A 72,089-nucleotide genomic window follows, 5' to 3' on the forward strand; every position below is an offset into this window, starting at 1 on the left:
TTGAAAAGAGTCTTGATTCCTAGGTTATCAGGCTTGCTGAGGTTACACATATTTTTTCCAAAAGATCAAGGCATTAGGGTAGTCGAAGATGATGTGTTGAATACTCCCATTGGTGCCATTGCTGAAGCTGCAAATGTCTTGGATATTCAGCCCTATGGAACAGAGGTAGTTGTTGGTTGGTAGTCTTCTATGATGAAGGATCCACATGAAGTATTTAATTTTGTTTGGAGTGTTCAGCTTTCACATCGAATTAAAGCTTGCGTGGTGGTTTTGGGGATTTCTTCTGGTGTTGTTATCAATGAGACAACATGCAAACTTGATGGTAACTTACCATTACTGTTAAGACTCCAAATGATGTTATCAGTTCTACTGGAAATTGAGGGAAAGAAGACATCCTTCATCAAGCTCTTGGAGCAAACTTTTCAAATAATTCTTATTTTGATTCTCTTGTTTATGATTGTAAGACACTAATGAAAAATTTTCAATAAGTTTTTGTTTCTTTAGTTAGAAAAATAACGAATAAGCTGCTCACGTTTTAGGTAGGGAGGATGTTTCTATGTCTGGTTCGATGGAATGGGGGTCTGTCCCACCATCTTTTATTTCTTATGTACTCATTTTTAATTTGAGTAATAATTGAGAAGATATCTTTTTTTTTAAAAAAAACAATAATTGTTCAGGTAATTGCAAAATATAAAAATTTAACTATCTTCACACATTTGAACTGAAATCAAATAACACAACGACCAAAAAATATTGGAATAGCACAACATTAATTTCATAGACCGAAAGTTGCCACTATTTTATCTATTTAATAATATCATTGCACTGAGAGATGACTGAGATAGTAATCAATAAACCTACTAAAAAACCGAATATATCATAACTGATTGTACCATGGGCTAGCCCGTATAACCTTTGCATGGGTCCAATACTCTTTAGCCAAGTAGAAAAGGCCAGCCGCGATTAAGGCAAGCAAGGTGCAGGCTGAGACTTGCGACTCGAATACCAAGTCAAAGACTATTAACTGGATGTCTTGCAAAGAGATTCTTAACTGAACGTTGAGGCTATTTAACAGTTTTGCCTTATATAGACAAATCACTCAAAGCCAAAGGTGCATGCTAAGAAAATTTCTCTGATCTAGTTACTCTCAATAAGGACCTTAGATATTTCGTAGAGCGACTCTCAACGAGGACACTAAGACTGCATTCGAACAAAAAACAATTATTTTTTTGCCCTGTATAAACAAACCACTCAAAGATGCCTCGTATACCTTCTATTTCCCTTTCATCTTTGTTCAATTTCTCAAATTCTTCGCACACAAATCCTGAATGCCAAGGAACTTCACACTTAGCGCAACCAACCTTCTACATTCCGGGCACTCCGACAGACTAATAACCATCTTTTCACCTGCGCATCCATCAATCAAAAGCGGGGAACAATCCTTAAACGGACAATAGAATATCTGCTCACACAGCGTGTCTCCTCACTTATCGAACACGTTATTAGGCAAAATTAATTGCCCATTACACCCCGTAACGAAACACAAAATTCAAGAGATGTTCTCTTGGATTTTAGAGCCTATGTACTTAGCCATGTAATCAGAATGATTGCAGCCCAAAATTTTGAACATATCAGTACTTGTAGATTTCTCATCAGCACAAATATCACACGTGGAAATGTCATTTGGGCCATCTATATGAACAGATAAATTTGTACTTGTTGTGACTTCCATCGATGCTTAACTAGTAAATTTAGTCGTGCTTCGCGCGGTCAAATACAACATTAATAAAAAAAAATCTACCTTATGAAATTTCTTATTTATCTAAACCTTCTTATAATTTACACTAAATATTAAATTACAATTATATATAAGTCAAGACATACATATGAAAATATATCCCCTTCTCAACTATCTTTCTCTCATCACTATATAGAGTAGATTTTGATGAAACAAAAAAACTTAGAATAGAAGAATTGCTTCGCTCAATTTAAGATGACCGATTAGGGCATAGGGTAAAAATTTATCCCTACCGAGTATTACACTAAATCATAGTTATAGACTTACATAGTTAAGTGCTCTTTATATTGTTAGTATCATAAAAAACATATTAAGAGAATTGTAAAAGTTAAAGACTCTAACACTAGTACTTTGGTCTACTTGTAGTTTGGAAAAGGAAATACAAGAGAAGAAAAAAGGTCGCACAATATTGGTAAGACACGATTGAGAATTGTTAACATCAATTACTTTGGAGAGAGGAATCAGGCCATCGCTCTACTTGGATTTGTTGCCTTTGTGAAACATTACTTTAGATGTGAGAATTGGCTACTCCGTTGACTTTGAAGAGATCTATCATAATGTTCATACAACGTGTTTCAATGTCAATCCTTCAATATTCGTGCAAAATAAACATCTTATTATCACCAATAATATTGAAACACCAATAGAACCGGATAACAATTTGTCTTTTTGCCAATTTTATTCGATCTACAACAATAAAATGGCTACAACAAATTGAACACTCCAGACTAAAAAGATTATACCATTATGCCACTACTACAAACAAAAACATAACACAAAAAATTACATCATACATGTAGAGAAATACTAATATGAATACAATCGCAACTGAGTGTACTTTTATGCGGTAAAGAAAAATATAAATTAGGAAAGAAAAAAAAAGAGTATTAGAAGGCTATAAAAATATTTATCATGTACGTGGACCTTGATAGTAACATCATTATTCTATCGTCATCTTCTCCATATCTTGTTGTTGCCTTTCATCTTTCTTTACAGTAAAACTGAAGGAACATGAAATTTTATCAGAGAAGAGTTAGGATTCTTAGCATCAATTAAAGTAAATAGAAAGGCAAAGTTACTTTGAAATTTAAAATTTTACTAAAAGTAAACCAATTCAGTAGTAGGAGCGTTATTTATGCTTCAAAAAGGCAACACATATATATTCATAGGAATCGGGATTAATAGATCAACCCCATGATTTAAACCACTGCAAATTTTGCAAGAACCAACGATAAGTTTCAGAACCCTATATCACATACAGGGTGGAAAAAAACAGAGGCAAAACTTCCTCTGATTTAGCATGAGTGACGGTTAGCCAAAGAATACTCCACCTGGGCAAAACTTTCTCATTGCATAAATTATTATTTTCATGGCTTTTGGCTTCGTAGTGGAAGGGTAATTAGAAATGGGGTAAAACATAGGGAGGGAAGATGAAGAGTGTGCCGTGGCTAAATAAAATTTACAGAGTATTTATACTCATTCATTTATCACGAGTTAATGAAAATTATCAGAGTTACAATAAGTCATTTTGGCAACGTATGAACCTGTATCATTTTGCCTAATGAAGACCATGTTTTAATAGCATTAACTGTATTAGTGGAGTAATTAAACCTTACTTCAATAAACGTACAATTGTTGAGAATGGAAGAAAAAAAAATAAGTTTTTACAAAGAGGAGAGTTAAATGAGTGACTGTGATTTGTTTTTAATATAGAAAAAACATGGGGAAAATAGAAAAAATGCCAAAAAAGGGAGGAAAAGGATAATTGTGTTTCTACACCATAGAAAGATGTCACATCATTTTGTCTATACGTAGTTTTATATTATATATACATTTGGTTTTGCATTAAGCCACAGAATGAATATTAAATGAGGGTTCTGGGACTCTTGAGATTTCAAAGGCAAATAAAGATTTTCTAAATTTGGTGATGGAGAAGACGAAGAGTTTTCTTTTTGGGGGCAATTCCTATTTGGTAATTAACTTTTCAACATCTATGCTAAATCTTTTTATAATGAGAGTTCACAACTCCCGTATAAATATCTTTTTGTACAAATTGCAGATAAGTCTCTTTAAAATGTATGATTTGTAATCTTGAAAATAAGACAATTATCTACCATAACAAGTAGAAATGATTTGATGGTATAATTTTTTAACTTCTATTTAAGTAGTTTATATACCCGCATTTTTTTATACTAGTGTCCGTACCCGCGCGATGCGCGGTTGTAATAAATTACAGTAACAGTCATATCCTATTTTAGTATCATATCTAATTGCTTCAAGTTTGAAATTGACATTTTTGCACAGATCACAATTTTTTCTTTATAAGTGATTATACTCCTCTTATACGTGAAAAAAAAAACTTTTGAAACTATTTTTATAGCGATTATATTATATAAATATTATTTTCAATTATTTAACTATTTCAATCTATAAAAATATTCTTTGAGAAAAATCTACTCTAATATTTAAGACTTTCCAAAAATATTACTCCAACCTTATTTCCTTTTTATAGTAAAAGTAAACTTTTTTTATCTTTTAATTAAATAAAGAATTAACTACATTCAATTTAAAAGGTTTATATTTCAGATCAAATTCAAAATTAAAAAAAAAAAACACTCAATTCAAAAAATAACCACAGACCATGTAATTGCATTGCCTGTCAATGGGATATTATCCAAAACTTGTCGTTTGATATTGTAAAAGCCACTCGACTAAAATTGTTATACACTACGCACACACATCCCATACAGATATTATGATTGAAACTTGTTAGATCTCCTTATAATTAACCAATATGGTTATCACATATTCCTTGACATAGTAAAGCAGCAAAAAGAGTATAAATTTTATTGAATAAGAAAAAAAGTTTCTTTAGTAATTGAATAAATTTGTATACTGAAAAATTAGAGTTTACATTTTCAAACTGTTAAATAAAAGATGAGCACAAATTGCTTAAAATAAAAATGCCAATCAATTTCGATAATAATATATATGCATTTTTGGACGCAATCAATTTGAAATCCTCTCACAAAAAACACATAACTTCCCATCATCACTCTTATTCTTTCTTTTCCTAAAATTCAAATATTGTTGGTCCCTTCCCTTCTAAAAAAATAATAGAGAAATCAAAGATGGGCTTATCAATGCAAAAATCAAATTAATTAAGCCAAATTGAAAAGTATAATGAATACTTCCTCTGTCCCATATTAGTTGTCCATATTACTAAAATTATTTGTCTCAAAATACTTGATCATTTACAAAATCAAGATAAAATTAATTAAATTTTTCCTATTTTATGCCTAACATTAATTATTTTTTAAAGTAACCAATAATGATTAGAGTGCAATTTATTGAAGAGAGATAAGGGCGATGTTGTACAAATACATTTTTATTTGTGATTTTTTAAATAGCGTGCAAAGGGGAAAGTGGACAAATAATATGGGATGGAGAGAGTATATGTATTCATTACTAAATTTTTATAATTTCTAGTCTCAATATTATAATTTCTTTCCTTATATTACACGTATAATATAAATATGAAAATCTTAAAATTAACTCAAACAATCTATGATATGTATTCACCAACTTAAAATTAAATCTAAACATCGTTGATACGTATTCACCAACTTAAAACTAAATCTGAAAATCGTTTCCAAAATACTTTCGTTTGTATTTATTAGGAGAACTCTTCCTCTTTTAAGTAGATCAAAATGTATGTTTCAATTGTAAACAGTGTACCAATAAAATTGTATCTTATTCAACTGGTATGAACTATACTACCAAATCAATTATAAATTCTAATACGAACTATACTACCAAATCAATTATAAATTCTAACTCCAAGATTATTTACACATCTGATTTATTTTAGAGAAATCTACTAAAATAATACATAAATTAGAACATATAGCATCACTTATGTAGGTATTTCATTTTAAATATACTTTATATTTTCAATATAAAGTTTGAGTTTAATTTAAGTTATATAAATTTCTATGTGACGTTTCTTTTTTAATTAATTGTAGATTCCATTATTTATTTGTATGTGTAATTGTCTTAACAACTATCTAAGCGGAGAGATTATCCTAGATCTTATAATGAGAGGCATAACTTAAAAGTAATATTTTTTGTTATCTTTCAGTTTTATCGCAATTCAAATTGTATGTTATATTATTGCTCATAGTAAATATTATCGTAAAATTAGCAATATTACACGTATTTCTTCATAGCTATTGTAATGCTTCAAAGGTAACTCCTTCAATTGTGGTAATATATTAAACCCATTCAGTATACACCTGCAAAATGCTTTATTGTGTAAAAGGAAAGACAATATATACGTTCCTCTAACTTATCTAACTTCTGAGCCAAACCAAGTCTTTTCAAGCTCGGCATCGGAACCTAAACCTAACTCATTGATTGTCATACATTAATAGCAATTTTTAGATGGTTGACAGAATTAGTAAATTTCTAAAAAGGACATGTATATCAATATATCATTGTTTCAAAAAAGGAACTCCATAATGATTCTCTCTTATTTTAATAGTTTTAGATTTCAATAGTCATTTTCGAAGGATTCCCTAATACTTATGCTATGGAATAAATTTGTTTGTTTTCTTGTAACTCCAAAGAGAAATTATGTTAGGAGGTTCTCCATTACTTAGACCGTGGCAAAAAAAAAAAAAAAAAAAATTCCACTGAATATGCTTTGAACGCAAATTACTCAAAAAGAGTAGCAAGTATACCTGTAGGAAAAAGGGTTACTGCTTGTGAGTGTACTCTCGCTATTGCATAATGAAAACATCAAGTGAATGAGATATCCTTTCAAGGTAATGTAGCTCCAACAATATAATCTTTGCGACCTATACCATAAATATTTCAAGAAACTTGTAAGGACAAACGAAGAATAAAATAATGAAGCTAAGAACAAATAAACCAACTAAACAAATTTCTTGACAACATTAAAAAAAAAAAAAATCAATTTCACAATATGATAGACTTTTCTAAGAAAGTTGTGTTGAAGTAGAGGTAAGTAACATTTTTATAGCGGCAAACTATAATGCATTATGAAATAATAGAAAAGAGTCCTATTAATAAAGAGTTTATCTGTGAAATTTTGAATTTGAAAACTACTATTATGGCATCTGCTGTTAGATAAACGATAGAATTGAAGGATAAGCTTAAAAGAGTTTTAAAATAAAGTAAATAATTTGGTTGAAATTTGATTTTGAATACTAAAATGGAATAATGTACGTAAGGCTGCGAAGAAAAAACAATAAAATTAAATCATATCTAGTTAATTACGATATTACTACGGATAAACTTCACCACATTTTATCTTTTAATTTAAGTTGAATGTGGCATTTGGTTAATGGATTACTCTTTTTTTTTCAACGATATCTTTGAGTTTGAATAGTCCTATAATTACGATAAATTTAGTTGTGGCATTTGATTAATGGATTACTCTTGTTTTTAAAAAGACATCTCTGAGTTTGAATAATCCTATAATTACGATATTGTTAAGGATAAGTCTAACACATTTTTATCTTCAATTATATTTTAATTAAATGTGAAATTTGGTTAAGAAATAACTCTTTCTTAACATATGTATTTGTATAATCCTATTGAGGTGATATGTGTTAAGGATAAAGCACAAAGCTTGCAAAATGCGGATAAATATGGTTTGCTTTAAATTCAAATGCTTAAACTTTTTTTTTTTTTTGTGAAACAAATGCTTAAACTTTATTTCTCACAAAACAATTTTTCGTTTTTGGAATTTGATAAGAATTGTTAGGAGCTTTGTCCTAATTATTATTATTATTATTATTATTATTATTATTATTATTATTATTATTATATAGATTATTACTATTATGGAATATCAATGGCCGTGCATTTTCATGAATGTGCAGCATATATAACACTTTTTGTTTATCTTTTTACTTGTTAAGTTAATTATAATTTTTGAATTTGAATTGAGTGTGATTTTGAATTTAATGTTGTTAGTGCTTATCTTTCAATTCAAATTTAATAACTTTATCTTTCAATTGTAAAAATTATCTTTAAATTTGCTTTGTCCTAATTCTCATTAACTTTGTCTTAAAATTGCCAAGTGGCTTGTTATTAGCTTGCCACTTGACTTAACCACATTGCTTGTACCTCTCCTTTTTTATATATATAGATTGACAATGCGTATAACTTAAACTCTGAATAATACTTTTACTAGTTAGCTTGGCTACAGAGGAAGCGGAGTACCAAATAATCTATCTATCAATACTATTATATTACAAAAATGCGAAATTCCTATGTGAAATGTTCATATCAACTTTTTTATACCCTTACATGTTGGATGGAATTGTGTATTTCAATTAATTTGTAATTAATTAATTGGATTTTGTAAAGATATGGAAATCCTAAAAGTAAGGGTAATTGAGAGTTTTGGAATGGAATGACTTAAAAAGAGAATGATCTAAATGCATAAGGAAATATTTTGAAAAGATTTGGAGCCAAATATATGGAATTTTTAAAATCTGGAAGAGCTAAAAATAAGAAAACATGATCTAATTAAATTTCAAAAATTGAAGAATTCACCTTGACTCATACAATTGTGCCGTTAATAGAAGGGCAATTTTAAGCCTGGAAATAATATTAGGGCAAATTTGATCCGATAGGGAGTTAAGCCTAAAAATAACATTAGGGGCAACTTATCCAATAGATGAAAGGAGTGCATCTTTGAAACATTTCTAATAAGTTAAGGTCAATTTTGAGTAACAAAATAGCGTGATTAATTAATGATGTTTTAATTTAAAATAACTAAATATTGTTGGAATGTCCAAAGATGATCAATTAAATTAGTCATATAGAGTTTGTAAGAGCATTTTATGTGTGTGAGAGAGAGAGATGTAATCACATATCACTCATTTATCTATAACTAATGATTTTGATGTATAATTTCTTTTGCCTTAGAGAAATAAGTTGATTCAACGAAAAGAAGCAAGATGACTATTTCCATTCATCTCCTAGACTGTTATGAGTTATGACCAAACAAGTATATTTTAAATACTATTTTGGATTGATATATGATAATAACTAGAGGGCAAATTCCAACTCAAGGAACTGCATTTTCTTTTTCTTTTTATTTATTCAAAGATTTTTTAAAATGAGATACTTTAATAGAATACAATTAATTAATTGGAAGAAATTAATATTAGGAAAGGAATATTTGTCTATTTTATTTTATTTATATTAGTAATAAGTAGACTTAAAGAATTGTTACAAGAAAATGAAAATAAGAGAGGTAAACTTAATATCATACGTCACAGTGGAGGGGAGTGTGATAGAGCGAAACATGGAGGGAGGTCTCTGAAATTATCCCATTAAAAGATATTAAAACGACACATTGAAGAAAAAAGTATGCACTCGTTTGTTTGAGGTGTGTTTCATGTGTATTCTACGTCAATCAAAATATTTTATATCTAGTCGCAAAGAGGTTATAAGTGTACGCATATTGTTGTTTTGGGTAACAAAATAGAAATGAGGTGAAAAGAAATACAACTTTTTCTCAACAATATTAACGTGATTATTAATGTGATGCTTTAATTTAAAATAATTAGATACCATATGAATGTTAAAAAATGATCAATTAAATTAGTCATATAGAATTTGAAATAGTATTATGTTTAATATATAATATATATTATATAAAGAATAAAGGTAATATAACTGCATATCACAATTTTTGGTGTATATATATATATATATATATATTTGCTGCTTTATCCTCGGGAGTCCAATAGCATGAGAATCAAGTGAAGTAGAGACATAAGCGGATTTAAAGAAAAGAAGCAAGACGACTACTTCTATTCCTGATCTGCTTAGATATGTAATGTTATGACGACACAATTGAGGTGTGTGTTGTATAATATTTTGGGTTGATATATGATACTAACTAAAATTATTTGACTGTTATATTTATGACTAGTGAATTTAGCCGCACATCACACGGTTGTAAAACCTCCTTAAATCTATAATACTATTAAATTTCAGTTATCTAAATATTAAAATAATCACAAAGTATAGTTTTTGAAACTTAAAGTAAGTTATCATTAGTTTATCTTTCAAAAGATAAACTTGAAAAAAGTGTAAATCAATGTGTATTTTGGATGCGAAAAACAATGGCCACTAAGTTACATGTTCACATTTCAAGGAAATGAAAAGTGTAAAGACCATAACCCCATGATTACTCATATGATTTCGCAATGTCAATCGTCGATCCCTTTATGATTTGCCTCAAAATTACCAATCAGTTCTGTTGTTTTGCATCTCATTATTTTGTACTTTATTCTGTTTTCAATATAGTTTATAATGATGGTTAACTTTCACGGTTCTCAAATTATAAGTTGATATCAAGCAGGATATACATTCAGCTACACTGTAATAGAAGTCCATATACTAAAAGTAAGAAAGATTTATTATAAGAAACATCATGTCAATACTTCCATCTTTTTAAGTTTCCGTTGTCCTGAAACAACCTCTTGTGGAACTGCAGGGTAAGGTTGCGAACAATAGACCCTTTTATGGTCTGGCCCTTCCCTGATCTCGCGCATAGCGAAGGATTAGTGCACTGAGCTGACCTATATATATAGGGCTTAATCAAGCAGATAAAAATAATAAGAAGAGGGAAAAGTTAAATAGAGGGTAATATAGTGTGAGATTCTGATCACTGTGGATGATCTTAATTGTCTAATTGTTGGTTACCTGGACTTTCACCTTATTGATCAGGAGTTGATTCTCTTGTAATTCCCTCACTTATTTTCCTTTCGTCTCTCCCTTATATTTACATAAAAATAAAAAAAGATTTTTATCTTTGTCAATAACCAAAAAAAGAAAAGAAAAAGAAAAGAAAAGATGTAAATTAGAACATTTAATCAAGGAATAACTACATATAGTTTTCGTTTGCTAAATAAAATATTAAAGAACCTAAATTAGTAGAGCAATCAAGTAAAGCTAATGCAAAAAGGATTTTATTGGTTTCTCAGAACAAATCTAATCAATAAATTATCATTGTAAAAGAAATTAAAATAAATTCATACAGTAGAATAAAATTATGAATTTAGAGACTGGTCAAAATTACCTCAGATGAAATGCATTCAACATTGAGGTAGATGCTACCAAGCGTACCAAGCTCCTCGATGGAAATGGCATAGCACGAATCACCAACATTTCAAATACTGAGTAAGAAATAATGAGACGTAAGAATGTAAGCTTTTCAACAAAAACATTGACAAACCTTTGCCCGTAAAGTAATGGTTCCATTTGATTTTTTTTGCGAAAATAACACAAAAATAAGGTCAAAGATATTCACTAACACATGAATCTCACAAAACAAATTGTTACTGTGAAAATTAAAACAGAAAAATTGTACAATGGACCTCATCATGCTGGAGAATTTCCTAATGCACGTTGAAGCTAAAATGGATGATCATAAATCACAATTCACATATGAATAGCTCGGTAGTATAATGAAAGGTTGGCTCTTGTCCTTTTATATCATATCTTTAGCATAATAATACACAGTAATAAAAAAATAATTAAAGGGAAGCAAGAAGACCCATAACGTTTTTTTATCTCCTACCCTTTGCACATTACTATACACACTAATAAAAAATTAATGAACATAATGTTTACAGAATTTAATAGAGATTATAATCTTTGATTAGCTCTCGCATTTCAAAGAACTAAGACAATAATTTCACTTTCCAAATTATGAATACCACATCAGTATATATTAAATTCACAAACAATAAAGTGTGAAATTTAAGAAGAGTAATTAAAAGAAATTAAGAAAGGAGAAGGCACGATTGAAATACTTGAAAGCTGATGGTGGCCTTTCAATTCCCCACTAATATATACATTATTTAATAATTAATACAATAACTTATACAAAATGAATAATATAGTTGTTACAAAATTTAATGAAAATTAATACTCAAAAATGGAGAAAAGGGCCTCACAACTTCCTTCATATTATAGTTAACGTTTTCTCTACAGATGAATGTTTAGCTTTCTTTACGGACAAATGAGCATTTAATTGCAATAACTACTCTTTTTATGCTTGTATTGAATTAGGGGTCTTCTCCAATGAATATATTAGATTTTCTTAATAAAACAAAATGAGGTAAAAGCTCAAAAAAATGACAAAAAAATAAATAACAATGGTGGTCATAGAGAGGTGCCACATCACCTTGTCTATGCTTAGCTTTATATTATATATAGATATAGATTTAACCATGTAAATTCATGGCACCCAAAACATATTCCTCCTCTTTGGATTTATGAGAATTGAGTTTTTTTGTTGATTCTAATTGAGTTTGGACTTAATTATTTGTTGGATTCTATTTGTACTTAATTCGATAAAATATTTTATTTTTAATAATAGATTAATAGTACTTTTGGTCCTCCAGTTGTTGACAGTTATTTTTCTAGTCCATATGATACCTGACTAAGCATATTAAAAATTAAATTACTTAAATTGTGTGTTTTTGATTCCTTTGTTTGTTAAGATTCACAAATTTCCTATAATTGTTAACCATTCTACCGTTTACTCATGCGTTATGTTAATTTGTATTGATACTCTATATTTAACAATAATATAATTGTATAAATAGTCAAATATAAAATATTTTTACACGAAGGGACCAAAAATACACATTTTAATATATTAAAAGTTAAATATACCGAGTCCTAATATCTCAAATTGCAGAAATGACCCTAAAATTTTCCACCTATTTTTTGCAAATGATCTCACTCTCTTTGCCAGAGCTAACTTGAAGAATTCCACCACCATTATTAACACCCTAAATAGCTTTTCTAATAGTTCTGGCCAAAAGATTAATATCGCTGATGTGCCGTTAAATTATGGCACATTTGATAAGAAGTTTTACTTGTTTTTAAGCAATTAACTGTCGTTTTGATGTGTTTTTGTGTATTTCAGGTAATTGGAGGTTTCAAGGACAAAAACAAGAAAATTGCATAAACTGGCACAAAAAGTGGAGAAGTACGGATAATACATATTTGTATGGGCCGTATTCTTGGTCGTATAAAAGTGAGAAAAGGACCAGCGAGTTGAACTTCCCTCTTGGGCATGGGGACGATGTTCGAAATCCAATCAGAATAATCATAACAAGTTTGGAATATAAAAAATAAATAACTGCAATCACAAAACAAATATGAGCAAAAATCATTTTATGAACAACTATGGATACGGTCAAGGAAATACGGAACGTATTCCTGTTCGTATTTAGCAGAGGCAAGAAACAAAAACTCAAACTTTGATGATGAGGAATACGGTCGAGTTTTACGGACCGTATATGTTTATACGAGCCTTATCTTGGCTCGTACTTTGAAGAGTGGAAAACTGAAGAAGACAGATACGGACCGTACTTCGGAATATAAGTTGCTCATATATCTTGACCTAGCTGAGGAGTACAGTGATCGTATTTCGATATACGGTCCGTACTTAATTGTACGGACAGTATCTTATGCCATCACGGGCAATTTTATGAGTTCTAATTTCGTGTTTTTGAGACCTTACAAATTTTTTCTCATAGGGTTTCGTGTACGATTCATTATATGCTTTATTCTTTGACTTCACAGTTGAATACTTTATTGCTTTGAAGCTTTTGAGACACATTACAACTTTTTCATCTTTATTCAATACGCAAGCATTATGTTTCTTTAATATTTTGTTGTTCGTTCTTCAATATGAGTAGCTAAATTTTATACTAAGGTTGTGAACCCAATGATGGGTGTTATGTGATTGAGAATTGGGGTTGATATATGCATATTGAGTTGTTAAAGTTTACTTATTCTTCATTCTTCAATGCTAGCTGATGGTTGCAAACATTGGCTTACGCTATAAACTTTGCTTTATTTGGGAAAATAAGTTAGGGTTTGGTAAGAACAAGTAACAAGAACTCGGGGAGTTAACCCTCGTTTAAAAGATTTACTTAGGAATAAGAGGAATTTACTTGGCACATATTAACCATTCTCCACATCGACTCTTTTATATTTGGGAAATCATAAAGAGAAATAGTCCTTAACTATTGGAAAATATTAGGGATGCAATTAGATGTTAAGTGCATTGGTATAACAATCCATTTGAAGTATATCAAGATCGATAAACATAGCGTACACTTCATCTAAAGGGGGACACAACCTTGGTTTCTTTAATCCATTCTATTACAATCAAAGCAAAATCAAAGCAAAATGGTTAGTAAACAAACAATCTTTTACAAACTCAACGGAATATGAAACTAGACCGCAAGAAAGCACTCAACTACATTAGTAACCTTTTCACACACTATTTCCTATCGCATTCGACCCCAACCTAGTTGGGCTACAATATTATACAATGTCCGCATTACGCCATTTATTAGGCGTAATTTAAGCGTATCAAATTTTGGCGCCGTTCCGGGGAATACAGTTTGAAATTACTAAGTTGTGTGTGCTTTACTTCAAGTCTTTTTCTATTCTATCACACCTTTTTTGTTGTTTTTTGTGAACCAGGTGATCATGGCCAATAAAGGAGAAGCACGTGGAGCAGCTGGTGGTAGGGGTGTGTAAGTAGCAGACCCAGTACAAGAAGTGAAAGATGAGAATGTCTTTGCAGACATGATAGACGAAGTGGAATGTGCATCTGCTATTGTTCTACCTAGGGTTAATGCCGCAAGTTGCTAGATCGAAACTACTATCTACCAACTGCTCAAACTTGTGGGATATTTTCGGAACTCTACCGATGATGACCCTCATCAACACTTGAAGAATTTCGTAGGTGTGTGTTCGAACCACATCCAAAATGTTGTTTCTCCTAATGTAATTCGATAAAGAGTTTTCAAATACTCTTTAGCCGGTGAAGCAAGAGTTTGGTTTGAAAAGTTACCCCACAATACTATTCATACGTGGGCAGAGCTGGTCGTTATTTTTCTCAAGAAATGGTTTCCTCCGAGCAAGAAAGCTGAAATCCGTGATAAAATCTATGTGTCACACCCCAATTCTGATAGGGCATGATGGGCACCCGACCCTCAATTAGAGCCGAGCGAACCCACTGGTTCTCGTTATACTCATAATCTTACTGTACTCTTAATCATGAAATGATATGCATAATGAAAGCTTTTCAAAACATTCTTTTCGTCTTTCTTAACTCAAGTAAAAATCTGTAATAATATGAATCCGTAAAGTAATGCATAATGCTACATCGGCTTGTATAGCTGCTTACAAGGCTAATGTACTGTATACATGACTCTGTCTGTAAAAGTCTCTAACATAAGATATGATATCAAAACCTAAGTTGGGACAGGACCCCAACATACCCATAATGTGCATGACTCAGCTCATAAGGACATACTCCAACGCGGTATCATTCTGAACTGAATGGAGTCTACCAATCCAGCTAATGGCCTGGAACATCCTATAGTCAAACTCCCGGAAAACTTTCCTGCAAAGCAATATGGGGTTGTGTGGCATGAAACACAGCGCCCCAGGCAAAGGGACGTCAGTACGGGTAATGTATTGAGTATGTAAAGCATAATCAATAGCATAATGTAAGCATATGAAGTAACATAGTATGGACGAGTTGTAAAAAATGAAAGAGCTAGGTATACCTCTAACAATGCTCGTTAAACTTACTTATCCTCTTTCTACTAGGAAGCTTCCATTTCATACATTTGAACACACAGTAGTATCATACCAGACCATAGAGGTTCGGTGTCTTATGTACCCAGCCATAATAAAGCTTGGTGTTAGACGTACCTGGCCCTACCAAGGCTCAGTGTTATCCGTACCTGGCCCTACCAAGGCTCAGTGTTATCCGTACATGGCTCTAACACTTCATTAATAATCTAAGGGGCGTTATAACTTCTCCCCAAGACATTATTAAATCAACATTAGCTCGGTACTCTGCAAACCCTTTTCCAAGACACAACTTAAGCTTGACATTCTTCAATGAATTCTCTTCTCTTGCCTCAAACTTCTTTGGAATCTTAATTAGAACCGTTAAGTACTACTTCTTAATCGTAGGAACATTATATACTTCTTACCCCGCGTTAGTCTATTTACTGTGCAACGACATGAAATTTTCCGAGGTATAACACTATGACTTCAAACAGCTTCCGGGGGAGCAGTTATATGAAGCTTTGGAGAGATTCAAGGAGTATTTGCAGAAGTCTCCAAATCATGGTTTTCCAGAGCATATATTGATGGAGAAGTTGTATACAGGGTTAGATCTGTTGACGCAAGCAGTCCCGAATAATGCAGCTGGTGGGTGTTTCATGGATAAGACATACGCCCGAATCACTCAGTTCCTTGATAAATTGACTACTCACAATCAGGCATGGCATTCAGGCGGTACTGATGGCGTAGCTGTTGTAGGTCGTGGTCTCACCAAACAGTATATAAGGGACCTAGTTATGTACCAGTTCCTTTATGCAATGCAGTAAGTAAAGAATGCACGATTTTACCGTAGAAAACTCCTTGCTCAAGGGATTAAAAACCACGACCTACCCCGGTAGGATTTTAGCTCCACTAACCGAGCAACTTCAAGTTACAACCCTATCGTAAGCTAGGAATTAACTCCCATAATCCTTCACCCTTATAATAACGCTTATGCAACCTATGAACTAACCCCCGTAGTCCCTTCTCACTTGCAATGCTCCGATTGCAAGCACCTCCACTTGACTAACTCTAGCCAAAAACTACGAATACACCTAGACTAACTCTAGCCTAGTGTACCACTCAAAAGCTTATGGAAACACACTTCCAACAAGCACACTTTGAGAATTTAAGACACCTACAACCAACTTCTAAACAAGAAGAGTAGGTTTACAGTTTAAGCACAAACGAACAAAGACTTATTACAACATAAATAACTTAGACTAAATCTACTTTTGGATCGGGTTCTTCAGTTTTGCAAGTGACTTGTTCTTGAGAGAACTTGTGACGGCAAAGATTTGCTCGATTTTGATTCGGTTTTCAAGTCTACTTATTATGTTGCCATCATGTTGTATATATAGTAGGAGCATATGGGATGGATAGAGACCACTTGTTCACTTTGACCTAAAGCATGGGCCAGCTCACTGCTGTACTTGTGTGCAGTAAGTGTTACACCTCGGAAAATTTTCCGTTGATGCACAGTGAATAGACTAACGAAGAGCACAAAGTATACAATATTTCAATGAGTGAGAAATAACATTTGATGAACCTAATTGAGATTGCAAAGACATTTGAAGTAAGAGAAGGAAGTTTGCTAATGAAGGCAAGGTATACGTTATGTGTCGGGAAAGATTTACGAGCAACACGTTAATGATGACTTAGTGATGTTTTGTAGAAGAGTTATAACGTCCCTTATATAGTTAATGAGGTGTTAAACAAGTGTTAATAAGGTTCCATGAGGATTGAAGATCAAACGAACGACGGAGATCATTTCAGAAAAAATGGGGTTATACGACCGACTTATACGATCCGTATAACATTATACGGTCCGTATAACACCCAGAAGAGATGGTGTTTGCCTGATGTGAATCACGACCACTTATACGGTCCGTACAATGTTATACAGACCGTATAAGTGTCCGTGGAAGTCCCGACGGGCTGAGTTAAGTTCAAGTACTTAAATGTGATCCCACTTCACTCATTTCATTTTCCACACTTCTCCATCTCTCTCAAGGTTTCTAGAGAGTTCCACACACTTTTTCCACAAGAATTTAAGAGATATTAATGATCAACTTCATCAAACTAAGAGGATCAAGTGTAAGAAACTCATTAAAGTTCATCCAAGACAAGGAATCCAAGTGGAAGTGGAACTAGGGTTTTGCTCAAGTGAAGTATTTCCACCCAAGGTCCATTCCTACACCATATAAGGTAAGTTTTATGGTATTTCGATGTTGTTTAAGGTATTGAGAGGTTGAAAGACTTGGATTGTAGAAGTAGATAAGAAATGGGGCATAAATGTGAGAATAGTGTCATTTTTAAGTAGTAGCTTGGATTAAGTCGTGATTCTTGATATGTTGTGATTATGATTATGTTATAAATGACATTAAGAACATGGGATAAACATTTCATATGAGCGAATGTAATAGTGTGTTATGACCATGGATATGGATGATTTGAAGTGAATTTAGGAATATGGATAATGTAGGTGAAGGAAGACTATTGCTATGATGTTGTGAATGTTATTATAAATGTTTGGGAGTTGATATATGATATGGGGGAAGTTGTATAAATAAAGGGGATGCTGCCCAATTTTCTCTAGCTTTAGTCTAGTATGCAAAGCTACCGATTTCCTAATGTTAGTATATACTCTAATGAAGGTAGAAACGTGAGCATTGAAGGAGAACATTCAAGCATAGAATAGTCGAATGAAAAGGTATGTAAGGCTAACCCTTCTTTCAATAAGGCATGGTTCCTTGAGCATATATCTATTCTTTCATGAGCCTATGATGTCCTCCAAATGATTCTATCTTTAAAAACTACTAAAGCGCACAATTTTCGTTGTGTTACGATTCTATGAATTCCTTATGTGATGAGTAATCCTCTAAGGATAGATGTAATAAAACGATGATAGTAACGATGTTAAAGATGCTTATGAGTTTTTATGTATATGTGCCTATGCATGACTATTATGCAACACCGAGCTTATATGGCCGGGTATGATATGTATCACACACACACCATTGCAGTTGGGTACGGATAACCTTGAGCCTTGGTAGGGCCAAGTATGTATAATCACCGAGCCTTGCCATGGTCGGGTATGTGAAACACTGATCCTTCATGGTTGGGTATGCTATGAATATGAATATGTAAATGGATACGAATATGAATACGAATATGAATATGGATACGAAATGTAAATGAGTATGGATACGAATACGGATACGGATATGGATGTATGTACACAATCACGCACTAGAAATGGAAGGTCCCTATGAAAAGCAATTAAGTGTTTATGACGATGGTTCTACTACCTCTCATCTTATGCTATTTCTTATGTCGTCTATTATGCTTCTATAATGATGTTGATTATGCTTTACATACTCAGTACTTTCTTCGTACTGACGTCCTTTTGTTTGTGGACGATGCATCATGCCCGCAGGTGGCCAGAGAGACAGGCTTGATCCATAGCTTTATTACTCAGGGATTACGTAGCGGAGCTCCATCTCATTCAGAGTTACAGCTTTTGGTATCAGTCCTTTTGTGTACATACTTACGGGCACGACAGGGTCCTGTCCCACCTATATGATAGGACATACTCTCCTTAGAGGCTCGTAGACATATGTATATGGTTAGATGTATTTAACCTTGTCGGCTTATATTTTGTATATCGTTTTGTCGGCCTTGTCGGCTTATGTATATGGATATGGGCATAGTTATTGGTGGTGATATAAATGTATTGTTGTCCAATGGGAATAATATGAATGATGGATAGGAAGTATTATTTAGCTATGTGGCTCACCTAGATGTAAATGTCTCACGACCCGACTAGGGGATCGCGACGAACACCCGGTGCTAGCCCACCCGGGCACCCCTTTGCTTAATCTTATGCTCGCATCTAGGTGGACCACACAATTAGATATGCATTTCCTCTCATTCATCAAACTAGCCCCTTTGGGCGACATTACCGTTATATCGTAATTGACATCTAGGCCACATCAAATGTACATGGGCCAACGTGGCCGACAAAATGATATACAAAACATGGGCCGACAAGGCCAGACATATCTAAACATATACACGTGACTACGAGCCTCTAAGAAGAGTATGGCATAACACATGAGCGGGACAGGACCCCGCTATGCCCATAATCATATATGCAAAAGAATAAGTACCCAAAAGCTCTGGCTCCGAGGGGATGGAGCTCTGCTATGCGATCTCAGAATAAGCAGCTATGGATCAAGTCTGTCTCCCTATGCACCTGCGGGCATGACGCAACGTCCACAACAAAAGGACGTCAGTACGAAGAATGTACTGAGTATGTAAAGCATGATCTATATCGATATATAAGCATAATGAACAACATATGAAATAACATAGGAGGGGAGACAATAATATCATCGTCATGGCACTTACTTGCCTTACATAGGGACTTTCCATTTCTCATACGTATTAGTACACATACGTTATCATCCGTATCCCATAATAGTGCTCGTACCATACTTGTGCTCATATTCGTATACATGTCCTTATTCGTATTCATATACATAGTCTTATCACATTCATATTCATGTACATAGTCATTTCATACACATATCATTTACATAACATACCCGACCTCGTAGGATCGGTGTTTCATACATACTTGGCCAACCAAGGCTCAAGGTTACTCATACCTGGCCCTACCAAGGCTTCAGGGTTATCCGTACCGTCTGCAGAGGTGTGCGCGCGTTTCGTAATCGTATACATACTCTATACATATTCATATACATATATTCTACCCGGCGTTATAAGCTCGGGGTTGCATTATAGCCCTTCATAGGCACACATAAGTACAATAACCCTTAGGCACCCTTAACATCATTATTAATATCATTATCGTTACCATCATAATCATTATTGTTACTTCTATATCATAGGCTTACTCGTCATATGAGGTGCGTAGTACAACCGTCGTACATATCAAGGATCGTGAGCTTATGAGCTCGGAATATCAATCATTTGGAGACAACATGCTCATATAGAGGAATTAGGAATTTTGCCAAGAACCATGCCTTATGAAAGAAGGGTTAGCCTTACATACCTTTTGGTCGGACTATTCTACACTTGCACGTCCCCTTCCAATGTTAGCGTTTCTACCTTTATCAATATCATAACAATGGCCATTAGTCATTCACATTATCCACATTATCTAGATTTCTCAATTTGTTTCTAATCCACCCATGTTCAAGGTCATAACACCCAACTTCGTCCATTCGTCTAAAGTTCTAGTTCATGATCTTAATACCATTTATAACATGTTCATATCACAACACAACAACATTCATGATTCAATTCAAACTATTCCTCAAAATGTCACTATTCATCATTCATAACCCATCTTACCATATTTTCTACAATCCATGTATTTTAATTCTCCAATACCTTAAACATCATGTAAATATCATGATTCTTACCTTAGAAGTTGTAGGAACAAGCTTTAGTTGATAATACCCCACTTTGAGCAAAACCCTAGTTTATCTCCATTTGGATTTCTTGACCTTGGATCACCCTTGATGGTTTCCTTACTCTTGATTCACTTGTTTAATGTTGTTGATAACTTATAATCCTTGAAAACTTGTATAATGGATGTAGAGATATGTTTTAGAGAGAAGGAGTGTAATGTAGAAATAAAATAAAACAAGTCTTGGTCCCCTTATTTAATGACTTAAAAATCTGTGTTTGGGGAATGAGGAGATTTTTTTGTTTGGGGAATGTGGAGATTGTACTTTTTCACTTTTTGTTTACGTGGTATAAGTTATAACCTACTCTTTTGAAATCGAGTCCTGGCGCCATTTCAACTCCTCCTTCCATCACATCACAACCCACCCAAGATAAAATTCAATATCTCCAAAACCCGAACCGATTTTGAACCAAAACTGCAACATTGGAATGAATGATTTCTTCAAGAGCTAACATTGGAAAAGACCCAAAACCCTAGGTGTTGGCTCGAATTGAAGAAACAAACATGGAGTATCAAAAGAAAGTGGGATGTCCTGAAAACGAAGAGTTAGCATTATATCTGTGGAACAAGAAGGAAGAAATGGCTCAAAGCCCTAAAGGGATTTCGGATAATATCTTAAAGACTCTTCATAAAGCCTACACTAATCTCTGCAAGTCCAAAACCCCTATTAAGACTCTCAAAGAGTTTAACGAGATCAAGTGAGTAATATCTTGAAACCCATTTAATGGAATTGTGAATATTATTTGACTTGCTTTCGATTTATAGGGGTGTTGGAAAATGGTTGTTGAGGCTAGTGAAAGGGTTTTTTGAAACTGATGGTGGTGGTGCTTCGTCATCTGATGACTCCACTGACAAAGGTAAATCTTGAATTTATTTTTACTCTGCCCATTGTACTACTTAGAGGAAAAAGATGGAGTTTGTGTAGTGCTAGTGCTTAATGGAGTGTATAAAGGTGGAGCCTTTGTAGTGTATTCTTGACAGAATTAGCTTATGCTCCTTTTGTCTTTTCAAATGCGTTTCGTTGTTTGAGTAACTTATTTATTGATTCACGTGAGTTTTCTCAATAAACTGATCGACTATGGTCTATGGACGCAGCTTATGAACTCAGCAATTTAGTTAATGGCCAAATTAGCTTACATTTGTATGCTCGATAACTAGACCCATTGATTGACTATTCTGGTGGTTTTTAGAAGTAAAACATCAATAATTGAGTAGAACATAACAATGGAAGACCTTGTGAATGTGGATTTTGAGTGTTCTTAGTTAATTACTTTATTCATCTGTCTTTTTTTTGTATTCTGATGGAGGATATGGATGTTGGATCAATTGGAAGTTACTCAATTCTTTCCCATATCTACAGGGAAGAGAAATAAGGAAACAAGGCGTTACATGCCTCAGAAGAATTCTGTGGCCTATGCCTTACTGATTACGCTGTATAGGTGAATAGCTAAATTAATGCAGTCTGCTTTGCTTCATTTTAATAAATTGCCGTTTCAGCAGTGAAAATGTCATGATTCTAGGAGTACAGCAAACGGTGAAAAATTTATGCATAAGCAGGAGCTTATTGATGCTACTGAAGCTAGTGGTCTTTCTCGTGCACCTGTGGGGTACGCCTGTTGCTGCTTAACTTATTTTCTCCCCTTTCCGTTCAGTATTTATTTTAGTATGTACTTAGTGAATTTTTGTGCTCTTTTCTCCATGTTACGTGCCATGCATTAGACCCGAGAAAGGGAAAGGAAAACCTGGACAGTTTAGCTCGCCAAGGGACTGGTACAGCGGATGGAGCTGCATGGGGAAATTAATAAGCAAAGGACTTGTTGCTAAGTCTAGCAACCCTGCTAAGTATGCTTGCTATGTCTTTGATTTATGCTCTTTTCTGGAACTTTGGTTGACTGCTGTACTTAGATTTCGAATATAATTGTCCATTTCATTTCCTGTAAAATAGTTTATGTGCATGTTAGGGAAATTTCAGCTTGCTTTTAAGATCTGAAAGTCATGGCTAATATCAAGAGGAACATATGAGTTACCTCCATCAGTTTGGGTCTGTTGCACATAAGCCCTGTGAATTTTGAAGTATCCACAAAACCTCCTCAAAGTTATGAGCTAAAATATACTGGGTATTTCTGTTCTCTAAATCCACAAAGCTTGCTAAAATTACAAAACACACCCATTTTCAGTTTATCTCCTTTTTTTTTTTTTGCCCTTCAATTTCTGTATTCCATTTTTTTTTTTTTTGGTAAAGATTTCTGTATTCCATTTTCTATCTTCTTCTTGCTGTTCCCAGCCGAAGAAACAAAGAGGGGGGGGGGGGGGGGGTAGGATGAAAGTTGTTATTGTCATTATCATTATCCTTCTTTATCCACTGGCCTTTATCTTGCTTTTAAATTGGCCCAAGACGTGGTAGTTGTGGAAGATCATTATTTATGTTATTATCCTTCGTTTTCTGTGGCTTTTATCATGCTTTTAAATTGGACCAAGATGTGGTAGTTGCGGAAAGGAAAAAAAGGCTGAGAACTATCATGTCTTATTGTAAGTCTGTCGGACACCCCTTGTATGTTCGGAAGGGAGAACTTTTGTTTGAGAATGGTAAATATTTATAAATGTAGCACAAAGATTGTGCGAGCTGTACCATTGTTACATATCCAAAAGCAAAAACCTAGTCCTCTCCTTTCCCTTGAAGGGACTCTATGAGTTGTATCAAAGATTCAGTTTTATTTACATGTTTTTTTTTTTCAAAAAAAAAGATTGAGATTCTGCCGTGAGCTAACTTTGTCTTCAAAACATCTTGGATTCCTTTTTCTCAAAACATTCCACCATACACACGCAGGGGACGATATTCCACCATTTGTTTGTTCTCCTCTGATATCTTTCAATTCCCCAACATCTAAGCAGTTCACTGGTGCTGTTTGGAAGGAGAAACTAATAATTTCACTTCTTTAAAAAGGACTAATAGTTTTACTTCACTTCGCATTTCACAACTTTGAGGAGGTTATATCTATACACAGGAGACGATGTTCCACCATCTGTTTTGTCTTCTCTGATTACTCTTAGTTCCCCAACATCTAAGCAGTTCACTGGTGCTACTTGGAAGGAAAAACTAATAGTTCCCCTTCACTTTGCAACTTTGAGGAGGTTATGTCTATATCTATATGCCACAAACCAGAACCTGCGGGACTAATTCGTATTTAAACCTTCCAACAGTACCTGAACTAAGTAGCACTAGTGACTATTTCATCGCTAAAAGAGTAGGACTAGCAACTAGTGGTTTAGGTGTCAATCATGGATATCGAAGGTGAGTTTTCATCTATTGATGATATGATTGATTAGCTGTCAATCTTTCTAAGTTTTTTTCCTTTTGACTTGGTTCTGTATACCTATTGGAAGCTGATTTTTCCATTTTTCCTTCTTTTTTTGGGCATTTGAACTCCATTATCAGTTGCAAAGTGCTTTCTTCAATTTCATCCTTTCTGACATAAAACTATAAAACAAAGTTTCAAGCTGTGAAGCAGAGGAGAAATTAAGAGAGAACTTTGCTTGATTATTCCCTCAAGCTATTGGGGTTCAAATAGCTAAATTTACATGTCCTAAAAAAGGAAAGGAAATTATATAAATCAATTCCTAATTACATATATTGTACCCGCTATATTTACATATATGCTAGAATCATAACAGGAATCTAACACTCCCCCTCAAGCCGGTGCATACAAATTATATGTACCAAGCTTGCTACATATATAACTCGTTCTGGGGCCGACTAGGGACTTGGTGAATATGTCCGCAAGCTGATCATTTGACCGCACAGACCTCGTAACGATGTCTCCTGAGAGTACCTTCTCCCTAACAAAATGACTATCAATCTCTGTGTTTGCTCCTCTCGTGAAACACTGGATTCGATGCAGTGTGAAGTGCAGCTTCATTATCGCACACAAGTTTCATTACTTTAATCTCTCTAAATTTCAAGTCCTTCAGTACTTGATTGATCCATATGAGTTCACATGCCGCTACTGCCATAGCCCGGTTTTCTGCTTCTGCACTAGACCTAGCAACCACATGTTGTTTCTTACTTTTCCAAGACAAAAAATTTCCCCTAACTAAAACACAACATCCAGAAGTGGATCGTCTATCAGAGAGTGACCCCGTGTAGTCTGCATCTGAATAGCCAACACTTTTCACATGTCCTCAGTCTTCATAGAGTAGTCCTTCCTGGAGCAGATTTTATGTATTAAAAAATGCGAATAACTACATTCCAATGATTGTCACAAGGAATTTTGAATTACAACACTAACCGGGAAGGTAATATCAGGTCGAGTCACTGTGAGATAATTCAACTTTCCGACCAGCCTTCTATATCTTCCAGGATCGCTAAGAGGCTCCCCTGATCTGGTAGGAGCTTAACATTTGGATCCGGCGGAGAATCAATAGGCCTACAGTCTGTCATCCTTGTCTCCTTAAGAATATCAAGTGCATACTTCCTCTGTAAAATGGCAATTCCTGATTTGGATCGAGCAACCTCAATGCCCAAAAAGTACCTGAATCGACCAAGATCCTTAGTCTGAAAGTGTTGAAAAAGGCGATGTTTCAATTTGGTACTTCCCTCATCATCATTACATGTGATGACTATGTCATCAACATACACCACCAAATACATGCACAAACCTGGAGCAGAGGGACGATGAAACATAGAATGATCAGGTTCACTTTGTACCATGCCAAACTCCTGAATAACCATGCTAAACTTCCCAAAACATGCTCGAGGAGACTGCTTCAGGCCAGTGCTCTCCGTAATCTGCACACCATGTTACTAGACTCCCCTCGAGCAGTAAAACTAGATGGTTGATCCATATATACCCCATCTTTGAGATCCCCATGAAGAAAAGCATTTTTGATGTCCAACTATCTGAGAGGCCAATGGCGAACAACAACCATATATAAAAAGAGCCGAACTGAAGCAATCTTAGCCACAGGAGAGAAGGCATCACCATAGTCAAGTCCAAAAATCTATGTGTAACCTTTGACAACTAGTCGAGCCTTTAAACAATCAATCTATCCATCGGGGCCAACCTTCATTGTATATACCTAACGATAACCAACTATAGACTTGCCTGGAGGTAGAGAAATGAGCTCCCAAGTATCACTAGAGTGTAAGGCAAACATCTCCTCAATTATAGCTTGTTGCCAGCCTAGATAAGAAAGAGCTTCACCTGTAGTCTTAGAAATAGACCCAAATGATAATGATGATACAAAGCAGAATGGGTTGGTGACAAACGATGATAGCTCAAACAAGTATAGATAGGATAAGGGTTACGAGTAGAGCGATTACCTTTTCAAGTGGCAATGAAGAGACTCTCTGTAGACAAATCCTCTTCAGGAAAGGATTCTGGTGGGGGGTGTGAATCGTCCAGACGTGGACGACGATGATAAGTCTTTAATGGCGGAGATGTAGCTGAGGAAGATGGAGCCGTAGGAGGTGATGTGGAAAGGCAGACTATAGCGGCATCCTAAAAGATGGAACTGGTAGAACCTCAGAAATGCCTAATTGTTCAGCGGAAGAGGATGTAAAGTAGGGTTGACCTTTAAAGAAAGTAACATCAGCGGACATAAGGTATGGCTGGAGGTCAGGTGAGAAGTATCGATATCCCTTCTGTACCCTTGAATAACCGAGAAAGACACATTTAAGAGCACGAGGAGCCAATTTGTCTTTTTCTGAAGTATGGCTATGGACAAAGCATGTGCTCCCAAAGACGTGGTGGAAGAGAAAATATGATTGACTGGGAAAACAAAACAGAATGCGGAACCTGATTTTGAATAGCAGAGGAAGGCACACAGTAGATTTGATAACAAGAGGTGAGCACTGTATCCCCCAAAACACGCAATGGAACATTTGCTTGTATGAGAAGGGTGCATGCAGTCTCAACAATATGCCTATTGTTTCTCTCCTCGACCCCATTTTGTTTTGTAGTGTAAGGACAAGATGTTTGATGAAGTATTCCATGGGAAGACACAAATTGTTGAATTTGAGATGATAAATATTCGCATGCATTATCACTACGAAAAGTGCGAATAGATAACACCAAACTGATTTTGTATTTCAGCACAAAAAGTTTGAAATATGGAAAATATTTCAGAACGATCTTTCATTAAGAAAATACAAGTACACCTTGAGTACTCATCAATGAAAGTAACAAAATACTTAAAACCCAAGGTTGAACTAACTGTACTAGAACCCCAATTATCAGAATGAACTAAACGAATAAGAGACTCTGTATGATTATTAGGACTACGTGGACAAGTAGCTCGGGTGTGCTTCCCTAATTGTCACGACTCAGTACTCACACTCTTAACTTAAGGCAACTTGGACAAGCTCTGATACCATGTGAAGCGGACGAGAAAATAAGACAAAACTCAGCTTGATTGTTCCTCAATCTATTGGGGTTTAAATAGCTAAGTTTACATGTCCTAAAAAAGGAAAGGAGATCAGTACAAATCAATTCCTAATTACATATATTCTACTTACTATATTTACATATATGGTATAATCATCACCGGATTCTAACACAAGCATTTTGATTTTGCTCCTCATCAAATCCTTTTGTCCCAGATGCATAAGATAAAATATTGGAAATCTTGCAATCTTTATGGATGACAACTTAGAGTTTGCAGCCCAAAGTACTAGGTAACACTTGACTTTTGAAAACCTGAATTACTCTTGAATGGAAAAAAAAAATCCTCTTCACATCTTTGCTCAAGAGTCAAAAAGACAAGAACACTTATGATTGACCTTTTATCAAAGCATTGCTTTTGCACTTAATAAAGCTTATTGTAAAGAATTAGGTCTCAAGTTCGAAACCCACTGGGTGCAAACAATTTCTGAGGGCCATCGGACTGGGGTAAAACCCTGAATTACCCGTGGTGCACTTGCGGGAAACTCCTTGCCGAGGGCCTGTGCACCCTCGCGATTAGTCGGGGCTCAAAGAGACCCGGACACCCGGTGCTTAATCAAAAAAAAAAAAGCTTATTGTAAAGAACTGTTACCATTCTCAAAAAAAAAAAAAAAGCTTGTTGTAAAGAAAATGAATTTCGGGCCTAGCTCAACCTGAAAAACCAGCTCATGAATTAAAATTGCCGACAATTATATAAGGAGACAACAATTCATCCCCCCACAACTAATGTGGAAGTAGAACACTCAACATCCCTCTGCAAGCCCAACCTTGACAACGTAACATGGGGCCCAACATTGGGGAACACAACAATAGAGATGGATCCGGCTCGAAACCATATGAAGAAAATGGAACTTGGGGTTCCTATTTTGGTGTACTTGGATCTCTTTTATTTAGAACCGTATTTTCTTGTAGGGTTTCTTCCTTTTTGGTATACAGCTTGTATACGGGGTTTCCGAAATTGGTAATAAAATTATTTACCTTATCAAAAAAATTGAACTTGGGCCGACTCAATTCCAAAAGCTAGCTCATGAGGTGAGGATTTCCCAAAGACTATATAAGGAGGCATAAACCCATTTTTACCTCTGCTTTTGCAATTTTTAGTTACATACTTCCTTCACCTGCCTTCTCCCCCTCCCTAAAAAAAATTTCTTGTTCAAGCAGCTCTTAATAACTGCTTTATGTTTTCGGGGCAAATACCGCGATAAAGGTTTGTAAATCATGTACAACAAAAAAACACAAAGAGAAGCTGATGTGTAATTGATGGCTATCCAAGGTAAATGCATAGAACTTTGTCATAAAGAAGTACTCGTATAATGGTTCCTTGGTAGTTTGCTAAAGGATTCTCTTTTCACTCTCTAATCACTGTCTTATACCCAGAAAGGTCAAGCAGCTTTTTGGTGTTGCTGGCAAAGTGACAACTGTAGTTCTCCACCCCCGTTCCATGAGAATGAAAAGAAAGTTCACGGAGCTGTATAAATTGACTGGCTGAAACTTAAAGCAACAAGGCACTTCCAAAGAGCCTGTACCTCTCCTAGATCAAATATATGAGAGGTGTATGTAAGGCATTTCTTGGTTATAGGGGTGGGGGGTGAATATCGTTCCTAATGGTGAACCAAATACACCCATTAATAAAACCAAATGTATTGAGATCTACCCTTCTAACTATGTGGATGTATAAAGGCACTACTTTGCAGCCATATTTCAGGAACCATCATCCTATAAACACAATGATTTTGTGCTTGAGTTGCTATGCAAGTGTATATACTTGCATGCTTAAGCAAATTTATTTTCCTGATCTTTTGACTTAGTAATAAACCAGGCATCCTTTGTCAACAAGTGCAGGTATATGCTGACGGAAGAAGGCAAAGAGATAGCGCAGGAATGCCTTTCGAGGTCAGGAATTGCTGATTCCAAAGAAATAAAGGCATCTTTGACGGGATTTTCTAATTTGAATAAAAAGGACATGCCAGATAAGTCTTTGACAACTGGTAACTTATCAAATATGGAAGTTCGACATAGTACTTCTGTGAGAGAAAGGGCACCACCATTATCTCAATCAACTGGCAAAGTGAGAGAAAGGGCTCGATCATTATCTCAATTGACTGGCAAAAAGAAAATGAATGTCATTCCATCTGAATCTCTTGACAGGGTACTTTTTCTGTTTCAAATGTGCTGCTTTGGATCCATGATTCTTAAATTCATAATAGCAATATGTAGTTTAATACCTCTTGTTATGTGTTAGTAATAATTTTCTTCCATCAGAGCCTCACTTGTCATTTTCACTGCTGCCATAGTGACGTCAAAAGCTTCAGAAAGTGCAAACATGTAATAATATGGGTATTCAATTGCCTAGACTGGCAGATAGTGTTATGATTTGTTTGATCACTGATGGGCCAGTCATCACTCATCACGAATACTCTGATTGCTTTACTTTCTCACACATGTTATACGAAATATCTAACAGGCATTAAGTAATTGAGTAAACAGAAATAAGGAGTGAAGGTGAGTTTATGATCTTCTTGTGAATTTTGGATCCATTGGTGTCCCCACAAGAAAGTACTCTGTAAAAAGGATCTTCTTTAGTTTTGCATCACGGTACGGTTACTATGAATGAGCTTTGAATACATTCCAAGAGTATGCACCAAAACATTGAACTGTTCTTAATGTAATGGAACTTCAGCCTTTTGAAGAGGGTCATGTTTACAGAGAATGTTTGCTTGCTATTGTAAACGTAACTTCACTACAGAAAAGAGAAGGGGGCATATTTCTCAATTCATTTTCTGAGACTGCATATTTCATTAGGCTGATATTAACCTACCACCCTCTTCTAAAAAAAAGGCTCCATCTCAGCTATTAAGTCCCTAGATTCTCTTACATCTAGGTGTCTCGTTTAGCAGCAACCTGGACTTAATGCTTTCATCAGTCTTCAAGATAAGCTTAAATATGTAAACATCAAACCGTTCTATTTAACGCTTATTAGTTACCAAATCTGGTACATGTTCTATGTGATTTTTATGGTCTAAGGTGATGGCTGCAGCATCATTGCCACTACCATATTAGATGACGTAAAGCAATTCCTATATCCTGCTACTAATAAGTCTATTTGTGGCTATTGTTTGCTGCAGAGGCAGTAAAAGTTGTTTTCTAAGCATTGAGCATCCAGATATCCCCTTTTTTCCCACTCAGAAATTATGCTTGAATTCGTTAAAGCATTCAATCCTTATTATATTTTCACCACTCAGTAAGTCCTTTCACCTGTTCAAGTCTTGGACTTGTCGATATTTTTAGTACCGAGTTTTCTCATAGAAACTGGAAAATGACCGAATAAATGTTAAATTCTGTAGTATATTTATCTTAGGCATACCTCCAAGCAGATGAAAGGTCCAATATTTAATGACAGTCCTCATCCTCGATTATCGCTTTTGGTTTGAGGGGGGTTGGGGGTTTGGGGGGGGGGGGGTGGAGGAGGGGGGGGGGGGGAGGTTGAAAGACAAAGCTTTGTATCTACCAGCATTCAGTCGGTGATATGGCATCTCTAGCCTATTCTATTATACACAACTATCAGTTTTGAGCAACTTTTTCTTTAATTCCATTGAAAGTTATTCCTTGAGTTCTACTTTAAGATGCTTCAAAGTTGTTTCATCTTCTTGTTTGAAGATTCTTTTTGAAGTAATGCTGGCGTTTATTGAACTTATCAATATCAATTTGTGTGTTTTTTTTTTTTTTTTGGTTTTGTTCTGTACATCTGATCTTGATTAGTTTCTTGTAGTTTGTTCAGATGGGATTCTCCAAGCAACAAGTAATTCAGGCTTACTCTGAAGTGTTAGAAACGTCACAGAACAAAGATATATCGTTAATCTGGCCATCTGTTCTGTGTCATCTTCGAGAAGATCAAGTTTATGGTTTGTTTTCTGACTCCCTTTAGATAAGTTATTGTAGATATATAGTTAATACTAAGCATTAAGAATTCATAGTTTGGATTGTTGGAGATGCTGAATGAAACAGTTATAATTAAGTGTCCATTTTCGTGACTTTAGTGCCTCTCAATGGCCAGGTCAAGCTGGTAGTACTAGAATTGAAGATAGACTATCCGAGTCTACTTGCAATGGAGCAGTAAATAGTGCAAAGCCTTCTTGTCATGCTGATTTTGCACAGTGTTCGAATGCTTTGAGAGCTTGTTCATCCACTGTAAGTTCAAAATTCACTTGTCCAGAGTGCTGCTAGCTTTTATCTGAGTCTAACGACACATTAAGATGTATTATTGAAGACTAAAGAGATGCATGGAAAAATTCGGTTCTTTTCTGTTTCTAATATCTTTCTCAATTGTGTGTTTCAGCTTGTTGATGAGCAATTACCATATCTGGAAACTAGATCCAATCTCTTGGCGGTGCCGCCATTGGCCAATGGAGAGCAATTTAAAGATGTTTATGAAGTAGTTTTGATATTAGATGATCGGGAGCAGTTTACTTCTCGAGGGTAAGTAAGCTTCAGTTTGTTCATTTTTGACAACAATTTTAGTAAGCTTCAGTTTGTTCATTTTTGACAACAATTTTAGTTTAATGTCAGTATTATTTTGACATTTGAGGATGTGGCCTAGTGTTCAATAAAGTGCGTGCAAACCTCGGATACCAAGGTTTAAATCCCAGCGGATACTCGGTGAAATAGTCGAAGTGCATGCAAAAGGCCCAGTCATGACCACCATATTAAAAACCTCAGTATTATTGCGATGGTTTGCCACTTATCCAAGGCACCATTACAATTTATTTCTGTTTCTCATGTGTGCTTAGACCACAAATGTGGTGATATATAGCTCACAAAGCTCATATTCCAGGGTGTCTGCTGAAGCCTATGTGCCACTTATCCTATTAGTTTTAAAATCTTATATATCGGCATTCAACTGAGTACTTGGTGCTCTAGAGAGGGCAGTCTCTATGGATTAAATTACGGACCCAGCTCCAAGTTTCTTCCAGCTTTTCTGCATCGGTGCACTTTGACATGCCATTTATTCGACTCTCCCTATAACAAAATTCTCTAAACAAATTTGACCTTAGTAAAGCTTTTTTTAACTTGCTGGTAATTTGAAAAGCGATCTAGCTGCAGCAACCTTGTTTTAATAAGGAAGTAGAAAAATAATTTCACTATACTTACTGAACTTCTATTTTGATCAAGTACTATATATACTGAATATCAAAAGGATATCTATATAAATATATGACAATTTATTAACTCAGAGAAAGCAAAGATTGATTTGTCCTCAGACTATGGCTTATTTTATATATCCTTGAAACACTGGTGATTTAGGGAGTAACCATTCAGATACAAGAATATCTAGAAGGTGCTGTTTTCATCTGCTATGGTAAAGTAAAAGTAGAGACTGAGAATGATATCATCAAATTTGTAGTCATTGAGCTCTCCTTTTCATTTCCTAAATGCACCCCTTCCCCCCAGGGCCTGCAAAAAGAAGAGAAGAAAAAATCCAGGATGGCCAGAAAATTAGCAAATGCATTAAAAAGAAATCCTTGATTTGAAGATCTAAAATTTCTTTTGTCCTGTACTTATCTATTTTTGAACGGATGTTTAATTGATTTTTTATTTTTCTTGTGGACTCATTGAAATCTGTGCCATTATATTTTCAGGTCACGATCTAGGAAGATAGTTGAGAACATCAGCACACAATTTAAAATTAAAATAGATGTGAGCATCTGGAATCTTTCCTCTTTAAGATTCTCTTTTCCTGCGCTTTCTTCTATTAACTAAGACAGGAACAATTGTATGAGATAAGTTATTGTAGAACACTTTATTTTGGCCAGCTTTCAATTATTTTATAGATTCTCACCGTATATCCATGCTTGTTTTTGTAAGTCGTAGATGCTTTTTCTTGTAATTTATAAAAGATTTTATAAATTTTTGCACTAAGCCAGATTGACATGACCTTGCTAAGACCCTCCATGACAAGAATAAAGAGAAAAGAAGAAATAGGATCACCTTGTGGTAGTGGTAGATGCTATTACTTTATAATTGTTGATGGGACTGCTGGCAATTTCTTCCTTTCTTTCTTTCGCGTTCTCATATTTCTTCTTTTTTGTGATTGGTAACAGATGTATGTGTATGTGTGTATATACATAAAATCAGCAGCTAGTGTAGCATCATAATTACAAAATAAGCCAAGATACTGCGCAAAAAGGAATTACAGGGATCCTATCAAGTCTATCAGGGAATCTGTCTCGTCTAATCTACTTTCTTTACACCAAAAGTAGAACCAATGAATACAACTCAACTCATCTTGAGCTTCTGTGTTGAATGCTGCTTGCCTTAAAAAATTCTAGCATTTCTTTCTTTCCGAACTGACCACCATATAAAGGCTGGCACCATTCTCCACCACCCCTTCTGTTTCACTACTCCTCTATTTGAATTCCAAGAGTTCAAAATCTCAGCAGTGGTAGCTGGTATCACCCAATTAAAACCTACCATACTAATGAAGAGCTGCCACAACTGAGCAGTTGTAGGGCAGTGAAGCAATAAATGTTTGTTGGATTCCAGTGCTGCACTACACAAAGAAGATCTAGAGCATAGCTAGACACATCTTCTTCTGAGATTTTCTTGAGTCAAACGGGCTTTTCTTGCTACTAACCAAGTGAAACAAACAACTTTCAAGGGGGCCCTAGCTTTCCAAAGAGCCTTCTAACAATTTCAATTTATTAAAACAAAAAAAGGAAAAATCAAGGAAATGGATTTCTAGCAATTTCATCTATGTTTGAATCAGATACGTCGTTAGATTTTTTAAAGGGTATTAGCACTGTAGTTGCTATACTTACTGCCTCAACAAGGCTTAGGGTCTCATATTATCTGCTGGTGGCCATGCACAATGTTTCAAGCACTAAGAAGCATATAATGTAACTTTTAAAACTACTGCCTCCTTATATATTCCACAGCAGCTGATAGGCGTAAGATTAAGTTTAGCTCTTCCACAGGTTAGGCGCTTGCCTGTTGGTGATGCAATCTGGATAGCTCGTAACAAAGTTATTGAGACTGAGTACGTTCTTGACTTTATTGTGGAGAGGAAGAATGTTGAAGATTTGCAAAGTTCAATCAGGGATAACCGATATAGAGATCAGAAGCTGCGGCTTTTGGTACTTCCTTATTTTCTTTTCTTTTGGTGCTGGTTAAGTACTTCTGATATACTGTGGGTTATATTTACTTGTGTGTATTTGACTTCTGTCTTTCTGTAACTTCTAGCTTTTAATTATTTTTCATTGTACTGATCCTTCCACAGCCATGTTATATTGACATAGGATTAGTGATAGTGCAGTTCACTCTGTTAGCAATATACCTTTTACGCCTATGACCCTAAGCCCTGATGATCTATACGAGCGTGTACATCGTTGTGCACAAGTAAAAGTGTAGTTTAATTTGCGCGGCATTCACATATTGTGCACATTCTCTAAGACCGGCTTGATTTATTCGTAAAGAAATTTAATGGTTTATCCACAACAAAGGAACACGAAAGGGATAAAACTGTCGTTTAATAACTTGTAATAATGGTACATGGGATATTGAGTAACTAGTTTTATCACACTGAGTGAGGAAGGCACTTATATGCATACTTCTAAATTTTCTTGAAAATCTTGTGTCTATTTTGCATTCTCGTTATGGGACTAACTTTTGCTCAGTGAGCTAGACATTTTGATAATCAATGGTGTTGAAAATGATATTTTTGAGATTGAATCATTTTTGTTAATATTGTTAAAGACTCCAGTAAATAAAAAGTGTCATTTCTTGACCAACTTAATTTTTTAGATGAAACTCAATATGATACCAGAGCGTACGAGTTCTTGGGTTTGGGTCTTACGTGACACCTATCATAAAAATGGATCTCATGCTTGACTCATGAAAAAAAGAATCTGATCTGGCAAAGGGGGTATGCGAAATACATTATTAAGTAAAGAAGAAGTGTACCCTGCCTAACAATTTAAGCTTTTAAATGATGCGGCCCCCACCATACAAGTGAAGTAGTCAATTAAAATGCTATAATCAGTAATTTTGATTTTGCATGTAAAGATGCAGTAATGGGTTGAGCATTATCAGACTTGTATTCGGTATGATGTTAGGTAGACTTACAGCTGAGTTTGAATTGTGTCTTAAAGTGCATTGACTCTGAATATCAGTTGCCGGTGCCAAATGTTAAAGGAGTAGAAGACATCCTTTCGAATACTAATTTTAATCATTAACTACTGCATCTGGTTAAGTGTTTAGGGGTTGTTTGGTTCAGAGACAAGTTTTGCAGAGATGGTAATATTCTAGTATTATTTCTTGTACAATGTATAATTTAAAATGTGTTTTTTAAAAAGGATTGTTTAAAACATGAGGGTTATTTGGTCATTTAGTTGCTTTAATCCATGTATTACATCCCTGTATTATTTTTCCACCTTCTATCTCGCATAAAAAAATAAATAGGATCCTGCACAACTTATGCAAATATTATTTGTGGTAGCAACAATAACGTATAAGTATTGCTGAATTTGTGCAAATAATATTTTTTAACCAAACATGGTATTGCTTATGCTGAATTTTATGTGGGTATTATCACTCTTTATAATTGAAAGTATTTGTGAACTTTATGAGATGCGTTTTGCCTGGGTTTTGCAATTGTTTTCTTGTGAGGAAAGTAGTTCCACTCCTTTCCCTTAGGAGCGGGAGTGGATCGTAGTTTCTTCCCTCAGGTACTGGTGCCTATAAAAAACTAGGGTGAATGTTTGCATAAAAATCTCCTCCTGGTATTAGACGTTTGTTTGAAGTGCTGGAAGAAGTACCGGGAGAATCTGATCTGATTTCCCTTTTTTGGGGAATGAAATCTTGTATAGTTTCCCATGGTTAATAGTAAAGACTAAAGAGGAATGCTCATATGGGCTTAACATCTCTATTTAAGGTTCTAAAAATGTAATGATCCTTTAGGAGAAGTTTATTGTTGCAAGCCCCCATTGTGGCTCCCTTAATTATTTTTCTTTTTACATTCTTAGTGTCCTTAATTGTGGCTCCCTGTGTGGGTTTTCTGTTGATTTATGCAAGGGGTGTGGACTCAAGAAGCTGATATATGTTATTGAAGGAGATCCAAATGCTTGTACTGCTGCCGAAAGCATCAAAACAGCGTAAGCTTTAAGTTTCTTTTCTTCTTTGGTAGTTGGATCCAGCAAAGACATTCTTAGCCTTTCTCTTTTTTACTTTATGTATTTTTATTTTTATTTCTGATTCTGATTACCCATGATTGCATTAGTTGTTTCACAACCGAGATCTTGGAGGGCTTTGATGTGCAAAGAACAAGTGGTTTGGGAGAGACATTGAGAAAGTACGGCTATCTTACTCAAGCAATCAATCAGTACTACCGATGCATGGATAACGACCGGTCTAATACCAGGATTTGCCCCCGGTTTAAAGAATTTATTAGGAAATGTGAAGATCTCGATAAAATGACTGTTAGCGATGTGTTTGCCATCCAACTCATGCAGGTAGGAATTTTCCCGACAAAGTTGGCATAGTTTAAGCTTCCTTATTAATAGAGATACTTATGAGTTTAAAAATCTTTGGTGGTTAGAATTTTCTGCTTGATGACAATCATGAACTTTATGTACTACTAAATCTCGGGTGCGGGTGTCCGAGGTGGGTGCGGATCTAGAGGTCGGATCTTTCATGATCTAAATTTTAAGATTTGGGGGTACGGATACGGGTGTGGAGATTCGGCTAAAAATTCAAATATCGAAAAATAGAGTTATAAAACCTAAATCATGAGATATCATGTGGGAAACTTGAGGAGAAAATATTTGATCAAGAGGAGAATCTCGGGAGATAAAAGGAAAATGAGTTACATAGAAATTTCTATATACAAGGTCTTCCATTTTCTTCAATTTCACCATAACTTTTGTTTTGATTACATAAATTATGTAATTTGTCCGGAATTTCTCCCTCAATTTTGGTCAAAGTACCCAAAGCTGACCAGATCAGGTATGGATCCCACACCCACACCCCTGTCGTGTCGACACGGGTGCGGCACCGAAAGTGAAGAGTACGAACAACATAGACTGTGTAATTGATTCATATCCAGGCGGGTTGTTTTCTGGGGGAGGGCTTGGTAGGACGGAGAGCAAGGTTCTGTTGGTGATGTTGTAAGGGGCTGGGTAGCGTGAAACGAGAGAAGAGAGTTGAATGTATATGTGGCTGACATATTTGTACTTTGGCCAGTCAGCTGTTGAGCATATTTGGCATTTCCATGGAAAGACACCTCCACCAAGTTTGGGAAATGGTGTGCTGTGTTTGCCATGTATTCGCTCAATTAGATCTATCTTAATCGAGTGATTACAATGCATGCAGGTCCCTCAGGTGACAGAGGAAGTTGCTATTGCTGTTCTTGATGTGTATCCAACACTTTCATCCCTTGCTCGTGCTTACTCTCTGCTAGTGAGTTTGCTGCTAATGTTTTCTCTTTGCACCCTCCCCCACCCCACCGTATTTGAATAAAGAAAGATGAGAATTTCCAGAGTGTTAGGGCAAACTCCCACATTTTTGGCAAAAAAAAAACTCCCACATTTTTGGCAAAAGAGAGGAAAGAGATAAAAAATGGGGCAGAAAACACTAGAATACGTCATCCATTTAGAGCTTGCCAACCTCACATGATTGGGCTAATTCTTGCAAAATGCTTGTTCTTGCCCAGACAGAGATGCTTGGACATCCCTCAAGATAATAAAGGTAGTACGTCATTAGGTCATTAGGACATAGGAAGGCTATGTGCCTGTATTTCAGCTTTGGTGCCAAATACATCATAAAACGGATGAATTTGAAATGAAAAATCCTAATAAGCGATGCGACTTTCTGTAGGAACATGACTTAGTACTGCCAACTTTAGGTGTGTTCTCTTCCTTGTATTATTGCGTTAGTAAAAGCAGTCTGTGGGGGAGGGAACTCAAAAGGTATTGCAGTATTTGCTCGAGGAAATACAATGATCAAAGCTTACTTCCAAACCAACTAAACCGAGCTAATTTACTATTCTGTGCAAGAGATATTTATGAATTTTCTAGATCAGCTAGGAGTAGCAACCAAATGGGAAGTAATATTGGGTTGAGCAGCCCTTTAAAATCATGTCTCGGATATTTGTGAAATTTATCCTTCAATTTGGCGACAAATTCCTTCGAATCCAATATGCACCATTCCTTCCGTTATATAGTGTATTAAAATGCCTGGATCTTCTGGATCTGTAATCATCCTCTTTGCAAATTCTCAAACCAGTAGTTCTCATAAAGATCATCCAACTACTGTTTCTTATTTGGGTGATTCCTATGTGGCCTTTTGAAGGACGGTGATGTTCGTGCACAAGAGGAAATGCTCAAGGAGCAGAGCAACAACTTAGTGAATGCAGCTGCTAGCAAAAACATTTTTCAACTGATTTGGGGCAGTTGATTCTATCACTCAAGATAATTGATGGAGATTTATGAGAGTAGTTGATGCCAGGAAAGTAGAAGAACGCATTGCAGGATTTCTAATATTTTGTGCATATATACGAAAATGCCTCATCTTCTCGCTGATACCCTTGTATACAGATAGATAATGGCTACTTTCAAATTTGGTTAGATTTGTCATTCAAACTAGCAATTAATGTGACTTGCTGGGATCACTACATTAGTGCTGATAAATCAAAGTTGTCCTTAATATCAAGGCTTTTCTTGTTCTTACTGCATCTGATTTGTCTTTGTTCATATTTTGTTGAATTAGAGTGAATTCAAGAATGAAAAGTTTGGTTATCCCCCCAAAGTTTGGTTGTGTTCATAGTAATTACAATGTACTCTTTTTAAAATCAAGTACTCATACTAATTACAACGTGCACAACCTTGGTGAACTTTAAGTACTCTTTTCCCCCCTTTCAATTGACTTAAATATTGTCCAAATGTTAGCTTGAATATCTTGTGAAAGAATATTTGCGTCCAACCTAGAATTATAAGGCTGTGGGTGGATTGACCCAATACTTTCATAAGCATTTTTGGATGTTCTTTTATACCCAATTTCATGAGACGCAACATAACTCGGTAATTGATTTTGCTTATGTATTTAATAGTATGATTTATCTACTAGGCCAGTTTGAATGGTTCTAGAGAATTGGAAAAAAGCAAAAAATTAAGACAGTGAAAGTCAACAAAGAAACATCTTTGCTAAAATCAAACTATTTGAGACATTGTTGCTGGTATAACAGAATAAAAAGCTTTTGCATGTATTTCACTATGAATTTATATAAACTTTCCCTATACTTTGTATAACACAGTTTTGCTGTGCTAGTGTATAGTTTTCTTTTCATCTTTTATGTGCTCAGCTTCTGGTGATTTGAAAACTGTCTTCTAACTTTCTGGTATTTGCATTCACATACTGCAAAATGGAAAAGAAAAATTTAGAAAATTCTAAGACATGAATATGCGTAAAAAAAAAATATACAAGTTCATGTTTGTAACACTCACTTCAATTGTCAACGAATTCCTTGTTGCATGAACTCGCACATATCCAAATTCAGCTCTTCTTACCAAACTCCACTTTTCAGCCTGTGTATATGAATAAAGTTCAGTTACTTTAACATAATAAAAAATAATTTTATAACTTTAATATCACAGATTTACCGTAAAGTTACTTTATTCTTACCTGTGAAGGGAACTGGTCCAAGCTAAAGCCAGCCATTCCAATAACTGCATGAACTGGAGCACTATAATTGGTACTATTGTAAGTGTCAATTCCACTTGCACCATTAGTAGGTAATGCTTTACATTCCTTCTGGTAGACTGCACAAGTCCTCTCATAATTATGAACATGTCCCCACAATGCTAGATCAACCTGACACATTTTTTGACCAACACATTAATAGGTGACCTGATAAAACTAATAACTTTACTATCACAGATTAAATTAAACTGCTTGAGGTTGTTATAACCCAAACAACCCCACTGCATGACCCTTTTGATGTTGCACAAAGGCCATTATTTTTTGTTTAACTAATACTAAGGATACTGATCAATTGTTTGTTTACGATACAGAGATGGATAACAAAAAACTACGTCTTTTTTTTGTTTTTGTAAATCGAGCGAGATGATATGCTGAAGCGAGTCTCTTAATAGAAGTGGAAGAATTAATTCGAGTATTCCAGCTGAAAGAACTATACACGTATTTTTTTTTCCGATTTACTCGTTATCTGATTAACTGACCCAATCATGTATATATAACTTAAATCCTTATCAAGTAAGATGCTTACCTTGTTTGCCAGAAGTAATGGCTCAACAGCTTTGACAAAATCATCATCAACACTTTTGAGTATCCCCCCATTGATGGAAGAATACATGGGTCGATGCCTATGAAGAAACAACATATGATTTATTAGCAACTTAATTTATTTTAACTGTCAATCTTTCTAAAGGAAGGGCAAGACAAATATGTAATTATCTTGTACTATTTTAAATTTGTTGTGACATCTTGTCAGTTTGGTCATAACTTATGGCCTTCGGCTTATAAGTCAAAACCCATAAGCCCATCCAAACGGGCTCTAAGACCAAATGATCCTCATCTTTAATTTTGGAGGCAAGGTCATCCCTTATGTTTGAATATTGCTACACTTTAGTCCCCTGTCTAACCTCTATTTATATTTCGGAAAAGGGTCAAATATACCCCTAGTTATATCAACTATTTCACCTTTAAATAAATCTCACCGAATATAACAGTATATTCAAATGTTTTATTCTTAATATATAGGTCAAATTGGGTTTGATTAATCAATCAGGATGGAGAAAATACTAGGATAAAGCCAAACATGTTAGCGAAAAGTCACGCACAATAGAAGAAAAAGATCTATGTGTTTCCAATTGGCTAGGATTAAGCTCTACATGTGCATGTTTACTGTAGGTCCAATATTTTCATATAAGTCTTTTAATCAAGTCAGAGATTTATATGCCAATAGAAAATATCCTCTAAAGCATTCATTTCTTTTGTCTTTTTATATAGGGAACTATATTGAACTGGATGAGTTTGAATTGCGCGATGTGGAGAGAGTGGAAATTTATATAGTCGATCTCATGCTAGGAATTGATGCGTATTAGTTGTTGCATAACAAACATGTTACATCTTATGAGCACTTTGATTTAGTAAATAGAAAACTATATGTTGACCTTGAACTAAATAGTAACATTAGTATATATTAGTAAAAGGATAGTAGGAGACTGTATATTTACTTACCCAGTAAAAATTAACCAAGGAGTTCTTATTCGGTTAACTGAAGCCATGTCTTTCTTCATCCATTCATACTGTTAGAAATCATTATTTCACAAGAAATTAGAAATTGCAAATAAATGGAAATTAACAAGTAAGAAAAAGCTAAAGTGTATGTTGAATTATACCTGCTCTGAGTTGAGAGACCAATTATGCTCAGTTGAAATAACAGTGAAGTGAACACTTCCCTGTTCAATGGAGTACCATGGCTTATCTTTAGCTGGTGTTGGCATTTGAAAATAAGTTTCATAAGGCACACCACATTCTCCACCTGAATCTGGTGTTATATACACTGATCCTGTTCCTATATAATCCCTGAATGTTTTTTTGAACACAAAAAGATAAGAAAATTGTTCAATTGTCCCCCTAAACTTTCATTTATAAAATTTATGAACATGTCAACATCTTGAGATGGTTTCTTATTCGTCACAAGAAAAGATTTATTTCAAGAAAATACAAGAATATTATCACACCTATGATTTAAATTTGTGACCTAAAATAACTTTTGAATCCCCTCTGCCACTACACTAAAATCTTCCCTTGAGTCGACAGGATTTCAACAATTTAATATAATTAATAAGTTATTTTTTTTTCCTATTTTTGCAGTATAATTTTTGGCGAGTGAGATTCAATTCAACCCTTTGCTAACACCTAGCTCCCCCCCCCCCCCCCCCCCCCAGCCGTTCTTAATTTCTATTGGGAATGGTCCATCCAATATATTTTATACGACGCTCATATCTTTTTGAGTATACTCCAAAAAGAACGATGCTTTTATATATAAAAAAACTTTTTAATTTTAGCCTAGATCACAGATTAATCGTTAAGTTTTCCGTGCTGATAAAGGGTATTATAAGATGTCTTCTATTTAGATTTGGGGCAATCCTCTTCCATTTATAAAAGTGTTATACTAGCATTAGTGATCACATGTTTAATTTTAAAGATAATTCCGACTTTACTATTATATTTGGTGATCATATTCATACGTGAAACTAACTCCAGTATGCTAGAGTTCAATAAGTAGAAATTTAAAATACCTTTCATGATTCCCAATAGCAGTCATGTAAGAAACATGAGAAGCCACTGGAGTGATTAGATGAAGAAAGTAGTCCCATTCTACAAGAAATCCAGTGGCATAACTTATGTCACCTATGTGGAATACAGAATCTACATTTCCAGCAGATACTTCATCAGCCATAGCCTTTACCACTGACAATGATCCTGGCTAAATATATATATATATATATGCACAATAATTAATTCGAATAAAATTGATGAAGTGCTAATGAATTAATTAACTACTAAATATTTCTATTAGACATTTAATTAATTACCTGAATATAATGTTCGGCAGAAGGATCTCGAGGAGCCTTTCCCATATCTCCATATGCCAAAAATCGAACCTCATTTGATCCTCCAGCTGGTGGTGTTTTGAAGCTTATTTTTCCACTCCAACCAGTTGAATCACTATAGTGGTTGAGCCAGGGAAAAATTGTAGTTACATCATTAAGTGAAAAAATTGAAAATGGACCTTTCTTTAATAACATAAGTTTCTAGAATAAATAAATGAGGTGGTCACGCCTAAGTTACTCGGACTCTTCAAAAGTGTTGCCGCACCCGTGTTGGATTCTCCAAAAATACACTACTTTCGAAGGATCGGACACGCACCCGACGACATTTTAGGAGAGTCTGAGTAATCACGCAATTTAATATATGTGGTATTAGAGTAGAAAGAGGTTCTAGTTTCAAGTCTTACTATATATCACCTATGATAAAGAAATGATTTTAGGAGTAAAATATATGCAAGAGCCCCGTGTTGAAGCATAATTAAGTAAAAATAAAAACGAATAATCATAGCATATGGAATTATATATGGTACCTTCCATATCTGTAGGAGTTTGCGCTTGAAGGAATAAGGCCTGTCATTACTGCTGAATGAACGAAGCCAGGGTCATGCCACCCAAAGTCCTTGGCTGGACTCTTTAAGAAAGAACCTTAGGATTTACCAAAATGAAAAATTATCAATTTAAACTCCAACAATAGAGGCCAAATAGGGCATAAATATTTTAACATTGGTCATTGAGCCATACTATGTTAATGCTGCGTTTTATTCTACTCGATGTCCCTCTTAAAGAATGAAGATAGTACCGAAACGTAATGAATGATGATGGAAGGCCATAATTTTGATGCTTGATATCATGAGGTGCTAGAGAAAACCAATACCCATAAGACATAGAGTATACAAGTAGCTTTAGAAGTTGGATAAAAAAAATTGGCTTGGTGGATTTGATACTTATAATGTTCTTAGCTTTAAACTTATTTTGTTTTTAAAATTATGGCTTCAAATATGATATTTATTGTAATTTTAGTGGGTTCTCCATGTCCAAAGCACTTGGTTGTAAAGAACCCGGTGCCAAAACGCTGATTTTGCCTCTAAGTTGTACGAGGTAATAAAATTATCTTATTCGTGTAACTTTTTAGTTGTCAATCACTCATCACAAGGTTAGTTCTAAGCTTAAGTTTCACTAAAATGACCAAATATATCATTAGGCTGGTTTTATTCAGCCACTAATTACAAGTGAGGTCAAGTCAGATTAAAAAAAAAACGAAAGTATATAGGGACTGAAATAAGAAACTTACTGCACATGTCTTTTTGGGTAAACGTTGAGACTTTTGATGTTACAGATTTTCCTTTTCCATACTGCAGTTGTTGAGGTGCTTTATCCCCACTAACCCATCTTACTTTCATCTAAATTTGACCAAAGATAAGGAAAAAACAATTAATGCTTGCTCCAATAAAGTACTCCCTCGTTAGATGTCTACCGTACTAAAAATATATTTTCACTTTTACTTGTCACTTTTAGTATATCAAAAGATTTTTTTTCTTCATATTTTACTCTTATCATTAATTACTTATTCGGTATTCCCCAAATCATTACCTAAGACTAAACATAAATTAATATGTGTATTGTAGTAAAATTCTCATATCAATTATTTTTTTAAAGAATGTGCAAAGGATAAGTAAAAGCGAAGAGAGGGAGTATATATCATTTACAAATGAGGTTTCTCTTCTTTATATGATTTCTTCTTCTCATATATTTTCATATAATTCGTTTCAATTTATGTGAACCTATTTAATTTGACTGAGCACATAATTTTAAAGACAAATGAAGATTTTTAAATTTTTTGACTTTAAACATGCCATAATATTTGTGTGTTAGTATAATACTTTGAAACTTGCAATCCCAAATATTCCATAAGGTTTGTGCGGCTATAAAAGCTTGTTCTTAAGGATAAAATAGAACGTTTAACTTAACATGTTTCCAAATTTAAAAAGAAATCATCTATTTGTGTGGATATATATAAGACTTTTGAAACGTGTGATTTTAAATATATCATAGTAATATTTATATGGCTTAAAAAAGATTGTCATTAAAGGTAAAATAACAAGTTCAATTTAAATTATTTTCAAATTTATAAAGAGGTCAACCGTTTTAGAACAAATTAAAAAGGAAACAGAGTCACAAAAATGGGAGTAGTACTTACAGAAGTTGCAGTGGAGTCGATGCTAGAGAGATGGCCATATAAAGGCTGTTTAGGATTAGTGAAGCTCAGTGTACTGTTTGATCTTTTGAGGATGCAAGGAGTCCTAAACCCACCAGCAAACAGCACAAACTCAATATCTGTCCTAAAATTAACCACATGAAATGAGAGTGTGGCACTACATGTTCTCACTGCACAACGTCCATTCACATGTTTCTTGCACTCTTTCTTCTTGCAACTTAGATAGCCCGGATCTTTGCTCAAATATTGTGCCTGCAGTCATATTAATTAATAAACTAATTATAACCAATATCATCTTTTTTTTTCTTGAAGGAAGGAAACAAACACATTAAAGAAAAAAACTAAATTAGACTTGCTTCATTTAGCCCCGTTGGCCCATTTTATAAATTCATTGTACTACCTATTATCGGGTGCAAGGTACTAAGCTACATGAATTTATTCATTTTAAATACTTTAAAAACAAACACTCGTCCTAAAATTTTACAATTTACAAAATTTAATATAAATTTACGAGCATACATTCATATTAGTGTAACAAATCGCAGAATTTGCATACAACAAGGCTACACAGATTTCCAAGATTAATGTGGACATGTTTTTGGGTCATTGAATTGTGCAACAAGTGTTAGGCTGAAGATGGCTATTGAAGATACGGTCCACATGTTAGACCAAAGAAATGTTGTTATGTAACACTGTTATGAGAAAGCTAACCAACTTGCTCATGGTTTAGCTAACTTTGCTACTACTCCAAAGGAAGCTAAATATTTTACATATTTCAGTTAAAGGTCTTTTCAATTAGATAATTGGAAAATGCCAGATCTTAGATGTAGATATGACAAAGCTATTTTTTTTTTTTAAGGTAATGTGTATTTAGGAATTGGCCTAGCTTATGTTTTATACCATAGACCTCTAAGGGCTACTGGTCTATCAGTGCCCAACTTCTTTTGCAAACTGCAACTAATGAGTAATATGCATGACACATCTAGTCAAGAGTGACTTTTTTGACCAAAAAAATTGCAAAACTTAATTTTATTAAACAAAAATTTGAGCCAGATACTAAAAGGGAATTTAAGAGAGAATACTTAGTGTCACGTTGGGGTATATCTCAAGGAATTATTTTTAGTTCACAAAACATACCTGAATCAAATCTTAATTTTACCATGCGTAAGTGCTCTTTTTATTTATATAATTTTTTGTTGTTTTAATTTGTTTAATAAAATGAGACTTTTTTATATTTGAAACTTTTTAACTTTAGTTTTTTCATTTTTTCGAAACGATAAATATTTCTATAATAGACTAGTCGTTATATAAAACTATCATGGCAATTGGCCGTTTTCAAACCGCAATTACTTAAAAGTCTTAAAGCACTTTTCCCACATGTCAAATGATTTTTTCCTTTCAATGTCGCGTCTCGGTCAAACGCTGTCATATAAATATAAAATTATATGAAAGTAGTAGTTATTAATCATGTGTTTAAATATATGTGGTATTTATTATGAAAAATTCATTCAATTTTAATGAAGTTTCAAGTAGATCAGATATATATATTCACCAGTGTGTCATTTCTTATATAGTAAACGATTTAGTGTATACAGTTTTAGCTTATATATATATATATAAGATTAAACAGACGATTTTTATAAGTTTAAAGTTTATATTCACAACCTAGGATGAAAATTGAACAAGCTATTGGTATGATTGTAGCACAAGATTCAACATAATTAATCTACATTTATTATAAGAACAATATAGTTCCAACTTCGTATGCTACTATATACTACACATTGTGTATGTACCGAACAAACCAAGTAAGAATAAGTGGTATTACAGTGCTATATAAAACAAATTATTTGGTCTATTAACGTACTTATATTCTTAAATCTTAATTATTACGAGCAGTGTATATTTATCTATGACATACATATTGTCAAACGGATGATATCATGATAACGTAATGTTGCATGTATCACAAATCTAAAAACATTCATTCTGCACAAATAATCGTAGGTCCGCCAAATCAATCATGAAAACATTGTGCAATTTGAAGACGATAATATATAACAAGGCGGTGCCAAAGAAAATCGGCACAAGTGTTAAATGCTGAAAGATGGAAACAGTTAGAAGCTTCAATATTGATGGAAAATGAAAGGTGGGGTCTACCTAGTGATGTGATTTATTTATTTTAGAACATGGTAATGTGAATGAAGTTAGAATAAAGGTTGGTTAAGGAGGCAGTATTGCGTGACTTATTTCAATATGGTACGCTTTTGGCGGAGAAATGGGCGTGGTCACTTCCCACTATTATTTAATACTACTACTGATACTCCATAACTTATAGGCATATTCCCACATCTTTATCAGAAACTCCACTTTCTTTCATCTCTTACCTCTCATCTTTTCTCAAGTCTTATTAGAGTAGTAATATTTAAGTTATATATACTTGTTGTTACTATATAATTTAATTTGTTATAGCTAGCAGGCATTGTTTTAGATTATCAACCAATGCGAAGTATTAATTAAATTACTTACAATTTATACAATTGATTGTATAAATATTATTTATAATGTTGGCGCATATACTTAGACCTCTATCTATAGAGAAAGCACACCCCGGTTTACTTTTCTGTTATCTTGAACCTTGAGAGTTACTATTTATTTTGTTTAAATAATCGCTGAAGTACAATCACTTTTATTAAATACTACTAGCTCCCACAATTATTAAATATTACTACTATTTACTTTCATCACTTTTTTTTTTTTATCTCTTTTCTCTGATCATCATTTTTTCTAGTTTCTTATTCTCTTAATATACTTTTTCAATAATGATTTCTTATTATTCGAATGAGGGACAACTTGAGTTTATTAATTGTTGAGGAACATTTTTTGTTGGAATATATCTGACGTACCAAGTCACTTGTGCGCACACACAGACACAAGCGTACACTTGCGTGTATTTATATAAAAATATACAGAGAGAGAGACAGCACAATGACCTTTTAGTTTTCTGTTATGTTGAACACTTTCTTTATTAGCTTAAGAGTTAGTATTTCTTTTGTCAAATAGTCGCTGAAGTACAATAACTTTTATACTATATTTGGAATTTAGATGATAACAAACTTACCTTAACAGGATAATGGCAAAGGAGTGGAAGTTTAGTGAGATCACCAGTCTGTTGATATTGTATGGCATTAAAGGGGCAACTTGATGCGCTGAAACATGGGATATAATAACAACCCAAAGTCAATAAATATCGAACTATATTTAAAGGGAAAAAAGGAAAGAATTTTATTGAGTTCCTAGTTACTTCTACCATTTTTCACATGCTCCCTATGTTCTTCTTTCTTTTTATATTGGAAATAAATACTAGTATACTTTCTCTCCCTCAAAAGTGGACGACTTGGTTTAGTATACTTTATGAAAAAGCTGTCTTTTCTCCACCATGTATTCAGATATTTCTAATTTGCAGATAAAGGTTTAATTATGACCCACCAATAAAGGAACAAAAAAAAGTTATGAGCCTCAAATATTCAAATTCAGTTTCACTATAAGGAATTTTATTTATTTATTTATTTAAATCGTGAGAATATTGTCTCCTTTTCGTTTATTCGTTTAAAATTTATGCACTGGAAGTATACAAATATTTATCATCGTGTCATTTACTAATTAGAAAAAATTTAGATTGCCAATGTATATAACTTAAAAAATATTTATACTCTCAATATATATTTTCTAGATGATGTTATGAAACTTAAAAGGTTTTATGAACTTACTCAGCATAAGAAGGTGAGATCATGCCAACCCAGTCTCCTTTTGAAGGAACCATAATTCCAGAAACATGAACAGTAACAAAGGCTTCATCAGAAAGGCTTGAATTTGAGGTTGTACTTATACTGAGATACGGGTTTGGGTCAGGGCATTTGGATAGAACTCTTCTGTTCAGTATCCGAAATTCGGATATTGCAGTATGGTTAATAAATTCAGTTGTTGAATTCACAACTATGTTTGATAAAGAATAATTTGAATAAGAAGAAGAAGAAGAAGAATGAGAGGTGAAGAACACCAGGAGAATTGATAATAAAAAATTGGAGGAAGAAGCCATGGCAGAGAACATTGATGGGAGCTTATTAAATGAAAAGGATGGATATTTATAGGTGTCATGTTGGGGTTTTTCTAAAAAGTTTTCCTTTTTGTTTAAAGTTTTGTAGTATACTGATAGTGATATGGTAGTATAATTTTTTATACGAGAAGTTTAATGCTATGTTTGGCCAAGTTTATATATGGGAAGCCAAAAGTTTTTTTTTTTTTTTTTAATTTTAAAAAAATGCTTATTTTAAAGAGGGTTGGGTGTTTAGCTACTTTTAGGAAATAAATGAAGTACTTGTTTTTTAGCAGCAAAAAAAGCGCTTTTCAAAAGTTAAAAAAAAATAGTTTTTCTCCAAAAATAATTTTAAAATTTGGGCTAAATACAAATGTTGTTCTAATATTGTAAAGGTTTTTTTTTCAAACTGATTAGTCAAACACAAATTGTTAATCTTTAAAAATACTTTTTCCGAGAAGCACATTTGATAAAAAATACTTTTAAAAAAGTCAGATTTGAAATCTTGGCAAAACAGATATATGTTCATGACATATCATAATAAGTTATTTTTCATAGCAAGTCTGATATATATACATACTCGCCTGAAAGTATAAAAACAATTTGTTTTATCAAATTAAATTATACTGATCGCGTAGAAAAAAACGTTGTCAACGTATATTATAAACTTTTGTCAAACTAGAATTCGTTTACATCAAAGATCAGGCGTGAAAGCAAGATGTGGAACTTGAATATTCCTTTGGTGTTTCAGTGCAAATATACTAGATTAGCTTTGACCGATAAATTAACAAATATGTGTAATGATATTTGACCTAGATATTTTTTTATTTTGGAGTTTAGGTACTTAACTAAATATTACTCCCTCTGTTCACTTTTACTTGTCCACTATATTAAATCAATTTTTACTTATCCACTTTAGCATATCAAGAAAAGACAAAACAAAATTCTTGTTTTACCTTTAACATTAATTACTCATTTCCAAATTATTCTTCAAGTCCAATGAAACTATACACCAATTAATATGTGTAATATTAGAGTAAAATATGTATTTCATTTATTAAATCTTAAGGGGCGTGAAAAGTCAAAAGTGAACGGAGGGAGTATTAGACATTCAATAAAATCAGATAATAGTAATATATTTCATTTGTATCAATAATTAATTTTCTTTATTATCTGCATCGTCAACATTAATGTTTATCTTCTTTAAAGCAAATTGGTTGAATTATTATTTATCTCCTGTTTGATTGTTTAATTAGGTAAATATTTTCTAGATGATCTTAATAGGAGATAAATCTATCATGGAGAAAAATATTTCATGATAAGTGAAAAGGAAAACTATTAAATTGAGTTAATGATCAATTAAATAGGAATCCTTATGGAACCAAACTGTAAAATCCCGTATGAAATGAGAAAAAGGATAAAGTATCATGTTATGATTTTTATCCCTTATTTTAATATGACATGTTTCGGTTGTAATATTTCGTTTTAAAATTGTTACATAAGACAAGAGGTTTTTTTAGGTTCTTTACATTTCAGATATTGATCGTAATACTAATATAAGAGTAACTGAGTAAGCTATTAAGTGTCACTAATAATATCAACTTAAAAAAAAATTAAACAAGATAAAATGACTAAAGATCAGTTAAGGGAAACACTCATTTATGAAGTACTAAATTGTGAAGATCTAACACCAAAGTGGTAAGTACTCCTTCATCTTTAATCAGATTCCGACCTTGTTAGTTTTTAAGTACTTCTAAACCACCACAAACCTTGTCAGTAGAGGCTGGAGATACCAACATGAACACTGAGTTAACATCGAGGGAAATATGAATGGACAAAAATAGAATTTAGAGGTAGAAAACTTTATTTATTCGTTTATTTATTCCGGTTTGTCAACTTGGAGCTATGCAGGTGTCAAATCAAGAGTGATAGATTTAGGCCTACCTTGAATACTCCGAATTTTGTTGCAATGTGATCTAAATCCACTTCATAGTATAACTTGTACTGATTGTCGACCTAATTTTAGAAGTTTAATCAACAATAACAGTTAGGCAAATATGTTTAATTGAGTATAATATTGAAATGCTTAAAAAGAGAAGAAGTTGAGAACTTTTTGATAGATTATTAAACAGGTAATTATTTGATAAATAAGAATTGCAGATATTTCTAACAGAAATGATAGAAAATTCTGGATTTTATTCTTTTCCATTCTCCTATTTTTTGGCATCTTTACGATTTCTTTTGCGTTTCATTATTATTTTTAAAGCACTATTCCCCTCTTGTCTCTTCAAGTTTCTACTACTAAGTAGTAACATTTTTGCTATTCAATCATAGAATCAATTTAGATCAATCTGAAAAAAGTCAGCCTTCATCTTGAATGCAAGATAGTCACTGACTCTTCCAATAAATTAATTAGATATAAAGAAAGGCCAACGCGTCGAAGTAAAGTCAAGTTAAGCAATCGACATAAACGGAAGCTATTGAAAGATTATTTGCTTGGAGTTACTTAGAGGATAAGAGTTTTTCTGAATAATCATAAGTGATTATGGGCGACATTACATATGTAGATTGTATTGGTATACCTTGTTGGTTATGCTGATGATAGTTCTTATTCCCTTTCGGCTGATAATAACTAAAATTGCAATTTTGTGTCCCTTTTGGTCGTCTTCTTTTAGGAGGGAAGCAACATAGTTAAGAAATATGTAGTTTGTTTTGTTTTCCCTTCCCAAAACTAAATTAACAAGGAACAGCTAACGACAATGGAAAGTACGTGAACGTTTCATTTTGTTAAGTCACTTTTCTCTAGCGTACGCGGGCTTAATTAATTTTGTGAATGAAGTTGAAGTTGATAGAAAGTACAGCAACAGTATAACTCAAATTAGTTGAAGGCTTTCTCCGATCTTCAAATGCCAAAAACTATTTTAAAGTTAGTAAGACCCGAAGACAACCTTAAAATTTATATCTAGACTAAGGTACTACTTATTAATATTTTTATGTTTATTGCAAATTCTATGGATATAATGAGCTCTGACGCCTTTCTTTATAAATATTTTTGCTCCATTTTATTTATATGACGATAGTTGATTGAACACAAAATTTGAAAGAATAAAAATTCAAGGAGTTGATCTATCAGCTTCGCATTAGCTATTGATCGCATTTAAGGGGTTATAATAATACATTAATTAGGTAAAACTCAAACATTGTACTGTGGTACAGTCATGGGAAAACAATGATATTTTCTCTTAAACTTTTCATAAACAACCGATTGCACACAGTTCAACTATTTCATGAGTACATGCTACCTTCTATTTGTACAGATATCGAGTAACTCTATCTTTCAAAAATTAGACAAATAGATGGAAAGAAAATCAATTTTTTTTTTCGGTTGAGATTTGAATCCGCATTTTCTAGAAAAAAAATTCTTACTTTATTATGAGTAACAATTAGGTCACGTATATATATACTCAGAGGCGTATGTAGCCTATAAGGTTGGGGTTCAACTGAACCCCAAACTTTGGACGCGGAGCCTAAATTTATGTGTGAAAAATTATTAAAATTGTAATAAATAGTAGATATGAACTCCTAACTTTAAAAATATAATGGGTTCAATGCTAAAAATCTATAGATTGAACCCATAAAATTTAAATTCTGGATCCGCCTCTGTATATACTTTGCCTTTTTATGGAGAAGAAAGCTCAAAAATAAGAAAGATACATTTTTCAATGAAGGACAAAACACAATATATAAGAAATAAGTAGCGGGATAATCTTTTTCCCAAGGTGGAGTCTATCTCAGCAAAGAAATGAGTTTTAATAGAGGCACATGAAACCTGGGGGTTCGTCAGCGGTATAGGTACATAACTGGGCAAGTTTGCTAACAACGAGAGTAACTTTGTTATATTTCTGATAATTCAAGGACATATTTCGATTAAAAGAATCAAACAGGGAGCATTTTTGATCAATTTTCAACAGTCGGGGACATTTTTTGCTCCTTTTCGTTTTTCTTATAGTCAAGGAGTTCCACCACCTTCGCATTACCCATTAATCGCATTGATTTGGGGGTATAATATTACATTAATTAGGTAAAATTCTAACACTGTATTATAGTACTCCGTCTTCCATAAAGAATATTTTTCCATGCTAGATGGCATGAATTGTGTCTTATGAACGGAACGCCAAATTCGTTTTCCTTGTGGATGGGTCTTCGTGTTGTACTATGGCATGAGCTGTCTTCCAATGAATATTTACTATGCTTTGACTAATTGTTTCTTTCGGTTGAAGATTTATTGCTGGACCCATTAATACTTCAACAACATTTAGATGCATGGCCGAACAATTCTTTACAGTAAAGCTAAGCTAGTATACTTGAGCCTGATTAAGCAAAGATGGACACTAAGCAGGACAATAATCTCGTGGAACAAAATAACTATGGTTGATTCCTAAATAAATTAGGATTGACTATATGAATCCTCGACAATTCAGATTCCTCGGGGAGCAAAGATAGCAAAAAGTAAAATGGCACTGGAGCCTGAACAGCAGAGCCACTTTATCATTGTATTTAGTATATCAATATACAGTTTTTTAACCGAAAAAATCACCTTACACGGATCATCTTCAAAAGTTGTCTACCTCTGCCACTATAGCAAATTGTGAGGCAGAATTGGAAGGAACTATCAATAAAGAAACAAAAACACCATAGCCTATAATTGCAGAACTGCTGTGTCCGAAAACAATAAATACTTAGACTTCCATGGGCTAGGACTTTGCCAAAGCATGGAAAAGTCAGTTCATGCAGAAGCTGCTACATCCTTGACGCATTTCACAAAAACCGCAGCTGAGAATGCCCGCAACTTAGCATCAATGCCAAAAGAATATGTCCAATGGAGAGGATAATCTGTAAGTTTCCTCTACAAACCAAAAAGTTGTCCTCTACCTCCTATTGCATCACTTTTTCGGACCTTTCGAAGTCATAGCTACAAGCTTTTGACCTCCTCCATTTCGCCAAACACCACGCACAGGCAAACTTTCAGGGTTACTTTGTTCATCTGATGTCTCCTTTCTCTCTGGATCTGGATCCAGATCAGGGTTTGAACCATTGAGATTTAGAAGTGTTTCAACAGATCCATCACCTAAACGAACTCTGTAAAACTTTGAAGTTTTCTTCCGCTGCTTGCTTTTCCCATCATTATTCCCTGAACTGTGATTTGATACATCTCTAGCGGACAAGTCGTTCTGACAGGCATCCAGCTTTAAAGGTTTGCCTCGGGAATTTAATTCTTCCTCGGATTCATTCAGGGTCGATTTTGATTTACCTTTAGCAGACCGATAACCATCTCTCGACAACACTTCCACATCATCTTCGGGAACCTTGTGGCTAGACTGCAATTTCCTCACAGTACTTAAAATGCTATCTGCCATGTTATCCTTTGAAGTACCATTTCCAGCATCTATTGCCTTGCCTTTACCTTTCTTAGAACTTTTACCATCTTTCAAGCGATTGCCACCACTTAGAAAATTCTGCATAGGGACGGTGCCTCCTAAATTAGCATTGTAGGTGTCAATTAGTGTCTTTTGCCTCTCAGCATCAGGGCATAGTCTAGCCAACTCAAGAACGAGATGCAACAAGCCAAACTGTTCAACATATGCCAGGTATGTCTCAGCATCTATTACACCTTGACGATATTCTGCAGAGATATCCTTAAATGCCGTGAATTTGTCTTGATCAAATTCTAGAGCGATACGCATCCTTTCTACCAAAGATTTATTTGCAGTTTGAACATCTTCCACATTTGTGGATGTCTGCTGGCCACTTGCAGGAAGTTTGCGAGTCTGCACAGCAGAGACTGGAGGGAAATCAGGGGTAGAAGAGTCAAAAGACCCGCTCTGAACAAGATTTGGGGCTGACAAGGAATGGCTCATTCTATTGCTGTGGGCCCAACTCCTTGATGAACCAACTGAGCTAGAAGATGATTCATGCACTAATGAAGATCGAGCAGCAACAGAGTTTAAATAACTAGATGATGGAGGTCTATCTGCTGCAGTTGCCGGCTTAATCTGGCTAGAGCTTGATGCTGATCCAGGAGCGCTATTAACAGCAGGCCAAGCGTCTTGAGGGGTAATTACTGGTGCAGAAGGTTTGTCCTTCGCTGCCTTACTATGCCTGGAACTAGATGATGATCCAGAAGCAGTACTTATCACTGGCCAGGCAGGCTGATGACCAATTGCTGGTGGTGTGTGACCTGTTGTTGCTGGCCAGGCAGGCTGATGACCAGTTACTGGTGTTGTGTGACCTGTTGTTGCTGGCCATGCAGGAGATGAACTAGGGAGCTTTTTTGTATTCTTGTTTTGCTTTCGGCGCAGATGTGATGCCATAGTGTTCTGGGGTAAAGCATCAGACTGAGGTCTTGGTTGACTATTAGAAGGAGGCACGGCAAGGGGAGGAAATGAGGACTCTTGAAGCTGCGAATTTCTGGAAATTTGAGACACGGCTTGAAGATATCTTGAAGCTGGCTCGGAATCAGTAGTCAAAGATTCAAAGGGTGGAATAAGGAGATCATCATCATTTGTTACCGTTTGATCAGAAGCTACCCTCCTATTGCTTGACGTATCATGAAGTCTTCTATCTGCATTAGCAGTCTCTAAACTGGCTTGAATGGCCATGGAGAGTTCACTCTCAGGGTTATCACGCCTAAATGATCGGGCCCTTCCACGACGATTATCCTGTTCATTACTGCGGCGATATCGAAAACTCGTCGGTATCTGTATAAAAAATAGAAGAAGAAATTCTTTGTAACTATCATGACTCCAATATAGTGCGAGGAATGAAATGTCCAGATAAACACAATGGGAAACTGCAAATGAATGAGGCACCATGAGCACATCTTCCTTTAGGAGAAGAATGTTTAATTACTCAATTAGTGAGAGAGTTGAAACTTGCCTGCAAGGCAGCACTGCGTTGGGAACGCGACATACGACCTCCATGCTCGAGAGTATTGTGCCTCTGAAAATTTAAACAGGAAAATAAAGCCATCAAATGAAATCTAATAAAAGAAAATTACACACCTCTGCCCATGAAAACTATGAAATAAAATGAAAGCAATAACTTGGATCTGCAAGCATGCATGTATTTTTTGTGCAGCCAGTCATAATCTGCACAAGTCCAACAAATCCTAACCTTCAACTCGGGTTCAGATTGGAAAACAACAAACTTTTTTGCAAGACAGCTCTCGTCTTCACATAAGAAATGATTACTGCGGAAGTGTATCTGAAATGGAAAAGAAACACCATCTTTAATCGGCATCAAAAGCTCAAAGAAATCGGAAAGCTTCAGATGATATAGCATAGTAAGACCACCTCTAGGTCATCATAATTCTTGTAGTATTCGTATTGCCCAGGGTGCTGCCTGTATGAAAATCAATGGATAAAACCCCCATGAGCTTTAACTGGTCAATGAGAACCAACTTATAACATGTTACTGTACACATAAAACTGTACCTCTGGCATATATGACAAGTATAATGTTCAGTCGACATATGAGAATACAACTCATTATCCCCATAAAATGGGGTCCTACAGAATTCACACAGAGGGTGACCCATGAATCCACCTCTTTCACTTTCAGTACCATCAACCTCAGAATCACCAGTGTGTATATGCTGATTCAGCTGTGCCCTTGTGTACAATTTCTGCTCACAGATAAATACCTGATCGACAAAGAAGCCACCAATCAGATTAATATGTTCCCAACAAGATTGGCATGCATTGATCTTACCATTACTAGAAATACAAAATCTGCAAAGTCTCAGAACACAACTCCTTCAGGCAAAACAGTTTCAGTATGCAATCAAATCCAACCTAACCACTCAAAATAGCAAGAGCTAAGATGTTCTTCCCCTAATCCGTTCATTGAGAGTGCTGCTAGGAGGTAGAAGAGTTTTTTTTTTTTTTTTTTTGGGGGGGGGTGATATAGTGACCAGTGCAGTTTATCTACCGCTCCAACTCATTACATGTCTCTACTCACTATTCCAATAGTCTAGCAAAAAGACGGAAAAATTTGTGAAGGTAATTTTTGCTAAACACGAACAAAAAAATATAAATAAATACCACCTAGAAAGTTGAAAGTGATCGTCAAACAAATGTGGACGGTCAGGTGTTAGAGATTTAAGGGTACTCAGTAAAGCGTCACAGGCAAATGGTTTTGGAGGTTTAGCATAGCGTTAGCACTACGAAAAAGCCAAAAAGGGATATTCCTAGAGACAGAGAGGGGTGTGTTTTATTTCTTTTTTGCATGCACAACAGCATGACAATCTATCCTAATAGCATAGAATAGAAGAAATGAAAAAAATAAAAAAATAAAAGGTGTCTAAACCGCAATACCACATAAGAGGACGACAATTATCTGTTACTTCACTGCTGGTGGTATATCAGGTGTAGTGTGCAGGGTACTAGGTTGCGTTAAGATATACGCTGTTTTCTATAACCACGAATCTGCATATTTCCAATCTCAAACTTGGTGAACAATAGGTCTGCCCTTCATCATTTAATTTGAACCCAAGACATGCATCTATGACACATCCGTGATGTACTACCATTAGAGTGTTGAGCTAAGCCATTAGAGTTTAAGTTCAAAAAGGAAGAGACCGATAAGTAGAGTATTTGAAGTATATCTTTCGGCATTTATATAGAAAAAATACGGAACAATTGTACAACAAGAACTCTGCACTTAGGAGTCATAGGCTATGTACAAGGTGAATGTTGCTCTAATCCTTGAAAGTACTTACGCTAATATAAAATGCAGATCATTCTCTGAAATATTACTAGATGATACAATAAACTTTGTCAACATTGTTTTCTTTTGATCAGTAAACTTGGTCGATATAGTAGCGATGCAAATAGTGCCACCTTTTTTCTTCTTACACATTTTTGGAACGCGTGATATTCCAATTAGTATAAGATGACCGGTTACACTTTCATAGAGAATAGACAATCACGTATGAGTTGTCTACTTTGTGTATGCATCTTATAAGCGTGATTATTCCCTCTCACATAAACAAAATATCTATATTATCAACCAAAAAAATGCAAGGGATAAAAGCTGAATCAGATATTGCAGAAAATGACCTTTCTTCCTTCCAAACATAAGCTGCACATGAGCAACTTGTGCTGGTGGAATAAATGACCTTTTAACTGCTCAATATTTCTGAACCTTGCTCTTCTCTTCATGCCATCACCAGCCGACCCCTCCATCTTATCACACACACTACAAGAAAGCCTGCACATTGCCCTGATCATCTTGTAGTGGTCTAAATCATCAAAGAAAGCCTGGGTGTCCTCATGATACCAATAAGAACCAATTCGACCTTCTTTTGGTTCAGATGGCAATACCGAGAAGTCACTAATCATCCTCGTATAATCTCCTAGAGCCTGCAACACAGAAAAGGGAAAAATAACAGAACGAAGAAAATCACAAACATGGATCTTCGGTCTTATAACCAAAATGGAACAGCAATTCAGCAGACTGAAATACTGAGGTTCCACGTAAAATTTGGCTGATCAACATCTCAAGAAATGCACATTCATAGTTATAAGCAGACTAAATGACGAAGCACAAAAGGATCACTAATTATCCAAAAAAGATTGCAAAGAGATCACTCCTGAAACTAGAAAGATAAATATATTATTCTTCTGAAGCTAAGCAAATACCATCTTGAATTAAACTAGAAGAGCAATTCAATAGAATGCACCATGAAATTTTTAGGTAAATCTCGATTGATCAACCTAGTTCACAAATAGAAAACCACAGTAATTGTAAGACTGGTCTATAAAAAGACAGACTTATCGAGTCTTTTGAGATTGCAAACTCAATATTGTCCTTCATCAAGGAGATACAAAAGGATAGCACAATTGAGATCACAAAAAAGTTACAATAGCTCCTTAAATAGTGATAGCTATTCTAAGACGAGGGAGCTAATAAACTGCAATAAGTTTTCAGCGATGGGCTACATTGTAGCAGCTGAATAAATACGACAATCATCCAAATTCGAAGTTGATAAACCATCAAAACGTCCATTGTTCCTTTCCATCCCTAAAACACCAGCAAGATGCTTGCTGGAATCATCTTCCATATGCTTTTGATGGCTTTATCAACTTTCCAGTATGTTAGACATGACCAATCTTAAAACTTAGATACATATAACATAATGAGTTCAATAGATGTATAATTTGGAAAAACCTAGATACAGCCTATACAAATAAAACTGTAAACACATAGTAATCCTTTGAGAAAACGAACAAGATCCGTCCTGGACATGGAACAAACTATATGAGGTGAAATCGAACCTTGGTGACAAAGACAACGTTAGCTTCGGTCTTGCAAATACAACAACGGCGATCATCGCAGATGAATCGCAGACGAGCGACACAGGTAGAGCAAACGTCCTTGTGACCGCAAGCTCCATAGGCAACCCATTCTAGGGTTTCAGCGCAAACAGCACAGCTATCATCCATCGCCTACAACAACAATTTCTGATCTAAGGCTTTCTTTCTACACCAACCTGAATGGTCTTGCGCCGATACAAAGTTAGGGTTCCCAAGCTTTCTTCTTCCAACAGCTATCCACCGCTTTTTTCGGTTGTGTTTTTTTTTTTTTGTCTTTCAATTTTCACACTTTGGCCAAAATAAAGAACACTCTCCAAAAAATAACAACACTCTCAACTTAACCCTTTTTGCTTTTCTTCTTTCCTTTTATTATTTATAAAATATAGTAATAATTATGAATTTGGAGGCTTTTGGTTTGGGTTGAAGGTAGGCATATATAACCTGATGTGGACTAGCATGCTATTTATATTTTTTTCTTTTTTTTTTTTAAAGCAACCACTAAATGACATAGTGACTTTTATTTATTACTATACTTTCTAAAAAGAGTTCATTACAGAACATGTACAAAACCCAAACGGCAACAAAACCCAACAACCAAAAATTAAAAGAATACTCTAGATTTGCACATTTTCCATCATCATCTTCTTCTCCAAGTGCATCTCCAGCTGGTCTTGCTCAAGATGGAGCTACAACTTCTTTGAATCTTCGATTTCAGGTTAGTGGGCATTTCAATTTCTTATCTTTTTCGATCTTGTGAGCTATTGACGATTTATGATGATTTCCCCCAAAAATAAGCTCATGTTTCTTGTTCGTGGTTGATTTTTTTTTTATTGACCTTCACTTGTATTGTTGAGCTAAGCCCGATCCATTTCTGCTAGTGATAGTCTTCTCCTTTATTGATTGTTTGAAATTTCTAGAATCCTCCTGAACAGGTGTTCTAATCTGTGAAAAATTGAGCTTGCTAATCTTGTTTAAGTAGCATTTTCTTAGCCCGTGATTGACCCCATATTTTCGTCCCTCTAAGCTCTCACCAGAGACATGGTTAACAATCACAAAGAGTATATCTCTAGGCTGTCCAATGAACTAAATAGACCAAGATTTTCACACTCTACTTTTCCAGATTAGGTAAGCCCCAAATAGAAACTCATACTAGTAATAATAATGAGGTGAAACCTTACAGACTACAGTGAATGCTATCCCTCAAGTATTGCAAACTCTTCAACAGAATGAGCCTTGGCTAATACCACACCTTGAAGGGTTTTCAATACCTGAGTTTGAGTATCACACCTGTAGTCCATTGGGTCTGCTTCTCTTTGCATTTCTGATCCTCAAATTAGGAATTTGCATTTTTTCCATGTTGAGTATCTTCCTTCCTGCACTAGGTAACTCAGAGAATGTGCTAAACTTTGATGTACCTGCAAAATCAAAAGCAATGTTAGTTAAAAAATCTGCCAAGTTGTTTCCCTCCCTATAAACATGATGCATTATCACATTAAAAGTCCCCATCATTTTCTGAATCCTTTCCACCTCTGTAATAATGCACCATGGTATTCGCCACACTCCTTCCACCACATTCTTAAGAAGTAATGAATCAGTCTCCACAACTAGTGGTTGAATCTCCTTTTCTACACAATATTTTAGACCCTCCAATATAGCTTTTGCTTCAGCTTCAACATTAGCATTGTTCCCCATCTCAGCACATTGAGCATATATCAAATCCCCTTTCCAATTCCTCACACAAAAACCATAGGAACTAGGACCTGGATTCCCCCTAGATGCCCCATCTGTATTGCATTTAAACCATCTATCATAAGGTAATTGCCAATGAACAACCTTAGTAATGATATGAGGTTGAATGTTTTCCAAACAATATATAAAATCAGGCCATAAGAAAGGTAAATTTTCTAACCAAGGGTATCTCACCCTTGTTAAAAAATATAGATTATTGTTCACTTCATGCACCACCCTCTTAAAGCTAATCTTCCCTCCATGCTTTATAGTATTTCTCCTTTTCCACAATTCCCAAGTAATTATTGCTGGCAATGCTTGAATTATGGGTTTAACATTTTCATCACACACCACTGCCCACAGATTTCTTATTGTTTGATGAAGTTGCACTCTAGTAACTTTTACTCCTGCTGCATCCAAAAAAGTGTTCCAAACTCCTGCAGCAAAGTTACTAGTTAAGAATAAGTGTTCCATTGTTTCCTGATGTGGAATTCTGCAACAGTAGCATTTTGAAACCACTGGAATCCTTATCCTCATTAAGTTATCATCAGTAGGAATAATCCCTTTCCATAGCCTCCACAGAAAGAAAGAAATCTTAAAAGGTACTCCTTCAATCCACAAATATTTGCAATCATTCAGTTCTTGCCCCCTATGCCTCAAGATTTCCCAAGCACTATTAACTGTAAACTTCTCTGTGCTTGTTGGCATCCACCAAGGTCTGTCCCATACACCATGAAGCTTCTCAATAAATATATCAGACTTGATATGCTCAACTATGTCTGCTGGAAAAGATTGTTGCAATAAATGTTCTTTCCAGGTCCCTTCTTCAATCAAATCAACCACATCCTCTAAATTCTCATTAATAGGAAAATCAGGGGGAACCACATAATGCAAAGCTCCCAACTTGGTCCAATTTTCATACCAAACATTAACAGAACCTCCTTTGATTTCCCACCAGATTTCATGTTCCATATTATCCCTAGCTTCAAGCATTTTCTTCCATACCCCGTGTTCCTCTTTTATATTGGACTAGTGTAGGAATTTCCTTTTTGCAATATTTGTTCCACATGTAATTTGCCCATAGAGAATTTGTAGTCCTGAATTTCCACCACAGTTTGGCAAATAATGCATTGGATACATCAAATAATGACTTAAATCACAGTCCTCCTTCTGTGATTGGCAAACAAATATCCTTCCATTTAACCCAATGCCTACTCCTTCCTTCTTTCTTATTACTCCAAAAGAATCTAGCAAACATTTTGTGAATCTCATTCAACACACACTTGGGGGGGGGCACTACTGATAACAAATGTAAAGGCATGGATTGCAATACACTTCTTATTAACACTGCCTTACCCCCAAATGATAAAAGCTTACCCTTCCATGAATGCAGTCTTTCCTTTATCTTCTTGATTAACTCAGCATAAAACTCTTTCTTCTTTCTAGTGTGAAAAATGGGACATCCTAGGTAAGTAAAAGGAAATTGCCTTTTTTTGAAACCAGTAATATCTTCTACTAACTGAATTAGATCATTCCCAACCTTTGAATACATATAGAAAGAGCTTTTCTCCTTATTAATTAGCTGTCCTGAGATCTGCTCATATTGATTCAATACTTCCATAATCCTCTGCAAAGAATATGGGTGAGCTGATGCAAAGATAATTGTGTTATCAGCATATGCCAAGTGGTTTAAAGGGTTAGACCACTTAGGCATTCCATACCCAACATAATTGGTATCATCAAGCACAGAGTTCAGAGCCCTTGATAGAACCTCGGCTGAGAGAAGGAATAAAGTAGGGGATAGAGGGTCCCCTTGCTTTACCCCCCTTGTAGACTTGAAAAAACCTGTTGCTTGACCATTAAGTAACACAGAGTACCAATTGTTGGAGATTAATCTGCCAATTAAGTTTATAAAGTGTTCTGCAAAGCCCATAGATCTCAGCACATGAAATAAATACTTCCAAGACACCCTATCATATGCTTTAGCCATATCCAATTTCATCACTACATTAGCAGGCTTCCCCCTGATTTCGAATATCTGAAACAATCTCCTGAGTTAAGAGAATATTCTAAAAAATACTTCTCCCTTTCACAAAGCCCGACTGATTTGGCGAGATCAAAGATGATAATATCTTTTCCATTCTTCCATGCACCACTCTAGATATTACCTTATTGATAAAGTTAGACAAACTAATTGGTCTCATATCTGAAAAGGTCTGAACAGGATGCTTTTTAGGTATGAGAACCAAATTAGTATGAGTAATTGATTTAGGAAGTTCAGCACCATCAAAAAAAGATAATACTACAACATGCACATCATTCCCTACAATCTCCCAACAATTCTGATAAAACAAACCTGTAAACCCATCTGGTCCACTTGCACTATCTCCACTTAGAGCAAAAACTGTCTGTTTGACTTCTTCCTTTGAGGGATATGCACACAATGACATATTTTGCTCATAAGAGATCATAGAAGGCACATGATTCAGAATCTCAAAGTTATTTGAGTCTCCTTCCTGAGAAAATTGGTTCTGGTAAAACCTTACTGATTCTTCTTTTATATTCTCCATATTATCCAACCAGTTCCCATCTCCATCATTTATGCCAGCCACATGCAATCTCTTTCTCTTTCCGTTGACATAATTGTGATAGAATCTGGTGTTTCTATCCCCTTCAGTATACCACTTGAACCCTGCTTTCTGTTTCCAATATTGTTCTTCAAGGCTTAAGTATTTCTTCATTTCAGCTTGAGCCTTTTGAAGAACAATCCTGTTAATAATGTTAGGCTCTTCTTCAAACAAAGCATCCTTTATTCTTACCACTTCCTCCCTTATAGCTAGCTGCTTAAATATATCTCCATATGTTTCCTTTCTCCATCTAGCTAAAGCACCCTTTAAGTTTTTTAACTTCTGTTTGAAAGCCATGAATGGAGAATCTACAAAATGAGTGATCCAATTCTGTGCTACCAACCTTAAAAGTTTCATGCTGAACCCAGAAGTTAAGAAATCTAAAAGGTTTTATACAGTTGACAGTATCTTGTCCACAAGATAAGATCAAGGGGGCATGATCAGATCCTGTTTTAGATAGGTGCTCAACCCTTATTTGTGGAAAAATATTTTGAAAGAGGATATTCACCACAATTCTATCCAACCTTTTGAAAATACAATCCTCTGTTGCCCTGCCATTCCACCGAGTGAATGGGCTGCCTTTAAAACCCATATCAAATAAACCACAAGAATTGATACAAAAAGCAAAGTCTTCACACTCAGCCAATATGGCAGGCAATCCACCCAATTTTTCCTCTTCTGCTAAAATCACGTTGAAATCACCTCCTACCATCCAAGGCAAATCCATGGAATTTGCCAAATGGTATAAGTTATCCCATAATTCCAATCTCTCCCCTTCATTGCATTTGGCATAGACAAAAGTAGCAAGTATGTCTTTGCCAATATCTTGATGAAACAACTTCAAGGTAATCTGTTGCTCTGCGTTCATTATAACCTCACATTGTACTGCAGCTTCTGCAAATACCCATATTTTACCATTAGAGTTAGCAAAAGCAGTCTCCATTCCCAATCTTCTTCTATACTTGTGCAGATGTCTACAGTTCTGAAATGGTTCCATTAGAGCTACAATAGAACATTTATATCGCCTTTGTAACATGACCAGTCTCTGAAAAGCCTGTTGAGTATTAACAGACCTAATATTCCAAATTAGAGATTTAATCATCATTTATTCTTTGAAGTTGCTACTCTCTTTGGGTTCACCCTTTTGGGAGGAATTTCCTCCTGGTTTTTTAATTTTCTTCCGCTTTTAGCAATAGCCTTTGGGGACAAGTCTGCTTCTGTTGTAATCTTATGGATGATTTTTGAACTGACTGCTTTTTCCTTTTCCTCTTCTGCTTGCAGAATCTGATCACTAGCATACTGAATTTCTTCTGGTGTTGCTTTGTGTGCCACAATGTCCTATAGCTGTTCAATTGATGATTTTTGGGTTACCAGCTGCTTTTGAATTGAATCTCCAGGATCTATTGCTGCTAACTCTCCTGGTAATGCATCAACACCATTTCTCAGCAAATATACTGAATGGAATGTCAAAGTTTGATCATCAGGTGGTTTGTTTTTAACACCCATATCATCCTTCTCCATATTTTGCTGTTGTAATCCAACTGCAAAGCTTGTTGATGTATCACTTAGCCCTGCCTCCTCTTGGACCTTAGCAGCATCAGATTACATTGAATCATCTGGATCTCCCTCCCCATAATGAGTCTTAGTAGCAACATAAGAACTGTTCATTACAGAACTGCTGATTCTTGAGTATTTGTTGCTTCTTATTCAGTTTTCTCCTTCTCCTCACCTCTGTCACCACCCTTATTAGCATCTATATCCATCTGTATTGGTGAAGTAACTTCAGTATCTGCCTTTTGCTTATCCTGTACTGCATGTTTTTGCTCATTTTGTTTTGTGTTATCTTGTCCCTCAATTTTCTTATAGATTGCTCCAAATGAGGCCTCCACCCATGTCTTTGAACTCTTTTTTTTTTGCTTTCATCTTCTTTCTCCTCTGTTTGTGACTGTTGTTCCTCTTTGTCTGCTGCTGCATTTTCTCATGTCTGTTCTTTCACATCACTCTCTGTATGTTTATCATTCAAATTCTTAATAATCACCTCTTCAGTTTGTTGGTCATCTGCCTGATGTTTATCTTCCTCTCCTGCCAATTCTTCTATTGATTGTTCTTGGTCTTCCAATGCAGCAAACTTGTTACTTGTTTGCACTGAATTATCACCTTTTTTTGCCTGCTGTCCTTCTTCTTCTTTCTTATTCTGACTCTCTGGAGCCTTATGCCCTCTATTATCCTTAACAGGATTCCAGGTTCCAGGATTTCCTAGTAATCTTCCACTAGTTAGAATTCTGGCAGAGTTATGATAACCTCTGTACCCAAAATTCTCCACCTTCTTGTTTTTACCTTCTTCCTTTCCCCCTTGCTTTTGTTTTTCATGTGTTATATCCTCTTTTTCCGTCACTGGTACTTCCTTACTTTGCTTATGACGTTCATCCACATTCCCCTCCATGTTGCGTGCTTGCACATCCTTGCTTTGTTCCTGCTTGTTTGTAGCATTGCTACTTTCTTCTTTGCCCATTTCCTTTTCTTCCCTAACCTTAGCCAGTACTGGATTAATAACCCTACATTCATACTCATTATGGCCCTGCAATCTACATTCTCTACAGTATTTGGGAATATAGTCATAATGAATCTTCACATTTACTGTCCTTATATCTCTTGTACTTTCATTTTCAATATCCATCCTGACAGAATTGGGCAGATCTGCCAGTAAATCCACTAAAACTTTGACCCTCGCACAACTAGGTCTTGTTTTATTGATTGTTGCCATATCCAAATGTAATGGTATTCCTGCTGCTGAAGCAATTGAGAATAGGGACTCCTTCACAAAATAAGTGGGCAGTAAATTTGGGAAAGAAATCCATGCCATTGCTTTAGTAGTTTCTTCATCAATTTTGAACTTGGAATCATATATGAGAGGCCTCATTTGGTATGAGTATCCTTCCTTATCAGTTATATAATATGCAGGTTTTGAAGTTAGATTCACAAAGTCTTCTAATAATGATAATCTAATTAGTACATGTCGACTTCTGAAAAATCCAACTTTACATCCTCCTTTCATTCCACATTGTGTAGGGATCAGATTGCGAAGTTGCTCCATATCTGGCATTCCATAGGAGAATTTTCCAACAACTGCATATTGTAGATTCTCAATGTTATTCATACGAGCCACCTCTTCCTCAGTCCACTTGAGATATGGTACTCCATGAAGAAAAGAAATCTTCTTAATAGGAATTGGAGTTACTGCTTGTGTCTTCCTGTGATTGATTTCATTTAAAATTGTAGGATTCAATAGATCAGCAAATGTTACTTTGTTCTCGCTGGGTTCTTTGATTACGCCTTCTGTTTGTTTTGTCATTGTGTTGTGTTGGTCAGCCACTCCGGTAGACTGACCAATGGCCATAGAGGCCATTGCCGTCTAGATTGATCTACGTATTAGGGTTTGCATGAAAATAGGATGAGAGAAGAGAGCGTTTTTAGTGAACAAAGAGTTGTTTTTTTTCCTCTTTTTTTGAGTTTTATCCCTTTTACTTTTTAATGTATGTGATATTGTAATAAGTCCAAAAAAGACCTTATTATCGGGAAGTGGAAACAAAGGCCTTCCACTATTATGATAACATTTTTTTGCGCGGATTGCCCTTCTTTTGGGGTGGTCTTTAAATTTTGCCCCTCATATTTGTGGTCTTTAAATTATGCCCCTCATATTGTTGGTCTTTAATTTTTGCCCTTCGCGTTGCAACCCTGAGCTTTCACATAGAAATCATGAGGTTCTGGGTTCGAACCCCCGCTCAAGCATAAATTAAAAACAAAATTGCAAGGCAAGGTTTGGGTCGCTTGTATGCCGGACCCGGCATACACCTATTAAGGAATTACCAAATTTATACCGGACCCGGCATACTCATGCCTAATGGGCAGACTGGGCATAAGTATGTCGGGTCCGGCATAACTTTGGCAAATCCTTAACAAGTTTATGCCGGGTCCGGCATACTTATGAGCAAACTTTTAATGGGCAAACTTTTAGTTAAGCCTTAACTAAAAGTCTTTTCCTAGTTATGCGGAGCAGACTTTTAGTTAAGGCACAACTAAAAGTATGCCCCATAAGACATAACTAAAAGTATGCCCCATAAGGCCGAACTTTTCCTTAAGGCATAACTAAAAATTTGTCTTATAAGACAAAGTCTATGTCTTAAGGAAAAATTATGCCCCATAAGGCATAACTAGGAAATGACTTTTAGTTAAGGCTTAACTAAAAGTTTGCCCATAAGTATGCCGGACCCGACATAAACTTGTGAAGGAATTACCAAAGTTATGCCGGACCCGGCGTACTTATGCCAAGTCTGCCCATAAGGCATAAGTATGCCGGGTCCGACATAACTTTGGTAATTCCTTAACAAGTGTATGCCAGTGGGGGCATAGCGACATTTAAACTCTGCCTTGCGAATTTTTTTTAAAATTTTTGACTGAGTGGGGGTTCGAACCTGGAACACATGGATTTTAGCCGAAGGCAGAATTGCCCTTATGATAATAATCCTCAACAGTCACACGTTCTTGCATTGGCCGTTTACAATTCTGAATGTAACCTACGGCTTTTCAATTTCTCTAATTATAGTAGTGTTAATAAAGGTTGTCTTTGTGATTAAGGTGCTTAACTACTTAAAAATGGAACAATCGTCTCAATCTTCTCACTATCTTTTCATCTTTTTTTTTTATTTTCTCTAAATTTGGAAGAAGATAATTATATTTGCGGTGACTTGACAAAAACTTTAAAGTTAAATCAGTTGTTAAGTCTTCAGTTATTGAAGGAATATTTCAGGTGAAATTTTGGGACTGTACAAAAAGCAGGTGAATCGTTGTGCACACTAACAAAGCACAGTTCCATTTATAAAGAAGATAGGGCAGACTTTAACTTTTCGTGTTGTTTGGTATGTTCAGGGTCTATCTTCATTGGACAAATAAATTTGTTAATGGTTTAATGCCTTTTGGGCTATCTTTGACGACATATCTTCTATATTAATAGATACACAACAATATTAGCAGATAAGCTAATATGGAAGCCCGACTATGTTGTATGGGGCGGAGTGTTTGCCAGTTTGACATTCAAAAGATAAAAGTTGCTGAGATGAGAATGTTGAGATGGATGTGTCGGCGCACCAGGAGTGACAGGATTAGGAATGAGGCTATTCGGGACAAGGTGGGAGTGGCCTCGGTGGAAGACAAGATGCAGGAAGCGAGACTGAGAAGGTTTGGGCATGTGAAGAGGAGAGACACAGATGCCCCAGTGCAGAGGTGTGAGAGGTTGGCCATGGATGGTTTCAGAAGAGGTAGGGGTAGGCCGAAGAAGTATTGGGAAGAGGTGATTAGACAGGACATGGCGCAGTTACAGCTTACCGAGGACATGACCTTAGATAGGAGGGTTTGGAGGACCCAAATTAGGGTAGAAGGCTAGTAGATAGTCTCATTATCCTTCTTTATTAGTAGTCGCATTATCGCAGTATAATTTCTTGTGCTCTGATTTCTGCTATTATTTGTTATTTCCTGTACTTTGATTATCCTATTTTATCTGTGTCGCTTTCGTTATTTGCATTTCCATATCGCTTTGAATTTCTTAGCCTTATCTGACCTCTTTTTATGTTTTTTATTGAGCCGAGGGTTTTTCGGAAATAGCCGTCCTACCTTTGTAGGAGTAAGGTCAGCGTACACTCTACCCTCCCCATACCCCACGTTGTGGGATTTCACTGGGTGGTTGTTGTTGTTGAAGCTAATATGAAAGCCAACTGAAAATCTTGAAGACTCACTTGCTCTCTATTTAGGAATTACATAAGGTTACATATGCAGTGTCAATTATTGCTGAACAAGATTGACCTATAGCATGAATATTTTGATAGTGATGAATAAAAATACAAAAGAGTTGCTCAAGATATAACGTGAAAGCATAATATAAGAACACTTCAACATGAGTCCATGACATATTAACTCGCAATTGCACAAAAAAGTATTAAATTGATTTCTTAAAAAGGTGATTTTTTTACCATTCTGGCAGGTTGAAGCATTCTTACTTTTGTGAACCGCTTGTAACTGATTTTTGTTATTTCTGATAAAGAGATAAAATGTAGAATAGCTTAGTAATTGCATTAATGTGTTTTAAACTGAAGCCCGATTTGATGAAATTGAAAATCTCGGCACCAATCTGTATAGGAAGGGAGACTTAATCAAATATAATATATGTACAAGGCTCCTAAGAGTTCATTGAATCTTAGTATCTTACACATCTCCAGCCATTAATTTTTTGTTTTGCTTTTTCATGTTCGCATATACTAAATTAATAGGGCCGCTTCATATTTGATGTAGAATGCTTCTCACACCTCATGTTGTCAATGAATTTTATGTAGGATGTTAAAAGAATGATCATGGCGATATGTTTGATATGCTTTAAGGGAAAATGTGCAAATATACTCCTTAACTTTGTGATTTATAGCAGATATACCCCGTTATAAAAGTGGTGTAAATATACCCCTGCCGTTATAAAATGGTGCAAATATACCCTTTTTGTTAACCGATTTTTCTTTTAAAATCATTTAGTTTAGTTTTTAATTAAAAAATACCACGCGACTTTAAAAAAAAGTCTACCCATTTTTTTTTTTTTGAGTAGATATATTTTTCTAAAGTCACATGATAATATTTTTTTCCTGGTGGATCGGGTCTAGTTCGTTTAAAAAAATGGGTAGATTTTTTTTTTTTTAAAGCTAGAGATATTTTTTTAAACGAACCAGACTCGACCCACCGGATGTTTTTTTTACCATGTGGCGTTAGAAAAATATGTCTACTAAAAAAAATGAGTAGACTTTTTTTAAAGCCACATGGCATATCTTTTTAATTAAAAATAAGCTAAATGATTTTAAAAAAAATCCCGTTAGCGAAAAGGGTGTATTTGCACTATTTGTGTAAGGGCAGGGGTATATTTGCACGATCCTGTAACGGCAAGAGTATATATACATCACTTTTTTAACGGAGGTATATCTGTTCTAAATCGCAAAGGTGAGGGATATAATTGCACCTTTGCCGTTGCTTTAATAAAAATCATGACATTATTATTCAACTATATTTTAATATTTTTCATCAGGACCGCGCGGACAAGTACACTACTTTTTATCATATTTGAGTAGATTCGAAGAAATTTTACTAACTATAGTCTGCGAGGACCAAGCTTGAATTGTCGTACAATTGCATTTTCATTGGCTTCGCTAGGATTCATAGTTTCATTCTGAATTTTTTTCCTTTTCCCGAACATACTCACAACTTTTTCTACTATACTATCAATAGGTCAATCAATGTTAGCAATGGTGGAAGAAAGTAGTACTGTATCTCTCGTATTAAACTCCCGATGCATGACATATTTGTATTCAGTCAACTCACAGCTTGTTATAGCAATTGATTAAGGGAAAAATACTAGTCCAATTGCTGATATGGATATACTAATAGATAGATGGTCTTTTAGTTTTAGGATAAGAAAGTAGCTTCATTGAATGTGTTTGATTTGGTCAAATGCGATGAACAACATGATATTCTCGATAAATAGTACAATCGGCTTAAGATTGGATTGCTACCAAATAGAGGATGAACTTACTTTTGATCTCTTTTTTGCCCTTTGGATCGTTAGTTGACTTGTCAATGCTTAGATTTTCAAACTCTAGAAGCGGATTTGAAGAATTTTTTCACATTCGATACGATAGCATATACTGCTTTCCATCCATCTACAAGCGTATTGCTTGCTTAATGGACAAACTCATGCAAAATACGTTTTCTTTAAATTATATAATTCATTCTCATTTTTTATTTAATTTGCTTACTCATCATTCCACTTCAGACTATCTTAAATTTACTTAATTAAATAAACGTAAATTGTGTACGATCATTGTATAAGGGGTTTAAATTAAAAAAATGAAATATGATATTATTATATTTATGTAAATTTTATAATACAAAAG

General features: G+C 34.9%; 3 protein-coding genes across 5 annotated transcripts; 1 reads left to right on the forward strand and 2 right to left on the reverse strand.

Moving 5' to 3' along the window:
* Positions 1-21,225: 21,225 nt before the first annotated feature.
* On the forward strand, positions 21,226-39,164 carry LOC132644852 (crossover junction endonuclease MUS81). 3 transcript variants are annotated; one of them, XM_060361494.1, is made up of 15 exons: positions 21,226-21,700; positions 21,768-21,859; positions 22,363-22,441; positions 22,523-22,609; positions 22,722-22,844; positions 29,285-29,591; positions 31,212-31,344; positions 31,497-31,630; positions 31,779-31,918; positions 33,079-33,136; positions 34,414-34,572; positions 36,509-36,588; positions 36,714-36,945; positions 37,805-37,891; positions 38,783-39,164. In XM_060361494.1, the coding sequence occupies exons 1-15, from the start codon at positions 21,507-21,509 to the stop codon at positions 38,885-38,887; spliced, it is 2,010 nt and encodes a 669-aa protein (XP_060217477.1). In that variant the 5' UTR covers positions 21,226-21,506; the 3' UTR covers positions 38,888-39,164. The 3 variants fall into 3 exon arrangements, with proteins under 3 accessions (XP_060217477.1, XP_060217479.1, XP_060217480.1); XM_060361496.1 differs by lacking the exon at positions 22,363-22,441 and having other exon boundaries at positions 21,674-21,700; positions 22,503-22,609; XM_060361497.1 differs by lacking the exons at positions 21,226-21,700; positions 22,363-22,441 and having other exon boundaries at positions 22,500-22,609.
* Positions 39,165-39,611: 447 nt separating this feature from the next.
* LOC132644853 (nucleotide pyrophosphatase/phosphodiesterase-like) lies at positions 39,612-49,732 on the reverse strand. The gene is made up of 13 exons (XM_060361498.1): positions 49,054-49,732; positions 48,405-48,492; positions 45,266-45,535; positions 44,360-44,468; positions 43,599-43,713; positions 43,054-43,186; positions 42,757-42,944; positions 41,851-42,037; positions 41,690-41,757; positions 40,716-40,812; positions 40,112-40,300; positions 39,934-40,014; positions 39,612-39,844 (listed from the first exon to the last, which is right to left on the reverse strand). The coding sequence occupies exons 1-13, from the start codon at positions 49,392-49,394 to the stop codon at positions 39,788-39,790; spliced, it is 1,923 nt and encodes a 640-aa protein (XP_060217481.1). The 5' UTR covers positions 49,395-49,732; the 3' UTR covers positions 39,612-39,787.
* Positions 49,733-53,879: 4,147 nt separating this feature from the next.
* On the reverse strand, positions 53,880-60,125 carry LOC132644854 (E3 ubiquitin-protein ligase HEL2). Its single transcript, XM_060361499.1, has 7 exons — positions 59,717-60,125; positions 58,499-58,801; positions 56,873-57,081; positions 56,732-56,780; positions 56,553-56,642; positions 56,316-56,378; positions 53,880-56,137 (listed from the first exon to the last, which is right to left on the reverse strand). Exons 1-7 carry the CDS (start codon positions 59,882-59,884, stop codon positions 54,323-54,325), a joined length of 2,697 nt encoding a protein of 898 aa, XP_060217482.1. The 5' UTR covers positions 59,885-60,125; the 3' UTR covers positions 53,880-54,322.
* Between the last annotated feature and the right edge of the window lie 11,964 nt (positions 60,126-72,089).

This window comes from Lycium barbarum, chromosome 6 (genome assembly GCF_019175385.1).
Source record: "Lycium barbarum isolate Lr01 chromosome 6, ASM1917538v2, whole genome shotgun sequence".
In the NCBI taxonomy this organism is placed as follows: Eukaryota; Viridiplantae; Streptophyta; class Magnoliopsida; order Solanales; family Solanaceae; genus Lycium; species Lycium barbarum.

Excerpts from the sequence above, each read along its gene's own strand:
- LOC132644853 (XM_060361498.1), bottom strand. The coding sequence starts at position 49,394 with ATGTTCTCTGCCATGGCTTCTTCCTCCAATTTTTTATTATCAATTCTC. Across the intron at positions 48,493-49,053 it reads ATCTCACCTTCTTATGCTGA|CGCATCAAGTTGCCCCTTTA; the intron begins GTAAGTTCATAA and ends CCCATGTTTCAG. Across the intron at positions 42,038-42,756 it reads GCTATTGGGAATCATGAAAG|GGATTATATAGGAACAGGAT; the intron begins GTATTTTAAATT and ends AAAAACATTCAG.
- LOC132644854 (XM_060361499.1), bottom strand. The coding sequence starts at position 59,884 with ATGGATGATAGCTGTGCTGTTTGCGCTGAAACCCTAGAATGGGTTGCC. Across the intron at positions 56,643-56,731 it reads AGAATTATGATGACCTAGAG|ATACACTTCCGCAGTAATCA; the intron begins GTGGTCTTACTA and ends TTTCCATTTCAG. Across the intron at positions 56,379-56,552 it reads AATCTGAACCCGAGTTGAAG|AGGCACAATACTCTCGAGCA; the intron begins GTTAGGATTTGT and ends TTAAATTTTCAG.
- LOC132644852 (XM_060361494.1), top strand. The coding sequence starts at position 21,507 with ATGGAGTATCAAAAGAAAGTGGGATGTCCTGAAAACGAAGAGTTAGCA. Across the intron at positions 22,610-22,721 it reads CTTTCTCGTGCACCTGTGGG|ACCCGAGAAAGGGAAAGGAA; the intron begins GTACGCCTGTTG and ends GCCATGCATTAG. Across the intron at positions 36,589-36,713 it reads GCCGAAAGCATCAAAACAGC|TTGTTTCACAACCGAGATCT; the intron begins GTAAGCTTTAAG and ends TGATTGCATTAG.